The sequence below is a fragment of the Emys orbicularis genome, chromosome 14 (genome assembly GCF_028017835.1).
Source record: "Emys orbicularis isolate rEmyOrb1 chromosome 14, rEmyOrb1.hap1, whole genome shotgun sequence".
Classification (NCBI taxonomy): domain Eukaryota; kingdom Metazoa; phylum Chordata; order Testudines; family Emydidae; genus Emys; species Emys orbicularis.
The window spans coordinates 10,997,078-11,055,105 of record NC_088696.1 but is presented as its reverse complement, the minus strand read 5'-3'; the positions used below and the strand labels follow the sequence as shown (position 1 = coordinate 11,055,105).

Below are 58,028 nucleotides of genomic sequence, written 5' to 3'. Positions count from 1 at the left end.
TTTTGGCATCCAACGATTTGCATGCACTCGAATAGCTTTCCACCCTAAAATTTAACGAGCCATTTCACAATGTGATGCACATGCACAAATAGTAGTCTTTGAGGTTTTCAAGACACACATACACCACTCCACTCCCAGTGCCCTAGAACTTCACCCACTAAGGAACGGATTGATTACCATTTTATAAGTAACGCAATAACACCACCAGTGTGGAAAACTACACTTAAAATAAGAGTGATTACTTCCATTCTTTGGAGAGTGCCATTTTAAAAGAAAGCCAACTTACTGTCCTTTATCTGCAAACACTCATGTAAAATAACTCTCATCTTTAAAATTTGTTGGGCTTCAAGTCATAAAACAGGTGTTTAACCACCACTGCAGGCTTCCCTTTAATAACGATGTGAGGTTTGGACTCCATCTGTAGTAGAAAACTCATTGTTCGTGTTAATTACCATAGACTTGGTAGTCAATATACAGCAAATGTGATTCTTAACCAAGTCAACTTCTTTAACCTAGTCAGCTTTGGGACTTTCTGACACTGGTAGATATAAAATGTGGTACAGGACAATCTTTCAGAAGAGTAATTCAGATTGGTCTACTAATTTTTAAAGAAGTATTTGGGATTTATGTTGAAGGTAGAAAAATGGTCAAAAGTCATTGTAAGACTTATTTTCTTTATTCATCGCTTTATTATTCCTGAGCTGCTCCATACGTAGTTGGGCTATGTAATGCAGGGTGTGTTAACATGATTTCTACTGTCTGCTTAAAACGAGAGCGAAGCAGTACAAATGAAGAAAATTTTCCGATTCAACAAAAAGCCACTTACCAACCCACTTACTCCAGCTCCCATTGACTTGAAAGCAAGATGGCTTGGGCCATAACTCTTTAAAATCCCAACCTACCCATCCAAATTGATCCCTGATCAAGAATAAAATCACCCAAAAAGTTGCTCCAGCAGAATTGTGGAAGAAGTTTCTTCTTTTAAGATGTAATTTATGGCTGATTATGACATACTGTCACTTGTAGGCTGAAAATATCAAGGGGTGTGTGTTTTTGCAGACTGGTACAGGGCTCACTGATTACTCTGGTGTGGCAACTTGGCATAAATCTATGCCTGTGGAAGGATATGTGGTAATCAGATGTATATCACAGTGACTTGGACCCCTGCCATTCTTCACCTTGAACAAAACTGAAGGGCTTGATTCCCTTCTTGCACCAATATAGATCAAGAGACTACCAGGAGAATCTGGCCTAGTGCCTTCAAACTGTAGTAATATAGATTAACTGGCCCCAATTGAATTTAGAAAACAAGAAATTATTGTGCAGCAGAATCAGGCCAGTAGGGATATAATTACTCCAAAGATGTGACCATTGGCCCTCTAACTGGTACCAGTACTCATGTGATCTTTATCAACTAACCCAAAGGTTTCATTAAATGGCAAAAATAGCAAAGCAGGACAATTATTTTGTCCTACTAAAACTGTGTATTATTTGTTACACCTTCCCTTATTGACCTACATATGCTATATGAGGAAGCCAAGTCATGGTTTACTAATTTGAAGGAAAACCAGACACACAACCATATTTTCCCTACATAATAACCCACGCAGGTGGCAGTAGAAACATAACAACTTATTTGTTTTTAAATAAACCAGGCCACTTAATGACAGCTTTCAAACTAATTTATTCAAAGCACTACTCCCTTGGTTGTGCAAGCCCCAAAGTATGAGTAATAATGTCCCTTTCATTCATATATATATATATACTGCAAGGTGCAGAGTGCTTGCAACTCCCACCCACCTCAACAGTTGAGGGGCCTTGGCACCTCCTTGGGTCTCCCCAGCCCAACCCCACTCAGTACCTTGCACCCAAACCGGAAGATTTAGCCTGATGATATTTAAAAATATATATTTATCCATGTTTTATATCACACTGACCATGTACTGGAAAGTATTTCACTACTGGGGTTCTAAGTCATGTAGTCCCCTCTATTTTTGTGCTTGCTTTCTTTTATGTTGTACCAGGACATTAAGCACATACAATTTCTGTCAACATTTTTTTTTCAGATGTGCACAACAAACCTGGAGCATGATATTCTTGTTCTGTGACACCCATTCAGCAAAGCACATCAGCAAGTGTTTAACTGTAAATTTTGGCTTCAATGAGCCTATTCACATATTTAAAAGCTAAGTGCTTGCTTCAGTGCCTTGCTGTATCAGGGCCTATGGTGCAGATCTCCCAGTGCCATCACTAGATCTGTGCCTTCATGAAGAACAAAATATCATAGTCTAGGGATACTGTGTGACTCAGAGAGGAGAAAGTTGCCTTTGCAAAACCACTCATTATTTCATCTTCTCATGTTAAAATTTTATTTAAGACTATTACATTTTGATTCTTCCGGTAGAACTAGTGAACAAGATGCCATCAAGCTGTTTAAGCCATACACTTAACATATTTTAAAAGATAGTATTAATTTTTGTCCTCCTGATTTCAAGTACATTTTTGTTTTAAAAATAATTTCTGATATCTCTGCTTTAAAGAAAAGTGAGTAACAAAAATATGCATCTGAGCTGTTATAGAAGGGGATCAGACACAATGTAACTTTGATAGAGTAGCATCACAATTTTTAAGGCATTTTTATTCAGTGCCAAATTGTAACTTCGATATCATTTAAACACTGACTGCTATTAAGGAAAGGAGAATCAGCTGGAATCAGGCCATTTCCTAATGTGCAATTAAGGCATGTTAAATATATGGCCTAAAAATCTTGCGTACAGTCCTTTTAAATAAAGTCTCTATAACTGGAAAAGGGCCAGCCTCTGGTTCCCTTCTGGGAATGTTACTTTAGCTGCCAGCTGCGGCTCTGAAAAGAATGAATGAATCTCGCTTTATTTATTTCTTATTTTCTTAATTTTTTTCTTGTTAATGCCTAAAGTCTTTAGTTTTTCTTAATGTGAAAAGATGTCTTTCCAACAAAAGCATCAGATTTTATAGGAAAAAATATAAATATTGTAAAAAGCAGAATAAAAAAGATTGAAGATGTGAACCTGAATTCGGGCGACTGATTTCCAGAACCCTCCAAAAAGAAAAACTGACCCACCAGCCTTATTTTATTTTTGCCTCTCCATTTTAAAAGCAATACTAGCAATACTGCCTCCAGGGATTCCCCCTACCCAATAGCTCTGATAGATAAGAATTGAAGATCCAATCTCACATGTTGCCACAAATTCTCATTGACATCAAACCCATTCAGTCCTTGGGCTTCTCCTGAGACTATCAATGAGGAGGAAGAGGTGGAATTATATTTTAACGTTTGAGCTGAGAACACAAGTCCATCGAAGCTGGACAAAACCCACCATTTCATTTCCCAAATAAAAATGGAGCTAGACTAAAACCACCAATGTATTTCACATTGGGCATTGGATAACGTGAAATACATTGGTGGTTTAAGACTTTGCCCTCAGCACAAAAACTACCATAACCCTTCATCCCTTCCCCATTTTTGGCAAATTTCAGCATTAAGAGCAAGAATTGAATGGTATGAGCAAAGAGAGAGAACAGTCAGATCCAGATCAAAGTTGAGGCACATTGGCAGGAAAATTTAGTGAAGCTTGCCCAGCAGTGCCTGTGCTGTAGCTGTTTTGAAGCGGAATTCTTCAATCTCTAACACAGTCATGCTGCCACCTTTCTCCTGTGTCTTTCAACTATGGTCAGACGGTCACCTTTTTTCAAAGCCAAATTCACTTTAAAGGAATACAGGCCAAAATTATTTTTATTTTACAAAACTATTTCCTCACCTGTGTTGCAAACAACACTTTGATTAGACCTGGAAGAATATTTAAATCTAAATTTTCTTCACTCTGCTTTCCACTTTTTTCAGCTTCAGCAAGATAAGTGAGTCAGTTTCTTCTTTGGGTCTCGTGCACTAGATAGGATGCGGCATTGTTTGGCTGGAGATGCTGTGAGGAGAACTTTGACCATTTTAACTTTGTTTTTACAACTTTTACAACTCTAAAGACCAACAGAAACGTTTGTATATCTGGAAAACAAAACACAAGAAGACACATACACAACCCTTCCCCCCACAACTCCCCAAATTGAACATTGGGCTGAAAGTGACCTGATAATGACATGACCCTTTAAAGCAGTGTTTGTGATCTATAGAATCTGCCTTCATGGCATTGCATGCCAGAGCCATATACAGAAGTGGTGTGCTTCTAGCTAGCTAAAGCATCCCCCAGGACATGTATACCTTCAATAACAGAATGTAAGGTTTGGAAGGGGCTGAGTGCATATCTTTCAAACCCTACATTCTATTATTGAAGGTATACATGTCCTGGGGGATGCTTTAGCTAGAGGTGTGATAGTGCCCTGGGGCAAGCTAAACCAATGTAGCGCCTAGACTGTAAGGCCTGGTCCCCACTAAGCCCCCACTTCGGACTAAGGTACGCAAATTCAGCTACGTTAATAACGTAGCTGAATTCGAAGTACCTTAGTCCGAACTTACCGCGGGTCCAGACGCGGCAGGCAGGCTCCCCCGTCGATGCCGCGTACTCCTCTCGCCGAGCTGGAGTACCGGCGTCGACGGCGAGCACTTCCAGGATCGATCCCAGAACATCGATTGCCTGCCGCCGGACCCTCCGGTAAGTGTAGACGTACCCTAAGTATGGTTAAAGTGGTATAACTGCCCCTAGTGTGAAGGTAGTTATACCAATATGAAAGTGCTTATAACTGGCATAATGTATTCCCATAAGAGAAGGGGAATGAGGTATACCACTATAAATGGACTTGAAAGGATTAGATTTTTATCAGTAAATGTCGGTAAACATGTTCACCAGTCACAGATCCACAGGATCTGTGCTATGCTCCCACTTTTAAACAGTCTGTTGGAGGAACCCTTCAGTGTGCAGACACCCAGGGGTCATACTCTTCCTTAAGGGTAGGGCAGGTGGCCTCAAAGCTACCAAGACTGAGCATCTGGGCTCCAGCACTCCTGTTTTACACTGTGAGCTCTGCCCAGAGAGTCCAACTGAAACAGACTTCTGGACAGAGACTTCTACACTCTTCAGGGACCAATGCACCTCAGTGAGTATCTGCAGTGATATCAGGCAGCCTTTTCAAAACAGAATAGAATTTGTTAGTCAATTGGAACACAGCAGCAAAAAGTCCTCACAGCCAATCAGAGCTGCCCGGGCAGGGGGACCCAGCTCCAGGGCCAGCAGAGTCCTCACGGAGCAGCACCCGTAGGGACAGGACCCAGGAGTCCAGGCTGGAGCAGGTCAGTCCAGGCTGCTGTGAGGAGTCCCAGACCCTCCCCCTGCCTTTTGCGGCATAACCTGATGGATGGGGACATGGGCTGGGGGCTGCTCTTGGGCCCCCCCGGCCAGGCTTATTTTTCCGCAGCTGCTGGAGCTGGGCACCCGACCAGCAGCCACCGCTCTCTCCACTCTGCCTTCAGAGCTGGACAGCTGGAGAGCAACAGCTGCTACAGGGTGGCTGGGGGGGAGGTGTGCTAAGACAAATTTTGGGGTAGCTATAGCCCCTGCCCCCACCCTCCCCAGAACCGCTCCTGAGCAAAGGTCAAGACATAGTTCATCCTGGCCAAGCCAGCGTTCCACCCAGCCAAGGTGCTATACAATCCATTTTGACTCTCTCCCTATTGCTCTTTGTCAGTCCCAAGTGAGAGCTGCTGAGTTTCTCCAAAAGCCAGCTCTTAACCCAGCCACCTGATGCCTTTCAGCCCACTTCATTCTACAGGGCCACAGTGGGTTCATGTGCTCCACCTGCTTGATGGAGTTTCCCATTGTTAGGTGTAAACTGTTCAGTCCTTGGGGCTCCATTGTCTTTCCTGATCCTCCATTGATATGGGTCAGTTTCAGCCAGTCCTCTAGTGACCCATTCATATCACTCCAGATGGTACTGTGACGCACACTCTCGCCCCTCAGGTCTCCAGCTCTGCCCAAGAGCAGCTTTTTAACCCTTTGGCACCCAATGGATAGCAATCTCTAGTCAAGTTACTACTGGCAGGCATATTATTCATTAAAATATTATTAAAAATTCCCACTGCGTCACATCTCTTCCCCCTTTGAGAGCAAACTGAGTGGGGTCACTTTAGCCAGTGACCTAGGGAAGTTTGAACCCACAATCATTATTCATAGATGTTACAGCAGGGGTCGGCAACGTTTGGCACGCGGCTCGCCAGGGTAAGCCCCCTAGCGGGCCGGGCCAGTTTATTTACCAGCTGACGCGGCAGGTTTGGCCGATCGCGTCCCCCACTGGCCGCAGTTCGCCGTCCCGGGCCAATAGGGGCGGCGGGAAGCCACAGCCAGCTCATCCCTCGCCCGCACCGCTTCCCACCGCCCCCATTGGCCCGGGATGGCGAACCGCGGCGAGTGGGGGCCGCGATCGGCCGAACCTGCCACGTCAGCAGGTAAATAAACTGGCCGGGCCCGCCAGGGTGCTTACCCTGGCGAGCCGCGTGCCGAACGTTGCCGACCCCTGTGTTACAGCATAGATCCCATCCACTTGGTAGCTCTCCTACGGGGCACTTTCCAGATTCTTACGGACAGCACAGTTTCCATAGCACAGTATAGAGCAGTTTCACATCCTCCCCTTAGGACTTGTCTGATAGATGACACTAGCAGGGTGCACATGGGGAGTTTTATGCACCCATCTGCTCTTTTGCCATCCCAAAACCTTTAGCTCTGAAACTGGAATGGGATCCTGCCATCACCTCCTCCCACTCACCTTCCAGGGGGTGAGGAGGGCAGTGATCCCACATTCCTCCATGTGTCAGCCATCTTGGCTGCAGCCTGGGGTGTCCTTACCTCTAGGCTGGGGAAGTGACCCCCCCCCCTTGAGCATTTGGGAGGATCCAGGTAGGTTTATTCACCTCGAAAGCTCATCTTAACCCAGACATATTTCTGGAGCTCTGGAGAGGCAGGGTAACACAGTGCTCCCCAGCACTGACAGACCCCGCCACGGGAGTTGGGTCTTCACCCCAGGACTGTGCATATGGGAGGAACACATTTCCCCTTTTGGGATCAACCTGTTGCCTCCTCCCCACTCCTTGTGGGCAGTGATTTGGGGATCTCTTGGTTAAGAGAACCCACCATGTCTATGGCCACCACATGACAAGATGCTTCTTTTACTAGCAGCGGTATTCTGGCTGCTTTACTTTTCTCTGGGGCTTCTCTCATGCCATGACAGGGCAAACATGTTTGGCAGTCCTCCTTCTCTGCACGTGTCTCCTTGTGCTCCACTCTGCCTCTGCTTCCCTGTAAGGATAGGCAGTGAGCTTGTGCCTTTGGTCATAGCACTGGGCTCTGGGGGGGGTCACTCCTTAGCTAGTGTGACTCATACCTCCTGTGTGGAGATGGGTGAGGGCTCTTCCTCCCACCACCCCACTCAGTTTCAGGTGTGTGCTTACAGACAGGAAGGTGCCCTGAGCTTAACAGCCTTTTCCTTGTGTTACTGCAAAGGGAGAAAACCCCTCCTGCTCCCTGCCAGCCACTGTATTTGCATTTTGGCTAACACCTTCTGTCACAGCCCTCTGGCTCCCTGTTACCACCTGGTTCAAGCCCTTGGCTGTTACAAGAAGAGTCACTGGGTTTTGTCTTAAAGTGATACAGTCATTCCTAAGGAGGATGTCAAAGGCGAGATCATGAAGAACCCTGCTGCCAATCACTCCTGTGTCTGTACAGGGATGCAAGCTGTAGGCAGGGCACATGGCTTCACATTTGGAACCTTAACCCAAGTTGTACATCCCTACAGCACTTGATGGAGTTTTACCACACAGGGTTTGACAAGAGTTCTCTGCCCCAGAATCTCTCCACTGGATGAATATCTCCCCAATAACTATCACCTATCCTCCAAAGCACTTACAATCCCTCCCAGCTTGGTATCATCTGCAAACTTTATAAGTATACTCTCTAAGCCATTATCTAGGACCCTGATGAAGATATTGAACAGAACCAGACCCAGAACTGATCCCTGAGGGGTGTCACACATTTGGTGTTTTGCGGACCAGAAACCTTTTCCTATGAGCTTCAGGTGTCAATTCAAGCTTAATCAGTAGAGCCTTTTTGAACTGTTCATAGTCCCCAGTATCATCAACTCCATCCATCTGGCTATATGCCTCTATCACCTTGGGACCGAGTAAGGGGGTGACGACAGTGGTGCTGGTCCACAGGATCAACCTAGTTCAAACTGCAAGCCTTCTCAAAGGCAGTGAGATAGTCATCTATATCCCTCCCACACCTTACATTGGGGCCACAGTTTGGTACGTAGGCTTCCCCTGGTCTCTCCAATCAGTGCAACATCACACCTTTAGTTAAACAAGTACAGCTTTTCATTTAGACCAAGCTCACATGGATAATGCTTTGCATCCAGTCTCCTCCCATCCCTAGGATAATGTAAAAAAAAAAAAAAAAGCTAAATGGATGATGTTTCTCCCCTAAAATTTCAAAAATAAACATTTCTCCAGGCCAAGGCACCAAACATCCCGAAGGCCATGTGACCAGCTGCATGAATTCAGAACTGCCCTTGGCAGAGAACTATAAGGCAGTCAGTCCCTAGCCTTGGGAATCACTTTCCTTCCCATGTCAGAGCAGTTACAATGGCTGGTGCCAGCAGCAAGGTCCCTGCTTCCTAGGCCCTACAGTGGGGCTCAGGGGAGGCCTTAGAAGGTATGTCTACACTACACTACATTGTAATTCCAGGTCTATGGGACCTGGGCTTGCAGACTCACTATTTCCAAGCCCGGGCTTGAGCACCCACACTACCCTGTAAACCTGTGTTTAGCCCTGAGTCTGATGTGCTAACACATCCACACGGCACTATGCAGCCCTTCTAACTCGGGCCTGTGGCTTGAGCGGCATCCACACAGCAAAACAACAGGGCTTGTACACCTAAATCACAACAAGCCTGGGGCCCTGACCCACTGCCGCGGCAGCCAGGGCCTGAGTGCTGGCTGACCCGAGTCAGACTGATGTGTGCCCCAACGGAAGGCGGCTTGGGCTCAGCCCTGGGCAGAGGGGCGCAGTGTGGACAGACCCAGGAGGGAGGAGGGGAGTTGGGCGGGTGAGGAGAGGGCCGGGAGCAATGGGCTGCGGGAGGGAAGCGACTGGCGGCCGGGAAGCCCCGCGGGCGGTGCGGCAGGGCGGTGTACTGGGAGGACCGGGCGCCGGCCTCTCCCCAGCCCCGAGGCCGGAGCCGTCCTCGCTTCCCCCGCCGCCCCGCGCGGGTCTCCGGCTCCTCCCCGCCAGGCGGGGCCGGGGAGCGCAGGGAGATGATGTCAGCTCCGAGCCGGGCCGGGAGCGATGGTGCCGGGGCAGTGAGGGAGGAAGCCGGTAGCCGAGCAGTCAGGGGACCGAGGCGGGGGACGCGGCAGGCGGGCGAGCCCGCAGCGAGACCGAGACGGAGCCGGCCCCGGTCTCAGCGGTGGCCCTGGCGGGCGGCGGGGACTCGACCCCGGGCGGCAGCGGCGGCGGCATGTCGGGCCAGAGCGCGGTGAGCGACCCCCAGCACGCCGCCCGCCTGCTGCGGGCCCTCAGCTCCTTCCGCGAGGAGAGCCGCTTCTGCGACGCGCACCTGGTGCTGGAGGGCGAGGAGATCCCCGTGCAGAAGAACATCCTGGCGGCCGCCAGCCCCTACATCAGGTGAGGGGGCTCCAGGGGCGGGCCGGGGTGCGGGGCGTGTTGACAAGGCCGGGAGCGGGGGGCCGGGGCGCGGGGCCCTGGCGTGTTGGTGAGGGAAAGGGGCAGCGCCGAGGCGGCCGCAGAACATGGGCGCTCACGCCCGGACTCCGCGTCAAGACCCTCAGCTCCCTAAGAGGCACCTGCCCACGGCCCCCATCGGCGGAGGCAGGTGAGCCCGTTGCCCTGCGGGAAGGGCGGCAGGCACAGGGGCCGTGCAAAGCTCAGGTTCTTCTCCCCGGAAAGTAAGTTCAGCCCAGTGCGCCAGCCTTGCGGTGCCTGGGCACTTGCTGTGAGTGTGATGGCTCTGCCAATTCCCCGCCCAGCCCATCTATTCCTAGGAAGCCGCCAGGAAATTGATACAGGAAGCCTGATTTTTGTTTTGTTTACCAACATTATTTATTTAAGTGCCTATCCACTTGTTTCCATTACAACCTGGCAAACACGATCTCAGCTGGGGAGAGAAATGTTTATTTTTGAAAATTAAGGGGAGAAACATCATGCGTTTAGCTTTTTCCCAAGAGGAAATAATTAGGGTTTTGTGTGTGTGTGTGTGTGTGTACTTGTGGTCATATAACTTAAAACAAAAAAGCTTTTGTTTTTAAGGAGGAAATCTAATTGCCCTTGGTATTTTGGAGACAAGTTGTAAACAGCTGAGATGGAAGTTTCACAATCTGCTGTATAGATATGCTGTCTGTGACATCTAAGGCTTTTAATACTTTCCCGAGTGTGTACTTCTACCCTTCCAAAGAAAGAGCTGCTACAGTCTAGCGATCAAAACACACAAAAATATGCTTTATAAAAGAAAAGTTTAACTTGACCAATTCTGCAATTCAAGCTGATTAAAATTATGTAACTGAGTGTTTGTAGAATGATCTGAAATGCCTGTGGAGGAAAAATGATATTCTGTTGCATTAACTCATGCCTTTATTATGAGGTTATTTGTTTGTTAAACAGAAAATGTCCCAAGCTATTACACTCTGAATACATTTCCCAGACCTGAAAAAGAGCTCTGTGTAAGCTGTAGATCTTGTCTCTCATATCAACAGAAATTGGTCCAATAAAAGATAGTACCTCATCCACTTTGTCTCTTCCAAACTACTTAGGCAATATTAAGGGCATGATTTAAACCAACAAGCCAGGAAAACAGAAGTTAATACTGAGTGGTAGGGAGATTATGAAACTAAAGGACACTGTTTCAGTATGACAGGTTTCAGAGTAGCAGCCGTGTTAGTCTGTATCCGCAAAAATAACAGGAGTACTTGTGGCACCTTAGAGACTAACAAATTTATTAGAGCATAAGCTTTCGTGGGCTACAACCCATATGCATCCGAAGAAGTGGGTTGTAGCCCACGAAAGCTTATGCTCTAATAAATTTGTTAGTCTCTAAGGTGCCACAAGTACTCCTGTTATTTTTGCGGATACAGACTAACACGGCTGCTACTCTGAAACCTGTCATTATGCAAGGCACTGCATTTAGCCGTATGGAGTGGAAATCCATCTTATGCATCCGAAGAAGTGGGTTGTAGCCCACGAAAGCTTATGCTCTAATAAATTTGTTAGTCTCTAAGGTGCCACAAGTACTCCTGTTATTGTTTCAGTATGGTTTGTTGTTCTCAATAGTATGTACTTTGTATAGTGCTCTCAGAGCAATGCACATATGTTGAGTAATTTCATCTTTATAAATGATGGGTTTATTGTCTGTCAGATGCCCTAAACAAAGTCAGCACTCTAGGATTGGTTATTTGCTTTTTGTAAATTCATGTGACAGTTTGGCTCTTCCAGAGTTTGTAAACTAGTCATTATCCTGCTTCACTCTTGATTTAAACATTTAAAAAAAAAAAAAAAGCTTGATTTAGCATTAAATGTATTGCCTGTGTCACAGATGATGTCAGATGTTTTATTTCTGGCAATATGTAAGCTTCCAGCAGACACTTATTGGATCTGAAATACACCTATTTTAACTTTAAAACTTAAACACTGTATGAATGGGCTGCTTCTTTCTTTGTACAAAATTTTGCAGTTCTCTTACCCTAACAATATAATGGAATGTTCTTTGGATCTCACCAGATATACCATAGCCTAGTCTGCACTGGGAAAACTGGCTGTTGTTGGCAATGGGTGTCAGCAACAGGTACAACCAAAACTGTGGTGAACACAGTTTAACTGCAGTGTAGGACAGGACAGACAATAGTCAACACAATCCTGGTTTCTGAATTGGTGCTGAACAGTTTGTTCTCGAATGTGCTCACAATTAAACCATAATTACACTGGGTTCAGGTGCAGCCATTGCTAGCAATGGGAAACTTTCCTAGTGTAGTCAAAGCTTAAGAATCCAATGATGTGACAATTTTGCCTTTGATGGCAGGATATTTACAGTACATGACAGTGTGTGACTGAGAGTACATGAACTAAAAATGATTTCCATAGATTATTTTTTAAACATTTTAAAGGATTTTTCCACTGTTAGCAGGTGGCAAATGTTTAATTCTCTCCTTGTACCTGAAGAGGCAGTATATGGCCGAGTATTATTAAAGTAAATCCCAAATGATGGCAGGCCTCTTTTAATACTTGGGTACTTGCTCAGATCCACTCCAGTTGTATTTGCCTAGAAAAGATGCTATGAACATCTGCATAGATTGGGCTAGATGTAGATGACATGTGCAGTTGAGTACTTTCTGGGAAGTACATGCGTGATGGTTGCTTGAACGTAATCAATCAGGCAATACTACTTGGTTCTAGGCTTCAGTTTAATTTAGTCCAAGTTTACAAACTGTTTGAAGTTGTTACACATAAATGAACCCACACTCACTGAAGATGAGCATCTTGGAACAATGCTGTGCATCACATATTGTACATGTCAGAACTTTACTAAATGCCTAAGGGAGACTACGTGCATCAGCCCTCGGAATTAAGGGCATGTCTTTGCTGCCCCACAGTTCGGACTACAGAGATGTGAATAGCAATGTGCACCAATGTGCTGCATGTTAACATAGTCCTATTCAAACAGGGCTATGTTAATGTGAACTAGGAACCTTTTGATGTGTGCCTGCTGCATCCACATGGGGGAGTTACAGTGCAGCACTTTGGTGCTGACTGCTATTTACACCCCTGTAGACCAAACTGTGGGGCAGTGTAGAAATGCCTTAAAATACATTGTTTTATTTGGGTTAAGGAAAAATGCATTCTAGAAATTGACAGGTTTCAGAGTAGCAGCCGTGTTAGTCTGTATCCGCAAAAAGAACAGGAGTACTTGTGGCACCTTAGAGACTAACAAATTTATTAGAGCATAAGCTTTCGTGGGCTACAGCCCACTTCTTCGGATGCATATAGAATGGAACATATAGTAAGGAGATATATATACACACATACAGAGAGCATGAACAGGTGGGAATTGTCTTACCAACTCTGAGAGGCCAATTAAGTAAGTGAAAAAAAACTTTTGAAGTGATAATCAGGATAGCCCAGTACAGACAGTTTGATAAGAAGTGTGAGAATACTTACAAGGGGAGATAGATTCAATGTTTGTAATGGCTCAGCCATTCCCAGTCCTTATTCAATCCTAAGCTGATTGTATCTAGTTTGCATATCAATTCCAGCTCAGCAGTCTCTCGTTGGAGTCTGTTTTTGAAGTTTTCCTGTTGTAAGATAGCCACCCGCAGGTCTGTCATTGAATGACCAGACAGGTTAAAGTGTTCTCCCACTGGTTTTGGGGTATTATGATTCCTGATGTCAGATTTGTGTCCATTAATTCTTTTGCGTAGAGACTGTCCGGTACATTGGCCAAACCGGACAGTCTCTACACAAAGGCTAATAATAGAAATGAGTTTGAAATCAGTGTGAGTAATGTTGGTAGGATTTGGCCCAATATTTTAAATGCCTTGTTGCCAACTGAATATTTCTTAGAATTACTCATTTTTGTTAGTATTTTAGATAGTTCCCAGTTGGATTTGAAGTTAATGCCTTACTGAGGTTATTAGGCTGCCGAGAGGGGTTTAGAGAGATCATATGCTTGCAAGGCTGGTTTAACTAGGGTAACAGTGTCTCTATTTACATTAAGTAGGCTACTTTTGCAATTGAAAAGCCCATACTTCTTTTTAACTAAAAGATTAGAGTTATTGATTGATACCTTAAGATCAATTTGAGATGCTCTCTATGGAAGAAAAAATTTAATATTCTGCATTTTGAGAGCACATGAACTGCACCCATGGATATGTGCTACAAGAGTTAAGGTTACTCAAGCACAAATCCCACCTTCACAAGGAACTTGCTAATTAAAAGTAACTTTCATTGACATATCTTAACACTCCAATATCATGTTTCTCTCAGCTTCCTATTCTCTTCAGTGAATTCCCTTGGGCTTCCAACATATAACCAACCATAATACAGATACCAGGTTCCTCCAAACCAAACTCTGAGACACAACTGTAATTTTGCCCCTACCCCCCCCCCATCCACTTTTTACCCATGCTGCTCATCTCCCTATTTCCACCCTTCTCCCTGCCTCCTATACTCTTCTCCTTTTCTTATCCCAGCTGTCTAGCCTGACTCCCTGACTTCTCAGGGTCTTTAGTTGAGCAAAACTGGTAAGGCAGGGAACTGGCATTGGAGAACAGAAGTGTCCAGCAGAACTTGACAGTTCAGTAGTTTTTCCTTTCAGATGAAATAGGTCATGGCAACTAAGGGAATTATCTCTTTGAATCTAAAGGTAAAATTTAGGAAGTAGCCTGTGACTGAGATGTTATGGGACTGTGTGTATGTGTGAAATGTAGAATGTTTAAAAGCAAGGCAAAAAACAGCTTAAAAATAATGTGAGGTCATCTTTATGCATCATAAAGGAGTGGTAAAGTTAAAGCAATTTTATTACTTTACTCTGTAGGTCATCTTTAACTTTTATCTAGGTGCTGTGAACATTAATCCCATTTATTGTTGTGCAAACCATATTAATTTTTAAATGGTACTGCATTTCTGAGATCTGCTTGTTGTTTGCTAAATTTGGTGTCACTGCAAGATATTCTGGAGCTTGAAGTCATCCAACTTAAGCCTAGACTAAGGATTCTAAATGAGGCCTTGTTTGTCTGTCTTGAGAACTCAGTACCAGACACCATCTCCTAGGTCTCAACACAATATGGGTTCACTTCACGTCCATGTATAGGTCCCAGTTTAAGGTTTAGAATTAATGAAACTATTCTAGAACCTTACCTTAGCCAGGAAGAAGTGGGTGGGTGGTTACTCTTGGGAAATCAGATTTGTACTTATCCAGTATGTGAGGGGTACTTTAAATGTAACCAAATTGGGAGGAAGTAGAGATAATCATTAGAGCACAGGAGTCAGACAGGAGTTTTTGTTTCTATTTCTTGCTGTGTCACATGCACTGAAACCTTGGGCAAGTCATTGGTGGTCAGATTTTCCAAAGCTGTGTACTATCTGCCCAAATCAGCATGTAAATACTTAGGTTAGGGTGTGTGAGAGAGAGAGAGGCTCGGCTGACGCCCAGCCACCCCCTCAGAAAATCCCATGCATGTGTATATATGCTGATGCACTGACATGGCTACAGAGAGAGGTGCATGGCCTGTTTTTAGATTTGCATGGGGATTGCTTAGACTGATAGTTGTGACTCAGGCACATGTATGTCAGGAGACACAGATGAGTTGGTTTCCCACTGGTCCTCTGACAGACAGGTTACCCATTGCAGTTAAAAATGGCAGCTGCTGAAGGAAAGGAAAGAAGGGTCTGGCAAATACGCAGCAATTCTGAAACTGCACAGGCTTACCATACAGAAGGTCTACATATGTTAGTTCCTATCTGCCTTTGCTTCCCTGTGGACACCCATATTGCATTAGCTGGGATGCAAATAAAAGAAATCTGCTTAATCCATAAATGTTTGTTGGCTGAAGTGGCAGTAAGGTCTTCACTGCTGAGCTGTCCTGGCGGCCTGTCATGACTCTTTCGTCCAATCACATTTATAATACTATGAGGGCAGTGAGATCCAGGGAGGCTGGGTGAGTGCTTCCAAAGGCACTTTATACATGCACATATTTATCTGGTGCCACATCACTAGGCTTGAGCAGAGGAGAATTACAGCATACCATTTTGCACCCTCTAGAAGTGGTCCTTTTGATATCTTGACTTGTCGAAAGGGACTCTGTTACACAACCCAGGGAAAGTGAATAGAGCTAGGTCTATACTGCTGGTTAGGGATGTGATGGCTTCTTATAACATTTTTATACTGGCAAAAGCTCTAGTGTAATAATAATAATAATACCTACCCCTTTCATAGGGTTTTTCATCATTAGTTCTCAAAGTGCTGTACCGAATGAATCAGTATCATTATCTCCATTTTACATATGGGGGAAACTGAAGCACAAGGAGGTGAAGTGACTTGCCCAAGGTCACCCAGTAGGCCAGTGGCAGAGCCAGAAATAGACTCCAGGTCTCCTGAGTCCCAATCAATACTCTAACCCGGGGTGTCAAACTCAATTTACCTTAAGGCCAGTGCCAGTCCTCAAATCCTCCCAGTGGACCAATGTCACTCATGCCGCCCAGAACCTGCCCCCCCAAAACTCTGTCCCCCCAAAAAACTCCACCCCCCACCTGCCTAAGGCTCTGGGACAGAGTTTGGGTGGGGGAGGAGGTCTGGGGTAGGGGATTGGGGTGCAGGCTCTGGGAGGGAGTTTGGGTGCAGAAGGGGTGAGAGGTTGGGCTCTGGGAGGGAGTTTGAGTGGAGGAGGGGGTCTGGGGTGCAGGCTCTGGGATGGAGTTTGGGGTCTGGGGTGTGTGTGGGGAGGGGGTGCAGGCTCTGGGAGGGAGTTTGGGGGTGGGAGGGGGTGTGTGGGGACCGGGTACAGGCTCAGGGAGCGAGTTTGGGGGCAGGAGGGGATGTGGGGACCGGGTGCAGGCTCTGGGAGGGAGTTTGGGGGCGGGAGGAGGGGAAGGGGGTGCAGGCTCTAGGAGGGGGTCAGGGGTGCGGCGCTTACCTGGGGCTCCAAGGCAGGGCAGGCCGGGGGGCTTCCATGTGCTTCTGCCCCCATGCACCGCCCCCACAGCGTCCCATTGGCCGCAGGGGCGCTCGGGCTGGGGGCAGCGCTTGGAGGCACAACCCTGCCCCGCCCCTGGGCCGCAGGGAGAGGCCGGCAGCCACTGGAGCGAGCAGGCAGACGCCGCTCAGCTCCACTGCGCTGCCGGGGCCCCTGAGGGGGAGCGCTCAGGGGCAGCAGGTGGGGCCAAGGGAGAGACCCGGCCCCAAAACTGCTGGAGCCCTGCGGGCCACATTGGGGAGGCTTGCGGGCTGCAGATGGCCCGCGGGCTGGGAGTTTGAGACCCCTGCTCTAACCACTAGGATCCCCTGCCTCCCGTCAGGGAACTGGTATAAGCTATACCAGCAAGAGCATTCTTTTATTGGAATAAGCTGCATCTGTACTAAGATTCTTGGCTGGTAGTTTTACCATAATTTTCAATGTGCATACCTAAATCTTTGAAAATTGTAACTGTCTTACATGTGCAGAACAAGAAGGGCCTGCAAAGGCCTACAAACAGTGCTGTGTGCTTGCATGAGACTCATTGAAAACATAACCCTTACCCCCTCTGGGCCTCATTTTCTCCATCTGTATAATTGCAATAATAATGCTTTTCTATTTCACAATACTGTTGGGGCTGTTTAAATTAATATTTGCACTTATATTGTATCTTTCCTCATAGGATCTTAAAGCACTTTACAAAGTTATTTCTGTCCTTGAGTGGTGTGAACTCTTTTGCCTTTTTTAAAAAAGTGACATTCAGTAGGTAACATGCAAAGATTAGCTGTCCTAACCTGGGTAATAGCGTATTAAAGAGAACACTATTTGCACTGGGCTAGACAGTTGGATACATCTTCACTGCAGTTAACTCAGGCTGTTACTTGGGTGTTGCCCCTTGGCCCCCACTTGTCCACACACACAACCCTCTCACCTGAGTTTAGTGATGCTTTAAATTCTGGGTTAGCTGGTCTGACTGGGGATGTAGGTTAATGCTCAGGTGCCACTTTCACTCAGGTTAGTAACTGGCCCACTTTGCACTGAGGACAAAGAATAAATCACTCAAGTGCTCATAGTCCTCCAGTGCCGTCCCACAATTGCTCCCATGTACCCAGAAGGACAGACAAGTTCTTCCACAATTCATTGGGGAAATTATACAGCAGCTCAGCTTACTGCATGCAGCACATGGGATGTGACCCAGAAACCTAGCAACACACATGTGATTGCAGCACTGAGGATGCAGTAACTTGATTTGGGATGTGCCTTATGGCTGCTAACAAGGGATCTAGGCTGACCTGGGTACCAAGCACCTGAATTGACTGCAGTGAAGACATAGCCTAGGAGACTTAAAATGATCCTCTCTTAGGATCAAATCAGTTCATTTCTTTTATGGTAGACCTTGCTGTGTTTATGCCTGTGCGGATTATTGTTAACGAAGAAAATTTTTCTGAGGTCATATTTATAGATAAAATAAGCTTTATTATACAGTCAGTGCTTTGAAGGGTTAAGTATTGTATTTGAAATTAAATTTAGACTTTCAGCTACATGGATGTGTTTGAAAACGAAGGACAAAAACTGTTGCTGTGCTTAGCTGCAGCAGACATATGCACATGGTGCTATTACTAAGTAATCTCCTAATTTAGTAATGTATCTATTACCACATCGTACTTTTTCTCTAGTAATCTAATTTGGTTTGTCTCCAGTACAATAATCTGGTATATGTAAAAATAAGCACACAGTATTTTTCAACGTATTTAAAATTAACTCTAACCCCATACTCATGGAAATAGCTTTCAGGCAAACAAATACTGTAGTTTATTTATATATTTTTGGTCATGTGCAAACTTCTCCATTCAAAACTTGAGACCAGCTCATCTCATGGAGGCTCTTAAATAAAACAAGCCTTGAAACTAACAAGATGTTTGCTGCCTTTAGGCAGTTCATGCTGCCTGTGTTGTACTCCTTCCCTTCTCCTGTGTCAGTCTTGTCTATTTAGACTGTAAACTCTGAGGGGCAGGGACTGATTACTATTCTGTGTGTGCAGTGCCTAGTACAATGGGGCCCATAGGCACTACTGTAATACACATTATTAACAATAAACAACCTTAGGATGTTAACCTCTCTGTCAACATTTAACTGGACTTGAATTGGAGACCAACTGTGAAAGGCTTTGTGTCACATTATTAATCCCATGTTTCCTTCTATCCCAAGTACTATTGATTTACAGCGTTTTGATTTGTTGTTGTGGAGTCTGCGAGAAGACAGATGACTAAAATGTCTTACTCACTGTATACATTTAGTTCTAAGCATTGCTTAACACTGGACTTAATAATCAAGTGCTCTTCAAAATCAGTCCTAGAATTTATGTAAGATTTTAATTAGGAAAATAATATAGCAGCCACAGTATCATTTGTCTTACAGCATTTATTGGCCAATAGAAAGTGTTGTCTTTTTTCCTTAGGAGTGCTGGAATCTTCTCTCTGCTTTTATTTGTTTAAATTTCCATTTGTTCAGTTTCTCTCTGCAATTACAAAAAGTTTCTATAGATGTTTCATAAACATTTCTATTTGAAAACAGTCTCCTTAACTCAGGGGTTCTCAAATCAGGGGTAGGGACCCCTCAGGGGGTCATGAGTTATTACATGGGGGGGGGGTCATGAGCTGTCAGCCTCCACCCCAAACCCTGCTTTGCCTCCAGCATTTATAATGGTGTTAAATATATAAAAACATGTTTTTAATTTATAAGGGGGGGTCGCACTCAGAGGCCTGCTATGTGAAAGGGGTCACCAGTACAAAAGTTTGAGAACCACTACTTTAACTGAATGAGACTGTGACATTAACAATGAAGTAATTTAATGCAAAATGCTGCTGTAGTTAAAGTTGCGGAAGCACTTTTGATACAAGGCCTTGTTTTTTGTGACATGTACTGATAAAACTAACTTTAGGGATTGAAATTTCCTATGCTTACCCTCAGTCCAAAGTTGAACTCCCACCCTTCCTTTCAGCTCAGCTACTTTTTAATTAGATACTGTGACAAAGTTCCTCCTCTATCTTGGTGGGTCCTGCGCTTATTGGCAGATTTTCTTGCCTCAGAGATTCACCATGTGGGTTGGGGAACAGCCCAGAGTCCTTCCCCTCTGGAAGGAGCCACAGTCCAGGTCAATTGGGAGGAACCCGGGCCCACCCTCTACTCCAGGTTCCAGCCCAGGGCCCTGTGGACTGCAGCTGTCTATAGTGCCTCCTGTAACAGCTGCATGATAGCTACAACTCCCTGGGCTACTTCCCCATGTCCTCCTCCAAACACCTTTCTTATTCTCACCACAGGCCCTTCCTCCTGGTGTCTGATAACGCTTGTGCTCCTCGGTCCTCCAGCACCACACCCTCTCACTCTCAGCTCCTTGCACCTCTTGCTCCTAGCTTCTCACACTACAAACTGAAGTGAGCTCCTTTTAAAACCCAGGTGCCCTGATTAGCCTGCCTTAATTGATTCTAGCAGCTTCTTCTTAATTGGCTCCAGATGTCCTAATTAGCCTGCCTGCCTTAACTGGTTCTAGCAGGTTCCTGATTACTCTAGTGCAGCCCCTTCTCTGGTCACTCAGGGAACAGAAAACTACTCATCCAGTGACAAGTATATTTGCCCTCTACCAGACTCCTGTACCCCACTGGTCTGGGTCTGTCACAATACCCACAAACCATGATGTACAATGGTAACACATGCTTCAGTGTGCAGGGATTGAAGCCATTCTGTAGTCCAGGGGTGGGAAGCTAGTTTTCACCTTAGCTTCAATCTTCTTTACCAATCTCCCTGAAATGGCACATACTGCATCTTAGGGTAGAATTTTTCTAGGAAGTTTGGAATAAATCACAAAAGTAGTTTTAAAAGTAATTGGGAGAAATCCTGGCCCCACTGAAGTCAGTGAAAAAATTCCTATTGACTTAAATGGAGTTAAATTTTCAAGCATGGTGTTTAAGAAGTATCTGAGTTGTTGACTTTCTGAAAACCTTTCTAACTTTCGTTTGGTTTACCATATCCTAAAAAATAGCTTGGCCTAGAAACTCAATGTGTCTGGTCTTCCTGAGAAGTGCTTTTTAAGAGAGTGTTTATTTGGATGGGAGCATGGTGGAGCATAATGATGTATATAAAATGAGGTTGTAATGGAGTATACAGTGCTCATGCTAAGGTTGATAAGGAAGATGTTAATTAGGGGCTTGTTAAAGCAGGACTATACAAAGAAGGCCTCATTGGCAGAAATTTAGGTGCCTAAAGGCCTTTAAGTGCCTAGGCTATTGGACATCAGCTAAGCAGGGTTTTAAGAATCTAAATTTTGGACTTAAGTGCCTAAATCCCTTTGTGGCTCTAACTCATTTTGATTTTACACAAAAAGTTGTAATTCTAAAGAGACAGAGGTCGCTACAATATGAGTGTCTACTAATCAGTCATCTTTCATACTAAACACAATCAATTCCAAAAATATATATTTACTGCTCAAGTCCTTAAGAATGTAGAGCCATGGAACTGGTAAAGGTCTGTGCAATACCCTAGATCAGGGGTCGGCAACGTTTGGCACGCAGCTCACCAGGGTAAGCACCCTGGCAGGCCGGGCCAGTTTATTTATCTGCTGACACGGCAGGTTTGGCTGATCGCAGCCTCCACTCGCCGCGGTTCGCCGTCCCGGGCCAATGGGGGCGGCGAGAAGTGGCGCAGGGGAGGGATGTGCTGGCCGTGGCTTCCCGCCGCCCCCATTGGCCCAGGACAGCGAACCGCGGCCAGTGGGGGCCGCGATCGGCCGAACCTGCTGCGTCAGCAGGTAAATAAACTGGCCCGGCCCGCTAGGGTGCTTACCCTGGCGAGCCGCGTGCCAAACGTTGCTGACCCCTGCCCTAGATGCAGAGTTGGTTGAATTGATAAACTTGATTTTGTTTTCAGTGGCCTGTTCTACACATACAAAGAGACTATTTTCTTTATTTGGACAAGATAATTCAAATTTGAGAAACCAATTGAGAGTCAAATAGAACTCTCTTCTAGCTCCCTTCTCAGTTCAGACCAATTGTTTCCTCCACTGTACGTTCTCCTTGATCTCAAACTCTCTTTCTACCACACTTCTATTTATGTAAATCAGTCTGTCACTACCCAGGAATTGTCATCCTGGATCAGATCACTGGTTTATAGTGTCTGGTATCCTTTCTTCGGAAGTACCAGATGCCGTAGAGGAAAATGCAAGAAACCCTGTAGTGTACAGTTATGGAATAATAAGAGGGAAATCTGTTCCTAATCCCAAATAGTTAATGATAGGTTTAAATCCTGAGGCATGTGGGTTTATACCTTTTACAATTTTATCCTATCTAGTGTGACTGTAGCTATCTTTGCAAATATATACCCCTTTTTTGAATCCTTCTAAGTCTTGGCCTCAGTGGGTATGTCTATACAACAAAGAAAAACCCGGTGCCAGCTGACTCTGACTGTGGGGCTGTTTCATTGCTGTGTGGACTTCCGGGCTTGGGCTGGAGCCCAAGTCAGCTGGCACGGGTTTTTCTTTGCTTCGCAGACATACCCAATATCTCGTGCCAGTGAGTTTGCACTGTGCAATGCTGGCTGTATGCATCATTGCCTTTGCTGAAATCCTCATCTGAGCTCCTTTTCTCCTTGATTATCTCATCTTCCTTCCTCATAGCCTCCCAAGATCTCAATTGTCCAGCTGGCTGCCTTCTCACATCTACAAAGGAGTGACATGATCATGCTACCATCTTCACACTGTTTTACTGTTGTTGTTTTTTTAATAATTGATTTTCATTTACATTGCTTCATCCTACAATTACTATAAAGGTTGGCTAAACTTTGCTGCTTTCTTCTTTCAGGTGCCATGGTGATGGGAATGTATAAAGACCTGAAAAAATAGTTCTCTCTGGTAACTCATTAAGGCTAATGGTTTTCCAATTATGATGATCTCATCACGTCACAAGTTCTAAATTATTAGCAGGGACCTGCCACCTCATATTTTTAATATTTTTTTTTTATAATGTGTAGATTTAGCAACCCTAATCTATAGTTGGTCTTGTTCCTTTCTAGTAGCTGTTGGTAATATGTTTGAGAGCAGAGTTAACAAATTGGCAGACAATTTGTATTTCTAAGCAAGGCAAAGGCCCAGCTCTTGGTTAAGAGCCAAACTCCAGGAATGGCATCCTTTGAACAGAAGTGGAGATGACAAAGTAGGCAAGTCATAGTTTCAAAATGATGCCTAATGCATATGGAAATGTTTTAGTAAGAGTCTGCAGCTATTTTCAATTTCAAGTTGTTACGAAGTGGAAGTTAGGAAACATGAGTTATATAACAACCAAATTTAGGTGGCACTTGCAGCAGAATGGTGGCTTGAAGCTTTATAATTGAGATGCTAAGTTAAAGTTAACCAGAGAGAGATAATGACAACTAGTATTTTTTATACTAGTTAAGCTGTTACCTGTTGAATAAAATTGTACGGGTTTTTGTATTTTTTTTTTTAATTACTTTAGAATAGTTCAGTTCACTTTCCAAATGCGTTGTCACAAAAAGATTAAGGATTTTTAAAATGTGCTTCTTATATAAGAGGATGTGCCTTAAGCCTTGTCTATGCTGCAGAATATACCTGTAGTTGAATTGGTTCTGATCACAGTTTAAGACAAGCTGTGATCAACACTTTCAGATACACCTGTTGTCACTAATGAGCATGTTTGTGGTTTTTAGTAGGGTGGACAAGGTTTTCTAGTTGGGATTAGTTATGATTCTCCCATCAGCAACCTGTGCAGCTAAATGAGTACAAACCACAAATGTAGACCAGGAAAATTGCAATTTGTACCAGTTGAGATTATCTAACTTTAGAACCAAGATGAACTCAACTGTTGCAAATTGTAGCTTCTTTGTCTTTGCTTGGGTTTTGCATTGGAATAGCTACAGTAGTTTTTGCCCACTGATAAGGGTGGATAAAAAGAAGTGATTTTCTTGGGGGGGAAATCAAAATTTAATTTTTTATTTACATTGGATATTTTTTTTATTTTATTTAAATTATAATTTTTCTTTTTAAAAAATGTTTTTAAAATCTGAATTACAAAATATGTTAAGGCTTTGATTTATTGTCTCTTAAAACATTTAAATAAATATGCTGAATCCCCATAAACCTTTATCAAAAACTTTAGTTAAAGGCTACTTCTCTAGTCTATAAAGAAAAATCAGGGGAAAACATCTAACTTTTGAGATCAAGCTTTATAAATATGTCACAATAGGTCATGTACTGTATTAAGGGCTTGATCCTGTGGGGGATCTAGAGGCTGTCCTACTGGGCGTAAGAGACCGTAAAACCCATCACAGGCATTGGGAGCCAGCCTCAGACTCCAAGATACTACACCATCGGGATCATCCATTGAGCTCACCCCAGTCATCTCATGTGCCTATTTTATAGTCTCTCTCTCTCCCTAAGCTTTGGTTAGCTCAGTTCTCAAGTTATGAATATTTATGATTCCACCCATCATTCACCATTTTCTAACATACTAAAAATGTACAGCTAATAAGAATTTGAAAATAGTAAGATATATAATGGCTTAAATAAATGTATATAGTTATAACATACCCTCCGAGGTAGCAAAAAAGATGTACTAAGTCTAATATAAAGGCTCAGTTTAGTTGAAAATCAACATGTTTTAGTAGTTATATCAACCAATGAGAATGCATCTTTTTTTAGAAAATAACTGAAGAACAAATGGAAAGTTAACTAAAATGATTATTTAAATCAAGGCTTTCCACATGGGGATTTAAATAAATCCACCTTGCCACTGATGGCTAAAACCCAACTATAGACAAGGCCTCAGGATTGACTGGAGATTCTACTCCACACTGGCTGTAAATTCTAACTCCATTGACTGCAGCAGAATAATATCAGATTTATAGTGGGGCAAATGAAATCATGATCCAGCACAATGCCTTTAAAACACAGTAAAATGAAGCAAAAATTTCCAGTGACACATACAAGTGGGGCCCTAACTTGGAAATGCTGATGGTGCTAGAAAAAACATGCTGAGTGCTATGTTTTAACTGTCTCTGTGGCTGCTGTTTGAAGGAATTGTCTTGTTCCTCCTATAATATGCAAAAACGTAATTATCTAATTTTTAGCCAAACTTATTTTTTCTATTCTCTGAAAAGCTTTAAACTAAATGCAATCCTTTTTTTCTCCTCCTCCTTACAAAACAAAACCAAAACCATTCTCCTTCCCTCTCCCCCCTTCTTTTTATTTTTTACACTGAGCTGTTGTCTGGATCATTTTGCCTTGGGATCTGACATTGCTCATTCTTTTCAGAGTACCTAAAAACCAAGTACGTAGGCAAAATATTTGGAAAGCTGGCACACTCTACAGGGTGTGGTGAAGACAGATATCTTTCATGTGTGCTGCCAAAGGGCTGGGGTGTGACCTGAAAAATAAATCCTACTTGTTTCATTGTAACATGTATTTTGGAGGAGGGGGTGGGTGGCATTAAACTGCTTCATCATGTTTCTATGTCTGATCTATTTTATAATGTGATCTAAAAAATTTTGCATGTGCAAAATTCAAGCTTGATGAGAGGAAAGTTACAGCTATAAATCCAGACACATTATCAAATGTCTAAAGACTTACTTAGTGTTAATGTGGGGAGGTGGTGCTCTGATGGCTCATAAACCCATAGGTGGGTCCTGAATTGGGAGGAGACCAAGGGCACGACTTCACTACCCGCCGGATCGGCGGGTAGCAATCGCTCTATTGGGGATCGACTTATCACGTCTAGTGAAGACGCGATAAAATCGATCCCCGATGGCTCTGCCGTCGACTCCGGAAATCCACCGCGGCAAGAGGCGGAAGCGGAGTCGACGGCGGCGCGGCAACGGTCGACTCGCCGCCGTCCTCACAGCCAGGTAAGTCGACCTAAAATACGCAACTTCAGCTATGCTATTCACGTAGCTGAAGTTGCGTATCTTAGGTCGACCCCCCCCCCCCCCCCGTAGTGTAGACCTAGCCCAAGTTAGCCTTAATTGTGTCTTGGCGTGAGTAGGTTTGTACCTAAATCTGCAGAGGAGGTTTCAATGCTTATTATTGATGGGGAGTCTGGAGTATTGCCTTGACATGTTCAAATCACTCTAACTAGTATTGAGTAGAGCTCACTTTCTAATTTGGGATTGAGTCACTACCACAAACATGTTTTAGCCTTAGGCCAGGTCTACACTAGAAACTTGTCAGGATAGCAGTGTTGGTAAGGGATATTACTTTTTTTGACACTTCTGAACTGCCCAAAGTCCAAATGTAGATTCAGTTATACACCTCTACCTCGATATAATGCGACCCGATATAACATGAATTCGGATATAACGCAGTAAAGCAGTGCTCCGGGGGGGCAGGGCTGCGCACTCCGGCGGATCAAAGCAAGTTCAATATAACGCGGTTTCACCTATAACGCGGTAAGATTTTTTGGTTCCCAAGGACAGCGTTATATCGAGGTAGAGGTGTACCAACAAAAATGTGCTTTTGCTTGTATAGTTTATTTTGTTCAGGGAACTGATATAAGCTATACCAGCAAAAAAATCTCTTTTGTTGATCTAAGATGTGTCTATGCTAGGAGGGTTTGCTGGTCTAGCTATTGTTTAGTTATGGCTTAGTCTTTCTGGTGCAAAGTGTTAATCCGGGAAGGAAGGTTCTTTTTTTTTAAGTGAGAAATTGTAGGTGTTTATTTTTTGTTTTTGTTTTTTTGCCATCCTACAACAGCTTTGTAGGCATTTTTATGAAGCTGGGTGGTTTTCAATGTGAGATAAAGTAGTTGAGAATTTGTTACTGTTCAGTTTCAAAGACGAAAGATTCATTTCTTATTGTAACCTATCAAAGGTAAAATAACTGGCCATGAAGACTGAGCCCCAGACTTCCTTATTGTAGCCAATTGAGGTACACAAGAATAGGGCAGTACTCTTCAAAAAGGCTGAAATTGCATCTCTTTTTTGAGAGTGCGGAGGCTTTGCAGACATAATATATATGTCTTCCACTTAGGCATTGTTTTTTTGTCATTGAGGAACATGCCAGCATTCTAAATGTTAAAACTGTATTATAACTGGTGTTACTACTATAGAAATATATACTGTTATCTTGTTATTGTTCATTCACAATAAGTAAGCTATGCATTTTATTCATATATATATATATATATATATATTTTTTTTTTCCTTTCACAAATATGTCTGACTTGGTTGGATATTAGGGACACAAGGTGGTTGATGTAATATCTTTTATTGGACCAACTTCTGTTGGTGAGCGAGACAAAGCTTTCGAGCCACACAGCACTCTTCTTTAGGTCTGGGAAAAGTATTCCCAGTGTCACAGCACAATGGAAGGTGGATATGTCATTAAGTAAAATGTTTATTTCTACATGTGCCTAGAAGGCTCAAACTTACATTGACCAAGAGTAAGGTCACTTTGAGTTTTACTGGTTTCAAATGGTATGAATCTGCTGAAGTCATTTTATGCCCTTGGATGTGAATGTGTGGTTCTGGTCAACTTCAGACTTTGTCCTTAAACATGGGCCTTTTCTTTTCATCTGAAGTATTCCTATATGTATGTGAATTGTATATATTTAGTAAACAGCTGTCATTCTGTTTTTCATATTGTCTTACATAATGGATTTTAAGCTGACTAATAAAGATTGCATTTCCTTAAATGATGTAGAAGAGCAGATTCTGGATTTGCACATCTGATATCACACACTTTTTTTGCTCACTTTTTCAGATACCCTACATGCTCTGTGGCTTCCTAACAGGAAGATGGGATTTCATCATTTTATTTATTTATGGGTATCTCTATATAATTGCACACACAACATTTTGTATTTATTATTACTGAATGAATAGGAAGCAACTTCATGGTATTATACTGATATTAGAAATTAAACACTGTATTCAAATTTTAAGTGAAAGTAGGGAAAACAAATTCTCAAAATACCCTAATAAAATATGCTGTCAACCTGTTGCAAATTAAATGGTTTAAGAAAATAGTGTAAAAAAAATCCTCTTAACCTTTCTCCCTTATTTTTCTTCTACTCTTCCTCTTATAGAAATCTCTCTCTCCACTCCAGTCAGCAGGGCTCTTCTCCCCAGGATAACAGCAATATACTTTTGCATACATTGTTTTCAAAGGTGAATTTGGAGCAAGAGGCTGTACTTATTCCCAGGACATACAATGTAATAACAAATATGGCAGCTATTCTGGTGGGGGGGAAAAACTTGATGGCCTGGAAGGGGAGGGCAAAGTTGAGAAGTGGACAAACAAAAACTCCACTTCACCCCTTCTTCCCTACCCTAATTCCCTTTTTACTGGTTGATACAATGTTTTCTTTGCTGTTTTGATATGTTGGGGTGGGTTTTTTTGGGGGGGGGGGGCGGGGAAGGGGGTTGCCTTGCATGTAAATCTTAGTGTTCTATTTCCTTAAGCTGAAATAAGAAAAGCTGAAGCAGCCTTCTCTGTTGATGCCAAACAGCTCCAAAGTTGGGAGTATTGTATAGGAGCCAATCAGAGAAAAGACCTTTGCCTATTCCCAAATTAGAGAATGAAACAACCAAACTGCAATTATGTAAATCTCTGCATGCTGGTTTGCTGCTAATAACTGTCAGCCTCCCCAGTCACCAAGGGTACGTCTATACTTAGCCGCTGGTTCGGCGGCAAGCAATCGATCTTCTGGGATCGATTTATCGCGTCTTGTCTAGACGCGATAAATCGATCCTGGAAGTGCTTGCCGACGCCGGTAATCCTGCTCCGCGAGAGGAGTAGGCGGAGTCGACGGGGGAGCCTGCCTGCCGCGTGTGGACCCGCGGTAAGTACCTTTAAGTTCGAACTAAGATACTTCGACTTCAGCTACGTTATTCACGTAGCTGAAGTTGCGTATCTTAGTTCGAACTGGGGGCTTAGTGTGGACCAGCCCTTAGATATATGTGACTATGCAGCAGGTATGCAACTCAGAATAAATCAGTGTCCTGGGAATTGTAATTAAGTATCTGCTATTCTACCATCTGTGTATACTTACTGGCTGAAACATCTCTATTTAAATAATTTCAAAATTTTACTTTTAAAATTAAATTATAGAAATTCACAGTTACGCACAGCCCAACCTCCATACCTATACCTACTTTTTTTCCCACACACTGAAAACAAATAGAAATTTCAAGACCACTTTATCTCTCTATCACATAGCTTACTTTTAATCTTAATGTATTAACATTTTTGTGCTCACTGATGAAGTGAACCTGTCTAATGGATAGATAATGTGGTCTTATTGTTTCCAGTTGTCCTCAGGATAGAATATGGGGGTAGAGTTAAGATTGAAAGGGGTATATTCAGTGTGCATTTTCATGGTTCTGAATATACACCTTTACCCCGATATAATGCGACCCGATACAACACGAATTCGAATATAACGCGGTAAAGCAGCGCTCTGGGGGGGCGGGGCTGCGCACTCCGGCGGATCAAAGCAAGTTCGATATAACGCGGTTTCACCGATAACGCGGTAAGATTTTTTTTGGCTCCAGAGGACAGCGTTATATCGGAATAGAGGTGTATATATATTTCTGGGTTTCTTATATTTGTACTTTTTCTCAAAAACATAATCCCCCATACCCTAAAAGTACAATGTTCTCAAGATTTTTTTTTTTTTTTTCTGTTCTTGTTTTTTGGATTTGGGCTGAAGTAAGTGATTTCAGGTTAACCATTATTATGGCCTGAAATAGGACACTGTTTAAGACCGTTGTACATTTGGTTAGATCTGATACCTCTAAACAGCACTATCTCATTAATAGTAGGGTTTCTGTGTGAAGTCCATACAATGAAGTGATCTAACTAGGGTGTGTTATGATGCTAAGATCATGATTAAGGCTGCGAGTCTGTCACGGAAGTCACAGATTCCACGTGATGTCTGCAGCGGCTGGTGCGGCTGGTCTGGGGGCCGCCTGAGCAGCTTGGGCAGCCCCTGGGCCAGCCACACTGGCCACTGCTGGGGCAGTCTCAGGCCACTGCGCCCCTCCCCCCCCAGCAGCAGCAGGAGTTTGGGTGTGGGAGATGACTCAGGGCTGAGGCAGGGGGTTGGGGTGCGGGAGGAAGTGAAGGCTCTGGGCGGTGCTTACCTCAGTGGGGGGCTTCCAGGAAGCGTCCAGCATGTCCCTGCAGCCCCTAGGTGGAGGCACATCCAGGCAGCTCCACGCGCTGCCTCCACCCGCAGGCTCTGCCCCCACAGCTACTATTGCCGTCCCCCTCTTTTCCCCACCCCCCCAGCACCAATGGAGGCCTCGGGCTGTACCCCTCCCCCCCAAGCACCTGCAGTGCCCCTGGCCATGCCCCTGCCCCCCCGAGCACCCAAGTTTTAGTCAGGGGTATATAGTGCAAGTCATGGACAGGTCACAGGCCGTGAATTTTTGTTTACAGCCTGTGACCTGTCCATTACTTTTATTAAAAATCCCCGTGACTAAAATGTAGCCATAATCATGATTCCCGATTAACAGGACTAGCCTCTTAAATTATATTAACCTAATTTCCCCAATGTAGCTGGCATAAAGTCTGTTTATTATATACATTACATCTAGATTCAGATCCCCACACCCTGTTGGAATGCTCAGGCATCTGTGTAGGTATTTTTGTGATATCCTTTCTTCTAACAATATCCTGTACCTTGCTTTGAGAGCTTCTGCGAGGAAGTACCACCCGTGATGTTTTGGTAACCAGATACTGCAGACTCATTAGTTATTGTTTTTTCCCACCAGAACAAAATTGAACTATAATCCTCCAAAGGATGATGGATCTACATATAAGATTGAACTTGAAGGGATATCTGTTGAAATCATGAGAGAGATACTGGATTACATCTTCAGTGGGCAGGTATGGTGCTTAACAGAATTATTGCATCTTTCACTGTCTAATTCAGCAGCACCAGTTAGAGATAAATCCCTGCTTTTTGTCTTATCCTGTCATCCAAAAAAGGCAGCACTAGTGAACTTTGTGCTTTAAGTCTTTGCTATGAAATGACTTCCATACGCCAGAATGCAAGCTACTGGTATGAACCAAAAATAGATTGTAAGCACAGACGTGGTTCTCTTGCTCTGCTTAATGTCATGTATCCCAAGAAACAAACTTTAAACAATAAATGTTAAACTTAAAAAAAAAAAAAAAAAAAAAACCCAAAGAAAAACCTTACTAGTTTCTTCACTGAGTTGGTTTTAAAGCATGTGTGATTTGGTACTTGTGAAAGGTGTCTGGATTGGCAACCTGGGAGACTGAAGACCTTCACAGAACATTTTCTATCTGGGCAGTCCAAGCTTCCCATCTCATTGCCTCGCCGGTCCATCAACTCTAGCCATTTAAGGCTGACAAAGTTTTTTTTTTTTCCCTCTCCACACCCGTTCCGTCCTCCCTAGTCCCTACTAAGACTCCCAGCAAAACACACATTAAAATCCGCCTTTGGTTTGTCCATCAGGAACCAGACTGACATTGCCGAATTAATTTCAAACAGGTCTCCAAACAGGCATCAGGTGGCATTGGCTCTTGGTTAGCTGAAACCATGTTTAAGAAAATAGTTTAATCATCAAGGCCACAATAAAGAAGAAAAAAGTGCAGTTGGGGCTATAATGTCTCATTTCTGCGTGTGCTGATTTGTCTTGCCAGCAAAATATAGTTCATTTTCCTGGATGAGTTTAACAATTTCATGGTTCCTTCAGACAAAACACCCCTTCAGATGCTCTCTACCCAGCTTGCACCTTCCCTCTCCCCAGTTAAGTTGCCCACCAGCAGTGGCTTTATCCTTCTGCATGGAGTTTGGAATCATCTTCTACACCTATGTTATATTCCATTATTCCGCCACTAAGGGCAAGTCTGCACTGAAGCGCTACATTGGCGCAGCTGCAGCGCATCTGGTGAAGACATGCTATGCCGACGGGAGAGCACTCTTCCATTGGCATAATTACTGCACCTCCGTAAGGTATGGACAGCGCTTAGGTGGATGTAAGTTACGTCGCTTAGAGGGCTGTCTTTTTCACACCCTGAGCGACGTAAGTTACATCAACGGAAGTGATCCTGTAAACCAGCCCGAAGAATCAGTTATAAAGTTATATCAGATTGTGAATTGTAGTTGTAACTTTTTACAATAAACTCTTGCAGATCAGGCTAAATGAAGACACTATCCAAGATGTTCTGCAGGCAGCTGATCTCCTCCTTCTTACAGATCTTAAAACTCTCTGCTGTGAGTTTTTAGAAGGTTGTATAGCTGCTGAGAACTGTATTGGTATTCGGGACTTTGCACTGCACTATTGTTTGCGTCACGTTTATTACCTTGCCTCGGAGTATCTGGAAACTCACTTCCGAGATGTCAGCAGCACAGAGGAGTTCCTGGAACTGAGTCCCCAAAAACTGAAAGAAGTGCTATCCCTGGAAAAGCTGAATGTTGGAAATGAAAGATATGTATTTGAAGCAGTAATTAGATGGATCTCCCATGATTCAGAATTAAGAAAGGTTAGAGTGCACTAAATTACGTAGTTTGTTTAGTAAATTGGGCTCACATTCTGTGCTTGTTTAAAATTACCTGATGGGAATACAGTGCAGATAAATTCTCTTTTTCCTGTATTCTTGCATTTCTAGGATTTAGATATTACACTGTACATAAAGATGGAAAATAGATTGGGGCTGTTGAGCTGAAGTGTTGCTTATACTGTAGCTGCATCCTTCCCTTGTTGCAGATAAAAACACTGAATGAAGTAACACAGTTGTTAGTCTTTGTGTGTTTTGATGTATGAGCTCATTGCTGGGTGAGGGGAAGTAACCATTGTTTGCCACAAGACATAGAGACTTAAACTGTGCTTTCTAAAATAGTTTTATTTAGAAATTAAGTTGTTTTATCCATAAAATATTTTCCAGTATTTTCTGTACATAAAATAAATACATCACATAAGAATTCCCTTGGAGCTATATTCTAAAGTATGGTGAACAAAATTCTGTTTTTTAAACTGTTTTGGAAATTTTGAATGTTTCTGGTTCTCTAGGTTCACCTGAAGGATGTCATGTCAGCAGTGTGGGTTTCAGGATTAGATTCAACTTATTTGCGTGAGCAAATGATGAGCGAACCACTGGTACGGGAGATTGTCAAAGAATGTAACAACATTCCACTCACTCCACCACAGCAGGGGGAGGCAATGTTAGCTTCTTTCAAACCCAGAGGTTATTCCGAGTGTATAGTGACTGTTGGTGGTGAAGAAAGAGTGTAAGTATTCAGTATGTTACCGACAGAAATGACTTGTACAATTTAAGCAATTAGTGAGCAGATGGTAACTTTCATAAAAATTATATCGTATTGCCTCTATATAAATCCATGGTACATGCAGATCTTGAATACTGCATGCAGATGTGGTCGCCACATCTCAAAAAAGATATATTGGAATTGGAAAAGGTTCAGAAAAGGGCAACAAAAATGATTAGGAGTATGGAATGGCTTCCATATGAGGAGAGATTAATAAGACTGGGACTTTTCAGCTTGGAAAAGAGATGACTAAAGGGGGTTATGATAGAGGTCTATAAAATCATGACTGGTATGGAGAAAGTAAATAAGGAAGTGTTATTTACTCCTTTTCATAACTCTCGAACTAGGGGTCACCAAAATGAAATTAATAGGCAGCAGATTTAAAACAAACAAAAGGAAGTATTATTCACACAATACACAGTCAGTCGGTGGAACTCCTTGCCAGAGGATGTTGTGAAGGCCAAGACTATTAACAGGGTTCAAAAAAGAACTAGATAAGTTCATGGAGGATAGGTCCATCAATGGCTATTAGCCAGAATGGGCAGGGATGGTGTCCCTAGCCTCTGTTTGCCAGAAGCTGGGAATGAGCGACGGGATGGATCACTTGATGATTACCTGTTCTGTTCATTCCCTCTGGGGCACCTGGCATTGGCCACTGTCGGAAGACAGGATACTGGGCTAGATGGACCTTTGCTGTGACCCAGTATGGCCAGTCTTATTATTGATAAAGAAGTGAAGTTAATATTAACCCATTTAGTGTTGAATTAATTGGGCACATTTACAAAACTTGTTTTTAGCATGGTTAGATGTGCCTAGAACACCCTTACGTTTGATCCATTTTAGAATGTCAAATATCTTCAGTGAACGAGTTACTTAAACTTCTGAAAATCCATCTTTAACAAGTATTAAAATACAAATAAATATGTAACATTATCATAGCGCTTTACATGTTCGAGACACCATCCAAACAAAAACTACTCTAATCACATTTAATCATACATCCATTGATTGGCTGAGTGAGGTTTGTGAGAGTCCTTACAATAGCAGTGTAGTTCCATAGCAAACTTCTGATTAAAACATCCTCAGTGTTGATAGTTAGTGAGGTAGAAAGCCGAAGACACAACTTTTGTGGTACCATATGCTGGTGCCAGAAAAATTTTGTTCAGACTTGTAAACTGAGCAGGTTTGATGTGAAAGTCCTGATTAAGAATAAATATGGAACACCAAAAGCAACACTTATTTTACAGGGTTTTTTTCCAGATCAGTGTTACATTTTAATAAAATATCAAATCTCTGCTTTAGCATCAGGACCTACCTGCAGTGCCAGAGTAGATTCTCTGTTTGTTACATTCAGATTTAAGGTGACAGTGCCCATTCTCCTTTCCTTTTTCAAGTATTTTGTGGGGTTGGGAGGAGGGAATTGTTCTTTGCTGACCCAGCTCAGACCTTTGCTCACTATTGATAAAAACTCAGTAGCACATCCTGTTCAGTTACATTTAAAACTCATTCTACTGGGAGAAGAAATACTAATGTTCTATGATGGTATAATCTGCTTTTTATATAAAATTCCTCACTGGCTAGGGCCATAGCTAATTTTCTTGCATCACATATTCTCTCCACCTCCCGCCCTCTTGCCTGTACATTTACAAACTTACATTGTAAGCTCTTTTGTGCTGGGACCGTGTCTTTGTGGCATTTTCCAGATGCACATGTTTATGAATCTATACTTAAAATACTTGATTAATCAAGCAATTTTAGTGACCCTGTGTTGTAAGTATTCATATATATAGAGGGAGATATCTAGAGATAGATACACACACACACACACACACAGATGTTATTTCATATATATACATATTTCCTCCTTTTTCAGGTCACGGAAGCCAACAGCTGTGATGCGATGCATGTGCCCACTTTATGATCCTAATAGGCAACTCTGGATTGAACTTGCCCCTATGAGCATTCCAAGAATCAACCATGGGGTACTCTCAGCAGGTAAATGACAGCATGTTACTTTACACTCCATTGGCTTTTTGTTAAACTCACCAGGTTGTCAAAATGGGGTATAGTTTGTAATGTAGTTTGCCTTCTTACAGCAAGCTACACTAGAGCCTGTTCGTTTTCCCCCCACCCGCCTTCCCCCAGTATGCTGCTTTGTCTTGTGAAGATCTTGGAATCATACTTTGATATTTTGTTGGAGTCTGCTGAATCTGTCGCTATGGGAATGTTTTACTCAAGTAACCACACTATGACTTCCATAGTGTTGCACTGGGTACACCAGTGCTGAATTTGGCCTGTAGAGTCTGCACTGATGGGCTAAACCACAGGGGAAAGTACATTCTTTACTCTTTGCCAGTCTGGAGTCCAATATGGCATTTTTATGAACCTGTGATTTCCAAGATGTAGCTCAATGCCCTGTGACGAGTATTGGTGTGACTTCCATTTTAAAATCTTCACATGCACTTTGTTTTACAGAAGGATTTTTGTTTGTACTTGGAGGTCAAGATGAAAATAAGGAAACACTGAGCTCTGGAGAAAAATATGATCCTGATACCAATTCATGGAGTTCCTTGCCACCAATGAATGAGGCAAGATCACTACCCAACTGTATGGGGGTTTATTTTTCCTTTGAAAAATAGAGGATGGATGGTGTAGTAGTTAGAGCACTAGCTTAGGACTTGTGAGATCTCTGCTCTGCCAGAAACTTCCTTTTGACCTTGGGCAAGTCTCTTGGCCTCTCTGTACCTCGGTTCCCTGTCTTAAAATGATGATAATAGTAATCCCCTACCTAACAGGAATGTTATGAGGATAAATACATTAAAAGATTTGGAGGCACTCAGATGCTATGTTTATGGGGGCGGGGGGGTCATATAAGTACAGTATCATGGACAGATGGTACTTATAGAATGCAGTATAGGTCAGACCAATTGATTTTTTTCCAGCTGCTTGCACTTGATCCAACTATAAAGCCATGGTGCAGATTTTTTTTTTCTTGTATATTTCCTAGATGCCAAGTTTGGATTAGTAATAACTGCAGCCGCTGGAAAATGTTGGTTGTTACTGAAGAACTAGCTATGGAGCTGAGCTGCAGAATTCCTTATGAACTCTGATGTTTGGTTCTGTTCATAAAGTAACCCATTAGAGTTTATTGGCCTTAAAAAAAAAAAAAAAAAAAAAAGTGTATATATAAAAATAGTATTGAGAATCTAACATGATGAGAGGATTGGACCATGCAGAAGGATGTACATGAAATGGTGGGGTGCAGCAACACATGGAAAGTAACTTGAACCTTATCTTAAACTTGCCAGTTTGGCTTGGGGGTCGGGGTTCTTTTTTCATGTTTTAGCTGCCATCAAAAAGTGACTATTCCACTATATATAAATTTAAGTCCTGAAAGTCACCTTTTTGGGGTGTTGATTTTTTAAGCAGGTATAGGATTTTTTTATTTAAGAAGTTGTTGATTGTGCTCCAGAATTTTCTTCACCAGAGGCCTCCTATTAAATAACTCATCCTTGCACCTGAGAAGATTTCAGCATAGCTCTTTTGGTGATGACTGTGGAACCTGTAGGAGTGTTTTTACAGCCTACTGTAAATAAGGTTAGAGAAAACATGTGTTTAAAAACACTTGCACTCGGACTAAACTACAGGTTCCATCACTGCTACCATCAGGAGAGCTGGACCAATGGGGAATTATGGGTCCAGATTGTTTATTTGCAGCATTGATTGGCCAGACCTGGTCACTGTAAGGGGAAATTCTTGCTTCCATATTAGTTGAAGAATGGAGCATGGTCCATAGCTCAGATCCTTGAATACTAAAGAAACATGCTACTATTCATTTGCTGAACCTCTGTTTTAACTTTAATGCTCTTATTTGTCCTAGATTATGTTCTTATATTCTTTTATTAAATTAGAGAATAAAAAACTTGCTCCAGAGATTGATATTTTGCATTATATCTTTTTTTTTTTTTTTTTAAACAGAGGTGATCTGAGTTACAAACTTCTGCAGGTAGAGCAAGTGTTAAAAATGATTACACAGCCATTACTGTTGTAATATGCTCCTACAATGTTTATTGGTGTCTCCTATAGGCACGGCATAATTTTGGTTTGGTAGAGATTGATGGAATTCTGTATATTCTGGGAGGTGAGGATAGAGAAAGGGAGCTACGCTCTATGGAGTGCTATGACATTTATAACAAGACCTGGACCAAGCAGCCAGATCTGACCATGGTTAGAAAGGTAAGAACTACATCATAATGTAGAAAAGTATTATTGTTAAACTCTTTTTAAAGTCCCTATTCAAATACTTTCACTGTTTATATTACAGCTTTTACTTGATGTGAATATTTCTCAATGAAAATAACATATGGGGGGGGGGAGAGGAATCTCTCTTCTTTCAATTTATATATCAAAGCAAAATGTTGTTCTAGATCAAATTTTTATAGACTGTGCTGGTTGGGATGCAGTTTGGGTAAACCAAATGTCCTTTTCTTTGTATAGCTTTCATCTTTCCATTAGATGCAAAATTCATCAATGGTGATTAATTTTAAAATGAAAGAGGAACTTTTGCTGGGCTTTTTTATGCATGTTGTTTACTTGTTTAATGATACTGTCCTTTCAAAATAATGTAAAATCTTATTTCATTTGGTCTGATCTCTTTTATGTTATTACTAAAAATGAATAAACTTGAAGAAAAAACTAGTGCAACTACATCAGTCTGACTAATGAACATTTAAAAGCTAATATATCCTACAGCTAATTCATCAGCTTTATTTTCTAAGCAAAGTGTTCGTAATGCATTTTTGTACAGTCAATACATTTTGTTGAAGAGAACCTCAGGAATCACTGTGGAAGGTACAATACATGGAAATAAATGAGTTTAAAATGTAGGAGTCACTGTACAAACTGAACTGCGGCCCAATGTGAAAATTGGTTTACCTTCACTCCTGCTGTACTTTTCCCCTTTGGACAGAGGTTAATAAGCTAGTGGACTGTTATTTATGGTGGTGGCCACAATCCAGTATAAGTCCTATATTTTTTTAGCTAATTATAAGGGGCAGTTTTAGGGGATACTTGTTCTACTGTTTCTACAGAGTAATTCTAAATGAAAATGGGGTGGGTAACTCAATGTGAACTTGTTTTCCTTTCTTTTCCAAGCAAACACAAATGTTTTTCTTTTGCTGAAAACTAGAAATTCAGTATTATTTATTTATTTATTGTTAGAAATTGCTTCCTTACTGCTCAGATTGTGTTGTATTGAGACTGGCTGACTACTGAACTATGACTTTGCCACATCTAGAACACTGAACATAGTCTGTTTAATGTACTATAGATTTCAACTTCTGATTTTTCTTTTTTTAAAGATTGGCTGCTATGCAGCTATGAAGAAGAAAATCTATGCCATGGGCGGAGGCTCCTATGGAAAACTGTTTGAATCTGTTGAGTGTTACGACCCTAGGACTCAGCAATGGACAGCCATCTGTCCACTAAAAGAGAGAAGGTGAATAAAATGCACATGCACATCCAGGTTACAAGGACACTTGCTTATCCTTTAAAACCAAAAATAATATGGATTTAAAAACATGGTCCAAACCCACTTATTTTTAAAGAAACTACTAGACTGTTAATATTAATTACAGTGTGGCTGTGTGCGTGTCTGACATTAGTGTATGTGTACTAGTCAACAGCTTGTGCAGCTGTTTTAACACTAAGGCCCGGGTCATTTGGTATGTTGAGGCTGTTTTGTGCCACCCTGGTAATGCAAAGCAGTCCTAAAGTTGGCAAAAGAGGCCTCAAGGTGGATTCCCTGTGTCTCACTTAATTGTTGGGTGGTGTGAAGCTGTCATGGTACCTACTACCCCAGCAGTAGTGCTGGAGAGGTGGGATGGGAAAGAGGATAGCCAGGGCACTATGGTGTAGGCCCCAGTGATTTCTGGCTGCTGACACAGTCCTTTGGTGCTCCTATTGCTACTGCAATTTAGAGCAGTATTTTCAGACAACTCCATGGTCAAAGCCACCTTTGACCCCTTTGCTCCTAGGAGCACTGGATACTTTTCATTTGCAGCTGAGGATCTGTGGCCAAAGATGATTGTTTCATGTAGACTCCCGATGTTGCAAGAATTACTGCTATTCTACAGGATGGGGAGGGGGGGAAATGGTATTGTGTCAGTATTAGAATTCATACTGAATTTGAACTTAGATCTTTGTTTCCAAAGAGATACTCTGTTGCTCTATTATTTTGTACAATGACTTATGAGCGGTTTTAAATATTACTTCATACTTGATCTAATTCTGCTGAATATGGAAGAGGAAGAGAATTATGGTAGGGCATGTACAGGGTTATGGGTATACAGATTAAATATTATTTGTTTCCTTCTCCTTTTGGCCCTCAGATTTGGGGCAGTGGCATGTGGAGTTGCCTCAGAGCTTTACGTGTTTGGTGGAGTCAGAAGTCGTGATGATAATCAGGCCAGTGAGATGGTGACATGCAAATCTGAATTCTATCATGATGAGTTTAAAAGGTAAGTAGTTCTGGCTGTAGACCTAGAAAATCTCTAACGCCTCTCTTACCCCTTTTTTCCCCCTTGTGGTGTAATACAGCATTGCAGTTCATGTAATTTTTCAACAAATGCCAATTATTCTTGTCCCTCTTACTCAAAGAAACTGACCTAGATATTTCTACCTGTGGTATCAGTTTTACCAAAGGAAGTGGCTGTTAGCAAGCTGATGGCTATGCATAATTCCTGGTTGTTCATAACTTGCAAGGTCTAATATCTGCTGTGTTTCTTTCTCTCCTTATTTCACTATAAATCAGGAATGTGCTATAGTTTTTATAATCTGAAACAAGATTTGCCATAGTTGTCAGAAATTCTAAGAGTTTCAAGGAGTGAGCTGGTGGGGATAGAGGGGATAAAAATGTTCACGTCTCAAGACCTTGTCTTTATATATAAAGACTTGTGGGCTTTCCGTAGCACGAAAATAAAATAGTGGGATCTAGGTCGATTTTTATCTCGGAAGATGTAGATTTAAAGTGATGTCCTCAACTTTGGTATGAAAGAACCTAAAAGAAAAATAACTTTTTCTCTATTTTTTCCTGTTTGTTTACTTTGTGTATAGTCCAACTATAATTGGTTTCTCCTGTTGCTTCCATGGTCCCTTCATATAGCAATAGGGGGGGAGAGCGGCTTTGGGGAAACCGTGATTATAAACCAACAAAAATGGCAAGGGGGTTGGGGACTCAGAAAAGAAAGATCTAGCTTCTGAAATTGTGTTAAACACCCACCCCCACTGTCTGCCATTCTTTTGTACTGAAATGCTTCCAGATTGCATCTGTTTTTCAAAAGTTGTTTGGAGTAGGACTCCAGATCCCATGTTAACATGATAATTTTAAAACTTCCAGCACTGCTGATTGATTCATGTTAAAGTTTCTAAAAAGTTTGGAAAACCCTGACCTATCCAAATTTTGGATATGGATGGGATGACAGGTAAGTTGTTGTCACTGCTTCTTAGTGAGTTTAGTACAAATGTTGATAACTGGCAATGGTTTAAAAATTCTTCCAAGGTTGCCACTTTTAAGCAGAGATGTTAGATGAGGGAACCACAGTAGATTCTATTCAACTGAGTAAAGCTCTAACTATTCAGCAGATAGAATGATGGGGTTCTTACGGTAAGATTTGGTATCGATTCTTGTGAAACTAGTAAAGGAAAAGGCGAATTAGTAATACTTTAACTGTCAATGTTCATTACACTTGTCAAATTTTTAAAGAATATCTCTCAAGAGTATAAGGTCTCTTTTCCTCCCTTCCCCTTCCCTCCCCCCCAGAAAAAAATAAACTTCACTTTCATTTTAGTCATCATCTGGGCCAGGATTTCAGACAATAGCCTCCATGGTTTGCAGATGCCAATAACTGAGAGTGCATTTAGGGACCTGGATTTCTAAGTGTCCTTAAGTACAAGTGTAAAATTATGCCTAGGTTTATTGGCGCCTGCAAAAATGGAGAAATGATGAAGACCAAGATAAAAATTTGGCCCATAGTCCAAAAGTAAATGATGGTAATATTCCAGCTTTGTAACTTATGCTTCCTGTCTTGGACGGTACGGTAGCTTCAGTAACCAGAGCAAGAATGGATAGTATTTTTTTTATAATGCTGTTTACCAGAAGAGGGTGCTATATTACCATGTGATATTTTAGTTGTATAAATCTTGGTAATGAAGATAAGCAGTCATTGATATTTCAAATACATTCAGAATGCTGCATAACTTGAATATAGTTCATCTTAGTCATTAAAAGCATTTTAGAGCTCAGTGAAGTTGTAACTATTGCAGTTGCATCTATTTCAAAAAGACTGTATACAAAGAGGCTGCATTTTACAAAACAAAACACTTTTTATAGTGCTCATATTCTTTGAAGAAAGATTGCTGGTAATGAAATGATCATGTTTCTGATATAATACAGTGTGTGTTAAGTTTCAAAATGAGGGTAAGTTGGCTGCCCCTGGAAAAACGTGTAAAGCTGTCATTTTTCTCATCTAATTCAGCCTTGTCAGTTCCTACTTTTCATTACCTGAATTTGAGTGGAAAGCTGAAATTTAAATAATTGTTCAAATCCGTGAATAATATATTCTAATAATAAAAAAAAAATCTGTACTGCTTTGCTTGGAGTACAGGATCTTCCACTTGTGTCATGTAAAATATATGCTTTGTTATATACATCATTATAACTTCACTAACACTCTGCTGAGCATGAGTTTTGAATTAATTGGGTAACATTTGCTCCTCATATTACAGACTGATTCAACAGTATGTCATTACTATGATATACACAAAAATTAAATCTTTACCTGTTTGCCTCTAATTAATCCATCTTAATTAATCCATCTTCTCTTAACTGCATAATATTAGTTTGTCATTGGACAATTTACTTGTTCCCACAGCAAGGGTATTGTGAAGGAAATTGCATACTTTGAAGATGCCTCTACAAAAAGGCTTTTCTTATATAAAGGAAGAGAAAACATCTCAGATCCCAATACCATTAGAAAGACAAAGAGTCCTGTGGCACCTTATAGGGTAACAAATGTATTGGAGCATAAGCTTTCGTGGGTGAATACCCACTTCGTCAGACCCACAAAAGCTTTTGCTCCAATACATTTGTTAGTCTATAAGGTGCCACAGGACTTTTAGTCTGGAACTGTAAAAAGCAACTAACACGGCTACCCCTCCGATATTAGAAAGACTGTGCACTTCAAAATTTTTTGTCTAGTTAAAATGCATGGGTGATATTGGAACCACTTATTTTCTGACTGAAGCTGAAGTAGTGTTGGTGTGTATGCATATGACTCACAGCTATCCAGAGTGTTAGGTTTAAGGAACTATAATTGGGATTTCGCCTCTGTGTTAAATGGAGCAGCAGCAATGAGATTAGTGCAGGGGTCGGCAACGTTTGGCACGCGGCTCGCCAGGGTAAGCACCCTGGCGGACCGGGCCAGTTTATTTACCTGCTGACGCGGCAGGTTCGGCCGATCGCGGGCCAAACATCCCTCGCCCGCGCCGCTTCCCGCCGCCCCCATTGGCCCGGGATGGCGAATCGCGGCCAGTGGGGGCCGCAATCGGCAGAACCTGCTGCATCAGCAGGTAAATAAACTGGCCTGGCGAGCCGCTTGCCAAACGTTGCCGACCCCTGGATTAGTGCATAATATACATACTTTGGCAAGGTACTTACAAAAAACCTTTTGGACTTTTCCTTTATCTGTTGATTTTTGTGTACTGTACCTCAGCAAGCCAATTACTGTTGTGTAGACAGAAACTAAATGTTTTCTGTTCTCTGGCACTTGTGATGATAGCAACATCCCCTTATACAATTTGCTGCATGAATAAACATCTTTAGACTATTGACTGGAAGATTCTGACATTCTCATTGATATGTTCATAGCAGAAAATCAAATTTGTAAGTGGGCCCCAACAATGAATTAAAAAAACAACAACAAAAACTTTGCCTGTTTTGGCCCAACAGCTCTGAGAGAAGCAGAAAAATAGCAGCTGCTGCATACTTGCAGATCATGGCGATTTGCGGTTAGTTACAGGTAGCAGATGCTGGCATAGTCTGTACATTGTCATGAAGTACACCGCCTTTGTGAATGGAAACACATTTTTCTCAATAAATCCCCAGCTGTCAACTTAGCCATTTGATATTAATAATATTTATTACTTATATAGCAACATATATGTGCAGGATTATCCAATCCCCTTCCTACAGCCCTCTCCCCTTCATTCTAACTCCTGGATCTTGTTACTTGAGAATTTGGGCCTCATTTTTGTTATCTGATCTGCACAGGCAGACCTTTACACCCACAAGAAGCCCCATTGAAGTAATAGGGCTCTGCACAGGCTCAAGGGTGCATTGGTATGGAAGCAGCAAGTATGAACTGAATTGCAGGAGCAAGGCCTTAATTTGTTAATGCCTTTACCTCACTCTGCCAATAGGCTGCCACATATAGTTTTAGTATTCATAGTTCTCCCTCTGCCCCCACCCAAATTAATATCTTTTTCTGTTGTCAAAACTTTTATAATGCCTAGCAGTTTGCCTACATCTCTTCATACCAGATGAGGCATTTTAGAAACAAACGTCTAAATGTTGGGATCTGTACAAAACTTAATTATAAAGACAACTAATAAAATAGCTTTCAGAGCTTTTAAAGGGAAGCAAGATGGAGTGTCAGCATAGATTGTAATATGATGTGGACAAGGTTAAATAGTTTTAGTAGTCCTCATGACATCTTAAGTGTTGCTATATCTGAAAATCTCACTTTTTAAAATTCTAAATCAATTTGGTTTTGGAATGATCTTGCATCTAGGTGTATGAATTTGACTGATGATATGTAGGTAATGTATTTTGCGCTCCAGGTCTCTTGAGATTGTTCTATAATCGACATTGTTTGAGTTTGGTTGTCAACTGTATGTCCTAGTTAAAACAATGTGGATATATTTAGATAGCTTTAAAGGCAGTTTTGAAAAGATGGGGTGGGGGTGGCTTTGTGTCTGAACTCTCAAGACCCACAGGTCAAGGCAACTCAGTCTTTCATCCCTTCAAAGTTTTATCTGTTGAGTAACATCCAGCTCACTTGGGTGTATCAGGTGTGGGGATGGGAGAATTTGGATGATAACTTTAAGCAAGATTTTGGCCCTAAATCTTGCATAAGAATTCTTCATTCCTCCAACGTATTGTGCCACATTCTATGAGAGAGCTGACTTCCTGGCTTCTGCCCGGCTCTACCCCATAAACTGCTGCATTGCACTGGTGCTCTGTGCGCTGGATTTAAGCTGCTTTGATGGTGTCCGGGTTGAAAGGCACTATTAAAATTTGTATGAATTTTTTGGTGGTTTTTTTTTTCTGTTTTAGAAGTGATGCCTTGTTAAACTGCATTTTTAAAAATGACTAATTTCTATAATATTCCAGTATTTGATAGAGAGAGAAGCCTTTAAATAGGATGTGCACGGATTTTTTTTTTTTTTTAAATTTGCAACAAAATATTTATAACCAGAAGCAGAAAAATGCTCCCATGAAATCTACAAGGATTTCTTCAGTATCCTGGAGATACTGGAGATAAAGGAGATACTGACTATGCATAAAGTGCTGTCAAATGTATAAAGTAAAATTGAAAATAGATACTTTTATTTATAAGGATTGTGTTCACAGTAGGTACACACTTTAGACAGTGTATTTTTAATGTAAACTGCTGTATTCTGTCTCTGTACTTCACTTTTAATTCAGAATTAGAACCCTTACCAATTCTTATGAATTACAGCTGTTTGGGCCATGTTGTCTTTGTATTCACGTATTGCTTTAAAAAAATGAAAAGCTCCCTCTCCCTCCCCCGTCATCTTCAATGGAGACATACAAACATATGTTGTTAGTCTTAGATGCCTTATCATCTATCAGCTCTGTCTACAGTTACAAAGGAAGCTGTCACCTCCTCTTCCTTCAGTTTGATTTCAGCAGAACCATTTGCAGAAAATAAGTGCACAAAAGAGTAGCCTTACAAAAGTGTACTTTGTAGCTCTTGAACATTGTGACCTTCTCAGTACAGTATATTTGCATACTGTGCAAATAACAGCAGGCAAATAAGCAACCTACAGTAAGTTGGAATCTAATCAAACTCTGATGAAAAATGACCTCTTGCCCTTCCTGTTTTTGTTGCTTCCTTGCTTAACTGTTAAAACTGCTATAATCATTCCTGAAAAGTGTGGTTATTTTTTAAATATGTAATTTCCATGAGCAATTACAGCTTCTATTATTTCTATTTTTGGTTCCGATCCACAGTAGAAAAGCTGTTGGGCTCTCAGCTACTTTTAGGGTCACATAGGCTCATAATCCTTAAATTTCTGGTGTAAATGAACCCAAAAGCTTAATTGATTCACGTGATTTCCCAGCACAAACTGACATCAGGTCCATTAAGAAAGAACCTGTTTTCAGTGGAGTTGTGAAAAGTTCTCACACTTCTGCATATTCAGCATACCTTTCTGTATTGGTGTACTTCCTAGGGTTGCCAACTTTGGTTGGAAGAATTCCTGGAGATTTCATCACAACATAATCTTTAATTCCTGGAGACTCCAGGCCAATCCTGGAGGGTTGACAACCCTAGTACTTCCTCCTACTCAAAGTAATCTTATTTTTTTATTGTAAATCAAATTAAATTCCCCCCCCCCCCTTATTTGCCTTTTATTCAAATTCAATTTTTTTTGTCAGTTTATCTATATCTAATCTAGAAGTAGATTCTCGGATGTAGTGAAAATATTGGTATATCCATTCCTTGCAGTAGGTGGAAGCAAAAATGAAATCTTAGAATCTATGCTTCCCTGACCCTCCTTTAGTGAGGGAGGTGGAAGAGAACCAATGAAGCTGCCCTCCTAAAGTGTCTGCTCTGTAGGGGGGTAGTTGATGGTAGAAGGTTCTCTCCTGCCCCATATCTCTTCAGCTGCAGCTATAAAAAGATCTGGTGCTTTCTGCAGAATCCCCTTCATTCATGTAAAGAGATGTAAAACTGCCAAAAACACTAGGGGGTTGTTTCCATACAGCTCCCACAGGGGTACAGAAGGGAAGCAGTGTGTTTGCAGCAGAGGGTGTTTGTCTGTAAAACTCTGTCTTCATCTGATTCACAAGTTTGTAGCCTGCAGGGCATTGTGAACACAACTATTCTGGTAGGCTTAACAGTTGAACTTTTCTAGAGTGCTGTGATAGGAGCAGTTGTTTCATGTTGCCTTTCATTGTCAATGTTGTCCTTGGGCTCCTGAAGAACTGGCTGTGGTTTTCTCCCTACACACAAAATACATTGTGTATGTGGTTTGTTTTTGTTAAATAATGCGAGATGCCCAGATGTTGTACCAGTTGGTGCTATATACATGAATAAAACCCCACCATTTTAAAGTAAGCCTGCAGTGGTGAATTAGACCTAAAAGTCCTTTTTCCAGGTTATAGCGATTCACTATGAGTTTCCATGGGAACTAGAGTGAGTAGCCACAAGCAGAGTAATTGGAGCTTTTGTCAATTTCAGCTGATCTTGAAACCTATACTTGTAGACCGGGGTCAGCAACGTTCGGCACGCGGCTCGCCAGGGTAAGCACCCTAGCTGGCCGGGCCAGTTTATTTACCTGCTGACGCGGCAGGTTCGGCCGATCGCGGCCCCCACTGGCCGCGGTTCGCCGTCCCGGGCCAATGGGGGCGGTGAGAAGCGGCGCAGGCCGAGGGATGTGCTGGCCGCGGCTTCCCACCGCCCCCATTGGCCCGGGACGGCGAACCGCAGCCAGTGGGGGCCGCGATTGGCCGAACCTGCCGCGTCAGCAGGTAAATAAACTGGCCCGGCCCGCCAGGGTGCTTTCCCTGGCGAGCCGCGTGCCAAACGTTGCTGACCCCTGTTGTAGACTTTGAGACCCAATAGGCTGGTAAAGTCTGCGTCAAGTTAACTTGGTGGATGGAGAGAATCAGGCAGAGCAGATATTTGTATCCACCTTTCATAAAAGTTGTGTGAGGGGGGGTAGGGGGTGGGAACAAACTAAAAAACCCTGCCTCTCTCTATACCATACTACCACAGCTGAGATCAGTGGAAGCACTGAAGCTGGAGCTTCCCTTGGTCCATAGGAGGGAGCTGTTGGGAGGCTGTTCTCTGTAAGGGCGGGCCCGGTGACTTTAGAATTTACTTATCCATCCATGTTAACTTTCAAGGCATGATCGAAAGCTCATCATCTTAAGACAACACTTGAGGAAGGCTGATGTGGCGGGGAGTGTGAATGCAAGCTGGAGGAAAGAAGAAGTCCTATCACTGACATTAGTGTCAACTGTAGTTGGACATGCCAGTGGGGGTTTTTTATGCACTTTAACACCACCACCTCCCAGATCCCTGGAAAAGGTAGCAGTTACAATGTGTATTACATATGTTGCCTGTAAACAGTGGAAAGAAAACTACCATCCATCCTATAATAATTCAAATGTTTCAAATCAACTGGGGAAACAATGATCGCTTCTTGGCTCTCTATGAGCTGAGGGGTGAAAACATTATTACTCAATCAATGAACCTTCTATAGACAAACCTCAGTATTGCATGACTGCGGTGCTGATGAAATCAATGCAATATATACATGGCAGTTTAGAACTAAAATTATGAGTTTAAAAGGATGCATTATTCAAGGTGAAATGATACAACAGCTGTTGATGGTAAATTATGAGGTCTCCCGATTGTGCTGCTACACAGCTCTTAAGTTTGAACAGCTGTTTTCATTACAAGCACATCTTTTTCAGGGATTTATAACTGTGCTATAAAAATTCACTCTAGATGAAACTTGGAATGCAGCGCAGCGGCCCAGAAGCACTTTTCTAAAGATATTTCCAAAGTAGTTTGAGACCATTAAACAGTTTCCACACAGAGGAAGATACTACAATTTTTTAGCGGACTAACTTGTGTGCTTTTTCCCCCCCTCCTAGGTTTGAAGGTTGGGCTTCTATAAAGGGATGGGTTTTAAAACAAATTATTTACAGCAGTAGCACTGACCCTGGTAATGCACTGGTGTGTTTACCAATGTGTTCCAGACCAGTGGTGATTAGAAAGGATATTTTGGAGAGATTAAGTGACTTACCCAAAAGAAGCCAGGAATACAGCCCAAGTCTCCTGACTCTTAGCCCTGTACCTGAGCACAAGACTGTCCTTTCTCCTTGTTTTAAACAAAGTATGATGCTATTTGCTTGTTTTAAAGATATAAATCTGAATGTACTGAATCGTAAGACTGGAGTGAGCTTCTGTCATATGATACAGAAAGCTCAGAGCAAAGTAGAAATGTAGGCATCTAATTCTTAGTTTTAATCAGCCCTTACAAATCGTTCTGTTTCTTTTTAAAATAACTTATTTGTATATCAACCTCCCCTCAAATTGACTGAGTTGAATCAAGAAAGAATTACTTTTGAGTAATGAATGGGGATGGTACAGGAATACAAAAGAGTCGGCAACATCTGTAGGGATATTTTTCCTTAACTCTCCAGGCATTTTATCCAAAATCTTCAGGACTCCTTTAGATTTTTTTTTTTCTCAAATGTTCTTGTCCTTACCCATATTGTTTTTTATGGCCCATGTAAGGTTTCTTTTAAGTAGTCTTGATTATGCTGCTCTGAACTGTAAATAAAAGTACATCAGCATCTGTAGAAATGTGGCAGGAATCTGTAGAGGTTTGCTTCAAAACCATGGAAGAGACAATTAAATTGGCAGCTCTGTACTTCAGGTATTTACAAGCAGACAACGGTATAAACCAGTCTTGTCAGCATATTTGTGATGAATACACACTAGTTTTCTGGCTCGCAAGGGTATTTGTAGGAACAATTGGTCTTCAGTCAGTAAGAAAGTCAGACTGACATAGTGTTGAAGATGGGGGATCCCTTTAATGAGAAAACAGCTGTGATTCCTAGTATTTCAACGGGGGTGGAAACCAAATAGAGCATGATATAAAATTGGAAAAACTGTCTTTCTGTCCGAAAAGGCTAGACATTTCATTCACTTACCAAAAATCCTCTAGCAATCTCAGAGTATCTACTGTCCTGTTCCTGGTTTAAAAATAAAACTCATCAACTGGTGCACACTTCTTAAGTAGTAATTTACTTCTGATGATGACTGAGTAGGACTACATGGTTGGCATGAGAATTTTAGGGGGGGAGATACGGGGAGTGTCTGGTAAGAAAAACATTGTATAAGAGCTTGCTATTTCCTGTACTGTGTCCTAAAATCAGCACAGATGTAAAAGCAAGTATTAGACCGAGACTTTTCAAAGCTTGCTAAAGTCTTGTCTACCCAAGGAAATTGACCGGCATAGCTGTTGTGGAATAAGCTATTTCAGAATAGCTCCCCATGTGGAATTCTGGAATAAGGTCCACACAGGGAGCTATTGTGCAATAATTGAATAGCTTATTGCACAATATCTTTGCTGATAGACAAGGACTAAGTGGGAGCCTCTTTCTAAAATGTCAGTTTGCATGATTTTGCTTACGTTTATAATTGGTAAAACTGTTCGTTGAAAAGCTTCTGAGTTTTTAGCTCACAGATCTTGTCAATAATTCATATACAAAATTTTTGCCTTTTCTTACAGGTGGATTTATCTAAATGATCAGAACTTATGCATCCCAGCCAGTTCTTCCTTTGTGTATGGAGCTGTACCTATTGGGGCCAGTATTTATGTCATTGGAGATCTTGATACAGGTTAGAATCAGAACTAGTAACTTCAGGTTGCTTGTTTTCTTCTAATTTTCTTAAGTTTTAAAATTATTTAAATTGACTTCTTAGAATAAAAGAGTAAGATTTCATATTTTGGTACAGGTTTCAAGATTTTGAGTCACATTGTGCTCTCAGTTGCCATTGGCCTTGGAGGTGGGGGTCTAAAATGCCACAGAAGTTTTAAGAATTCTTTTAGGATATATTGATGGATTACTGCTGCTAAGGTTAGGAAAATAGACCAAGGCTAATAGCAAGTTCTTGGATTTGTGTGTGTACAATATAGAAGCAACCTCCTTAACTGTTCCTCAAAATCATTGTCATTGGTATGTCAGCAACTTTGTGCATCTGACTAGCCTACAAATTGAGTAACAATAACAACTCGTAGTAGGATTATGCTGTGGAGATTTCTGCAACGATGTCATTGCTTCTTTGCACTAGTAAATGTTGCTAAGAGAATATATACCAAGGATAATCACCACACATTTGAAAGAAAGGGGAATAATGAAGTTATCTAGGAAACTTTTTAGAAACTAGTGTTACAAGTTAAACTAAACACTAGTTTATCTCTTCAAGATGTAATATTTTACTGTTTGAAGGGAAAAATCCTGACTCTTGATATGTAACTGAGTAGATTATAGCTTTAAAGCAAAATGGCAATGCTAAAGAAGAAGAAGAAGAATGAGGAAAAAGCAGAGAACCATGTTCTAAAAGTAATTTTTCTAAAAACTATAAACATTTATAAAACATTTATAAAAGTAACTTTTTATTTCTCAATGAATTTTTAAGAGACAGGTGAATACACTGCATATAATAAAAATCTGGGAGTTAATAGTTTGTAAACATGGCAGTGAGTGTTTGTACTTTCTTAGTACTGTTATAAAACTGTGTGCATAACTGATCAAAAGCTTAGTTTTTCACATAGGACTCTTTTTTCCTAAGTATTTTATAAATGTGCAGTTTACATCTGCCGCATGGAGCTGGCATAGTTGCCAAGTAAATACTAAGAAATCTCTATAGTAGTTTAAAGGAAGAAGAGCAGATACCCATGGCACTTCCAGTAATGATTAGAATGGGATACTGGTCTCTGAAACATTAGATAATTAGTTCAATACATCCTGTATAGGATATTGATTTGTACATCCACAGAACTTCTCTTTAGCTTCTGAAGTATATGGACCTATTCCTTACTTGTGGTGAATGTCTGACTTTGTTTTCCACGTGTTTTTTCAAAGGCCTGTATTATAATTCTTTGCTTTGGAACTTGCCCAAAATGATGATCTGTCACAACAGAAACTAGGCTTCATATGAACATGACATATATATTAATCATAATTGCTAAACCTCTTTTTCCTGGATGTTCTCTTTCACATGGAATGCTCCATCTTCCAGCAAAGAACCCATCCCACTGATGTTTTGAAATCCTCAAACATTGTAGCTTCTAAAGTTGGTATTGCCTGTACCAAATGTTTGAAACTACTTACTCTTGATGTCACCTACCTCTCTACTGGCTCTTGAAAGATTTTTAGCTTACTCTCATGGCTATCTATGTGTAACTGTACTTTCAGAAAATAAGGTAAAATGGGTCCCAAATTTGTTGCTGCTCTTTCCTTAGTTTTGTTCTTTTAAATACAGGTTTTTCTCAGCTTTACTTTCTTTTGAAAACTGTTCCGCCAACATATTCAGAAATTGATCAGAACAGTTTTTGTTTTCCATTTGGTCTGGAAATATATTGGCATCATTAGACTTAAATTGCTTGATACTGTGTAACTGAGTGTGCAATGAATTTGGTTTTTTTATTTAACTGTAGGTACCAATTATGACTACGTTAGAGAGTTTAAAAGGAGCACAGGAACTTGGCACCATACGAAACCATTATTTCCATCAGACCTTCGCCGCACTGGCTGCGCAGCCTTGCGGATTGCAAACTGCAAGCTTTTCCGACTGCAGCTTCAGCAAGGATTGTTCCGTATTCGTGTTCCTTCCCCATGATTAGTCCTCTAAAAATGGAAGAGATGGGAAGAACCTGACACAGTCCACCATAACATAGCTTTATATAAGGAAAAACAAAGCTATTGCAACTGAAACTTACATTATATGCTGTGCTTTGGTATGGTATCTGTTTCTGTTTGTTTTTAAATGCTTAAAAACTTGAGTCTCAGCTCTTGTTTGGGGGATAAATAGCTGTATATTAAACAAAAAAATACCATGACAAAGAGAACACCTTCAGTCCTAACTATCTAAACAATTAAACTACACTAATGAAGGAGTTCCTTGTGTCTGAAGCAGGAAGGAATGGGTAATATAACAAATTGTATTGAAACGTAAAAAAAAAATTAAGGTGCATTTCTCCTGAGGGGAATTGATAAGAGTTAGCATGCTATCTTCAACTGGATAGCTTTAATACATAGATATGCTGTATGAAAACCAGTCTCTCTGGTATACTGCAAGACTGTTCTTCATCTGAATCGGCTGGAAGGAGATGTTGGTTATTGCACCTTTATTTCTGGCCCTTCCTCACTAGTCAAGGTCTGTGCCTACAAGGGTGGAGGTGTACATATGTTTTCATTCATTTCCGATGTTTTCATTCCTAAAGATCTTTTAAATATATTTAAAATTGAACTAAGAGTTACAATATATTATAGATGTGTAAACTGTTTTTCTACACTGTGTCATTCAAATGGTCTGAAGATTCCGTGTATTGGTGGGCCAGCATGCATTCTTTGTGTGGATTTTGGAAGCTGCAATTACTGAAATAAAGGGAAGGACTGAGGCGTGGAATATGTCACACTTTTACTGTGGCTGGTAAAGGAATGCAGCACATGAGTTGCTTTTCAGAGGGAAATAGGACTCCTTTTCCCTTCAGCTAACTTAAAAATCACTGCAAGTTTGCAGTGTTGAGGACGTGTATTTGTGCAAAAGGGGAGAAGGAAAGGTGGGGCATTAAAAAGGATATATATGTATTGTGAAAACTTGATTTCAGGTTCCTGTTTTAAAGGAAATTATATAGGCAACTTATATTGGGATCAGAAGCTGGTTTACTAATGACCTCTGTGCTAAGGTACAGAGTCTTGATTACTGCTGTTTGGCTTTGAAAGCTTGTTTTAGAATGCAGTTGTAGTGAAGAATTTATTGTCTTATGTTTTTTTCCTTTTAAGTCTTGTTAACACTGCAAGTAATATTTAATGGAGTTATGTTAATAGGAAAGATCTGCTGGTAGAACACACTTTACCTCATTACTTAATTTCATTTTTGTTACTTGTAATGGGTGACTTACCGCACTAGAAAAGAAAAAAAGAAAGGAAAAAAAAAAAAGGAGCTGGAAATGCAGTTGAAACTTATCCTTATCTCCACCCTAAAAAGACTCTTCTAATACTTTGTAGTGTTGCTGGTACTGTTACAAGACACTGTTCTTTCCACTCTGAAACTTTGAAGGACCTCCTCAACCAAAAATCAGTGGGCCAGATTTTACCCTCCGTTATACACGTATAAATCCAGATTATCTCCTTTGATCCATCCTAAATAATCTTCTCAAATACCGACCACAACTAGAACAAAATAGCTAGGGTTCAACTATCTAAAATTTCCTTAATGAAACATTCCAAGACTTACTAATTTTCATCATCATTCTGTAATGGTAACAGAATAATCCAGTTAAATTCTACATGCAGTTATTGATTTAGTCCCTTGATTTTTGTAATGCTGAAGTGCTGCAGAATCTGAACTGTATACAATAACCTATTTTTAATCAGTATATTTTTAATAGTTTTTTACACATTGTAGTAGAAATTTACTTGACTTAGTATTTGTCTTTAGATTTGTTATATTATGCTTTATTACAAAAATGTAAACTGCTGTTTCGATCTTTAGATTTTGTGTTGAAAAAGTTTGTAAAGATTCCCACTTTTTATAAATTAAAGGCTTAAGGTAAAATGTTCAAAATCACATTAGTTCTGTTTTCAAAAGCGATTTAGTCATTTAGGAGCCTAAGGCCTGGTCTACATGTAAAATTAGATCAACCCAGCTACATTGCATAGTGGTGCTGTGAAAAATTGTGTGCACAGTACAACGTAGTTAGGTTGGCCTAATCCCAGGTTTAGATGCAGCTAGGTCAACAGAAGAGCTTTCTGGTGACCTGCCTAGTGCCTCTCAAAGAGGTAGATTAACTACATTCACTGAAAAACCCCTTCTGTTGATATGGGAAGCATCCACACTACAGCGGCCAGAGCTATACCACTATAGCGGCTGTGTGTAGACATGCCCTATGTCTAAAGAGCCTAAGTACCCAAGTCACTTTGAAAATGAATTTTGGCTCCTAAGTAATTTAGATGCTTTTGAAAACTTTATCTAATATCTTGCAAGAAGTACCTCCTGAGAACTGAAATTAGTGAGAGCTAATGGCATTCATCGCCCAGCAAGACTGGGTAGTAAATGCACAAAATAAATTTAAATAAATCCCAAATTCTGTGTGCTCTGGCCATGTTTTATGGCAAAAGTTAATAAGTAAAATGTTAGTTTACATTTAACAAGGTAAAGTAGGATAAACATTAGGGTTATTTTTGCATTTTCTGAAAAAGGAAAATAAAATAATTGTCTTGTGTAGCTAAAATACTCTGTTGGATTTGACAGAGTCTAAGCCACTTATTCTGAAACACCTACACACGTTTAACTTTAAGCATGTGAATAGTTCTATGAGCTACTGCAGGATTGGGGCCTAAATTCTTTGAACCAATGATTGTACATTTAAGTGTACAGTTAACTTCCTATGTACACAGTGCATGCGTTAAGGAAAACATCTATCATGCATGCTTAGTATGCAGTTTTTAAATGGTCGTGTCTTGAATCAAAAGTATTTTTTGTAAAATCAAAGGCCTCAGTGAGAATTGTTTGGGTCAAGTTTCAAACTTCAGCCATTTTTGTTTTAGCCCAATCTTAAAAAAAAAAAAAATTGAAAATGGGAATAGTGGTGGTTTGTGTTTCTTTCCCTTAGGTTGAACTTTACAATAAATAAATAAAAAGAGGATTTTGTTCACTTTACCAAAAAAAATTTGCTTTAAGGTGGAGCCCTAGAATTGAGAACTTCAGAATAAAATAACTTTGGCAAGTTATTAACATAAGTAAATAAAATAAAAAGGGGTTAATGGTTCTGCCACCTTAACAACTTAACACTGTCATATTCCTGTTTTAAGAGTGTAAGCCTGTGGCTTCTTTGCTAGAAGGATAGAGGGCAAGTTCAAAAACAGAAATAACTAGTATAGTGCATGGTTTCTGATAAAGTTTTGCTTTGAGGACTCTGGCAAAGGCTAAAGAAAGATCCACCTGGCACCTTTTCCTCCCCAGCCAACCAGCGTGGCATCAGTGTAGTAACCAGTCTCTGGTCTTTTAAGCCTGGGAATCCAAGTCTTTTTCTACACATTGGGTACGTCTATACTTACCTCTGGGTCCGGCGGTAAGCAATCGAACTTCTGGGATCGATTTATCGCGTCTTGTCTAGACGCGATAAATCGATCCTGGATCGATCCTGGAAGTGCTCGCTGTCGATGCCGGTACTCCTGCTCCACGAGAGGAGTACGCGGAGTCGACGGGGGAGCCTGCCTGCCGCGTGTGGACCCGCGGTAAGTTCGAACTAAGATAGTTCGACTTCAGCTACGTGAATAACGTAGCTGAAGTTGCGTATCTTAGTTCGAAGTGGGGGGTTAGTGTGGACCAGCCCATTGTATAATCACATGGGAAATTTGTGCTGCTGAACATCCAATGCTAGATTGGATTTCAAATTCACAACCTCTTTGCTTGTTTACCCTTTATACAGCTCTAGTTAAGAGTCCTCTGCTTAACTATAGCAAAACAGGTCATTTCTCCTTTTAATATTTTCCCAGCAACAGCACATGATTTATCCTGACAATGCCATGTCAACTTTGCTGTCCTCAATCAAGAGACTCGCAGTAGCCCTGAAGCTCTCTTTAAAACTAACAAGAAAAGAAGATGAATCTGGAAATTAATCCCAATTTTTAAAAGCTTATTTATTAATCACTGCAGACAAACTTGGTTCTGTGGACCTGTGGAAACATAATACTCAAAAGCATGTTCAGACATTGTCTTATGAGTCGGAGTTATCGCTGAAAATATAAAAGGTGGATATTCATCAAAGCTACTGCAGCCCTTGACATTTCCTTTATACATTGGGTTCCCCTTCCAAAAAATCCCAAGCAGTTTAGTCATTTTTTCAAAGGAGTTAAGTAGTAGTACTTTCTAATTTTTATTTTATTATTTTTTGTAGTATTTCTTGTGCTTGCATGTCTTGGTAATTGCACAATGGTACAAAAGTGAATTTTTATGTTTTAAGTGAAGTTTCTCTATTCAGTCGTTCCATAAAAATACAGTCTATACAGAATGATTGTTTTTGGTATTATGTATTTGCCATACACGGTGTAGGATGCAATAACAAAAGGAAAGCTGTTATAAGTGCCAAACTTTTGGTTTTCTCTGTATATACAGATAATACACTAATCTTCTGTTACAGGGATGTTTAAAATTCACTGTGTTTTAAAAAGGTGATTTTTTTTTTTTTGTGTAAATTAATGCTACTTTTAAACACTGTAAATCTCTTTATTATTTTTAATACTGTTCTGTAGGTTTGTGTTACTCTACATTGCTGCCTTGAAACATCACTCCATGTGATGCATATGGTCACTCTGCTCTTTATTAGGGCACTAGTTACATGCATGTAAATAAAAAATGGCAGCTGACAATAATAATATTTGGATAAAGTGCAATTCATTTTAACTAATCTCGCCTGCAGAAGGAAGGTTGTGTCTCAGGTTACGTCACAGCAAATGTGAGTATTAACAGGGACACAGAAGTACTCATAGGCTACAGTTCCTTATATTGTAACCAATGTGTATTTTTGTGCCACTCTCAATGACACTTTTCAAGGAGTTTTGTGTTGTTGCATTTAATTTAGGATAAAGATATTTTCTGTTCTTGACATATTAAGCATTCTGTCTGGGTTTCTCTTAACTTCTATTTTGTTCCTGAGCTGCGTGTATAAATTCTGTCTCCGGGGTTCATTAGATATTTTATTTTCAATTAGAATGTACTGATTCTCAGTTAATTTGCAGGATTTTGGTGCTGTTGATGTTATGGTGATGTTGAACTGGTGGAAAGTGTTCAGCTCTAGACAGACATTAGTACTGTAACTTTTTTAATGTTTGCGATCCTCTTGCTTATTAGTGTGATTAAAAGCTTTCTTTACCAGGTAGGGTCCATGTTTTAGTAGCATGCTACCATATATCATAAAGGAAAATATACATATATTTTGAGGCACAGCGTTTACTTTCGTAAGCCTTACATCTGGGGTTGCCAATTTTGGTAGGACATATTCCTGGAGGTTTCATCACATGACATAATCTTGAATTAAAGATTAATCTTTAATACCTGGAGACTCCCGGACAATCCTGGAGGGTTGGCAACTGTACTAACATCACTCATCTAATAAGATTTAGGGCCTGATTTTATGAAGTGCTGATTGCATTCAGTGTCCATTGACTTGAAAATAGCACTTGGCTCCCTGTAGGATTTAGTTTAGAGGGAATAAATAAATAAATAAATAGGCTTTACTTCAGAATGCACAAGCAGGTGTTCTAAGGTCTGTTGGTAGGTTGGGCCTTTTGAATACACAACCTACCTCCAAAACCTCAGTAGGGTGCAATGTTAAATTTAATCACTCTAGCAAGAACCACTTGTTTACTGACAGTACTTACTAAATGCTGTAATAACATGGCAGCCCTACTGAGTTTGGCAAAATGGCAGATGACATTTCTGTAACTTAATAGTTGGACTAGTTACCAGTTTTTAAATAAAATGTAGATTAATATATGCTCTAAGACTAGTGAACACCTTTCCAAGTGCCTAATCAAACAGACACAAAGCTTTCTCTGTTATGTGAAATAGGGACTATGGTAATAAATGCATTAAATCATAAGGCATTACCAACAGGTGAGGTACTTTACATTTATTTCAGTGATTTGAATCCCTTAAATTTTCTTAGCAACCCTAAAATAGGTAGCTTGCATGCTACTTATAAAAATTAAATTACCATAAATTTTTAAAACTAAGGGGAAAATTTACCCAATAATATTTGGAGGTCACCTGAAATACCATGTTGTAATGCCTTAAAACTAAACTGGAAGGCTAGAACTTTTCAACATAATAGCTTATATCTTGTTGCATGGTGTCTTTTTTTATTCAATTCCAAGCAGGATGAGCATGTGAATACCATATACA

The 58,028-nt window shown here is 41.2% G+C and overlaps 1 protein-coding gene across 2 annotated transcripts; it reads left to right on the top strand.

The window, feature by feature from the left end:
- Positions 1 to 9,492: 9,492 nt before the first annotated feature.
- GAN (gigaxonin) lies at positions 9,493 to 53,022 on the top strand. Of its 2 annotated transcripts, XM_065416626.1 has the most exons (13): positions 9,493 to 9,659; positions 10,288 to 10,292; positions 25,671 to 25,683; positions 30,488 to 30,602; positions 31,878 to 32,228; positions 32,756 to 32,973; positions 34,883 to 35,004; positions 35,485 to 35,597; positions 37,096 to 37,245; positions 38,370 to 38,506; positions 39,399 to 39,527; positions 49,624 to 49,733; positions 51,556 to 53,022. In XM_065416626.1, exons 1-13 carry the CDS (start codon positions 9,493 to 9,495, stop codon positions 51,735 to 51,737), a joined length of 1,812 nt encoding a protein of 603 aa, XP_065272698.1. In that variant the 3' UTR covers positions 51,738 to 53,022. The 2 variants fall into 2 exon arrangements, with proteins under 2 accessions (XP_065272698.1, XP_065272697.1); XM_065416625.1 differs by lacking the exons at positions 10,288 to 10,292; positions 25,671 to 25,683.
- Positions 53,023 to 58,028: the final 5,006 nt, after the last annotated feature.

Coding starts and splice junctions, on each gene's coding strand:
- GAN (XM_065416626.1), top strand. CDS start 9,493: ATGTCGGGCCAGAGCGCGGTGAGCGACCCCCAGCACGCCGCCCGCCTG. Junction 32,974..34,882: donor GTTGGTGGTGAAGAAAGAGT/GTAAGTATTCAG, acceptor CTCCTTTTTCAG/GTCACGGAAGCCAACAGCTG. Junction 35,598..37,095: donor CCTTGCCACCAATGAATGAG/GCAAGATCACTA, acceptor TGTCTCCTATAG/GCACGGCATAATTTTGGTTT.